The sequence below is a fragment of the Pantherophis guttatus genome, chromosome 4, assembly GCF_059756535.1.
Source record: "Pantherophis guttatus breed Tessera chromosome 4, ASM5975653v1, whole genome shotgun sequence".
Taxonomy (NCBI): Eukaryota; Metazoa; Chordata; class Lepidosauria; order Squamata; family Colubridae; genus Pantherophis; species Pantherophis guttatus.
The window spans coordinates 27,493,762-27,550,680 of NC_142066.1; the positions used below are offsets into that span (position 1 = coordinate 27,493,762).

The window sequence follows — 56,919 nt, forward strand, 5'->3', positions numbered from 1 at the left end:
GAGCACCCGGAGGCTCCAACTGGCGCAGAGTGCGGCCGCGCGGGTGGTAATGGGAGCGACATGGCGCTCCCATGTAACACCTCTCCTGCGCGAGCTGCACTGGCTCCCGGTGGTCTTCCGGGTGTGCTTCAAGGTTTTGGTTACCACCTTTAAAGCGCTCCATGGCTTAGGACCTGGTTATCTACGGGACCGCCTACTACCACCAATAGCCTCCCACCGGCCAGTACGGTCTCATAGAGAGGGACTCCTCCGGGTGCCGTCAGCCAAACAGTGTCGGCTGGCAACCCCCAGGGGGAGAGCCTTCTCTGTGGGGGCACCTACTATCTGGAATGAGCTCTCCCCGGAGATACGGAGGATCCCGGATCTACGCACCTTCCGCCGCGTTCTCAAGACCTTTTTATTCCACCAGGCGGGCCTGGCCTAACTGTTTCCCTTTTTTCCCTTTTTAAAACATAAATTTTAATTCATTTTTAATTTATTGGGGTGTTTTAAATCTGTCTTCGGCCAAATTGTTTAATTCGATTTTATTCAGTTTTAAATTTTATATTTATGTTTTTTATCCTGTGGCTGTTCACCGCCCTTAGTCCTTCGGGAGTAGGGCGGTATACAAATCAAATAAAACTAAAACAAACCAAACTTAAATCTATGGCTTCCATGTAGAAACAGGAATTATGTGTTTCACTGAACTGCCCCTCCACACACATCTTTTTTTTCCTGCTAAGAGAAAGATGAAGCACGATTAGCCTCTTCCAACCTGGCACCACCCAAATGTGTTTTCCTCCAACTCTTTTCATCCCCAGCTTCCATATATGCCATATGCTGCCCTAGGTGAAGAGGCTGGAATTACAGCCTAACCCACATTTAGAAGATGTCAGACTGGAGAAAACTGTTTTTATGCCATAATAACTGGAGGGAAACAGGCTGCATCCCATTAATCTTAGTGCACAGCCTAAAAAGGAGTCTGGCAAGGCTGTATACTGTCATCCTGCCTATTTAACTTATATGCAGAGCACATCATGAGAAAGGCGGGGCTGTAGGAATCAAAAATTGGAATTCAGATTGCCAGGAAAAATATCAACAACCTCAGATATGCAGATGATACCACTCTAAGAGGAACTAAAGAGCCTCTTGATGCGGGTGAAGAAGGAGAGTGCAAAAGTTGGCTTGAAACTCAATATTAAGAAAACTAAGATCATGGCATCCGGCCCTCTCAATTCCTGGCAAATAGATGGGGAAGAAATTGAGGTAGTGACAGATTTTATTTTCCTGGGTTCCAAGATCACCGCAGATGGGGACTGCAGCCAAGAAATTAAAAGACGCTTGCTCCTGGGGAGGAAAGCTATGGCAAATCTAGACAGCATACTAAAAAACAGAGACATCACCGTGCCAACAAAAGTGTGTATAGTCAGGGCTATGGTTTTCCCAGTTGCAATATATGGCTGTAAAAGTTGGAACATAAGCAAGGCTGAGTGCCAAAGAATTGAGGCCTTTGAACTCTGGTGCTGGAGAAGACTCCTGCAAATCCCTTGGATTGCAAGGCGATCAAACCGGTCAGTCCTAGAGGAGATCAACCATGACAGCTCTTTAGAAGGCCAGATCCTGAAGATGAAACTCAAATACTTTGGCCATCTAGTGAGAAGGAAGGACTCACTGGAGAAGACCCTAATGCTGGGAACTACTGAAGGCAAAAGAAGAAGGGGACGACAGAGAACGAGGTGGCTGGATGGAGTCACTGAAGCAGTGGGCATGAGTTTAAATGGACTCCAGAGGATAGTAGAGGACAGGAAGGCCTGGAGGAACATTGTCCATGAGGTTGCGATGGTTCGGACACGACTTCGCAACTAACAACAACAAAAGTAATTCTAGCTCCCAGAATCTCCTTGAGTAACAGTGTTTACATACCAACTTAAGCAATAACTTTTCCAATCATGATAATTTGAGTAAACCACAATTGGCTGAGTTAAGGCACAATGCTAAGCCTCAAATATACCAAAACTGTTGCTACTGTATTGTGCGAAGCCAACAAAAGGTACAGACTATAGGAAAAATAAGATGTAACTTTCACTCTGATGGTATAGATCCACGAAACATTATTCTATTACAGGTAGTCCTCAGTTAACATCTGTCCTGGTTAATGACAGCTCAAAGTTGTGATGGTGGGGAAAAGTATCTTTACAACCAGTCCTCTTATTTGCAACCATCACAGAGTGCCCGAGATCATGTGATTGCCATTTGCACACTTCACAACTGGCTTCTAACAAGCTGAGTCAGTTGAGAAGCCAGCAATGAAATTGCAAGTTGCAGTCACAAGACGTCTTGCTCAATAAACTACAGTGACTCACTTAATAAAAAGAGAAGTGACATTGTAAGTCCATTGCAATCATGAGGTTTCACTTGCATTGCTTAGCAATGGAGTTGCTGGTCACTAAGGGAGAACGATTTGTATATTTTACCCCTGTTTACCCTTTTCAGTTATAATGCTAAAGGTCTGTAGCCTTTTCTTCCCATTTTGATCAGATACAGATAGTTCATTTAGTGACAATAGAGACCATTCAAAGTTACAACATTAAAAAAGTGACTTATGACTGTTTTTCACACTTACAACCATTGCAGCATTCCCATGGTCACATAATCAGAATTCAGATACTTGGCAACTAATTTGCTGCCCTGAGTCCTTCGGGAGAAGGGCGGTCTATAAATTTGATAATAAATTTTTTAAAAAATCATATTTATGACGGTTGCAGTGTACGGGGCCATGTGATTGCCTTTTGCGACCTTCTGACAAGCAAAGTGTATGGGAAAGCTAGGTTCACTTCACAACCACTTCACAAGATAATGTTATTATCTTAACAACTGCAATGATTAACAACTGTGACAAGAAAGGTCTTTAAATGGGTCAAAATTCACTTAACAACTGTCTTGCTTAGCAACAAAAAACTTTGGCCTCAATTGTGGTCATAAGTCGAGTATTAACTGTACATGCCATTACAATTTGCAGCTTTTTTAACTTTTAGGGTTTTTTTTTAAACTGGACACATTCTTATATTATTGTGTTTATTTTGAAAGTATTAAAGCATGCCCTAAAGCTATGGCAAATCTAGACAGCATACTAAAAATCAGAGACATCATCACCCTGCCAACAAAAATGTATAGTCAAGGTTATGGTTTTCCCAATGGCAATGTATGGCTGTGAAAATTGGACCATAAGAAAGGCTGAGTGCCAAAAAATTGAAGCCTTTGAACTATGGTGCTGGAGAAGAATCCTGTGAGTCCCTTGGACTAGAAGACGATCAAACCGGTCAGTCCTAGAGGAGATCAACCCTGACTGCTCTTTAGAAGGCCAGATCCTGAAGAGGAAACTCAAATACCTAATGAGAAGGAAGGACTCACTGGAGAAGAGCCTAATGCTGGGAAAGATTGAGGGCAAAGGAAGAAGGGGATGACAGAGAATGAGGTGGCTGGATGGAGTCACTGAAGCAGTAGGCATGAGCTTAAATGGACTCCAGAGGATGGTAGAGGACAGGAAGGCCTGGAGGAACGTTGTCCATGGGGTCACAATGGGTTGGACACGACTTCGCAACTAACAACAGCAACAACAACAACAACAAAAGCATGCTATCATATTATAAATCATCCATAATCACTGCCAAATGTTAAGAGCACAATGTTGATGTAGGAAAAGAGGCTGGGTGGCACACGTAGTATTTTCCTTTTGCAAATGAATGTATTCACATCTGAAGCACCAGAAACTGTTTAAAAGTAACTTTGTCCATCATTTTGAAAAGAGAGAAGCCAGTGCAGAAGTGTGTTACAGCAAACAGAGAAATTGTTTAAGAGATATCATGCTAAATCTGCATTCACAAAGGGGATTTAAAAAGTCATGAGCCAGATAGCTGGGGTTGTGAAGTCAAAATAAAATACTTTCTCTTGGGAACCATGGACGTTCTTACACCTGACTGGAGGAAGGAGGAGTGATGTCACCAGATCAGTGGATGCTGCATTGTTTGGGCCATGTGACTAGTTATTTGGGATGGGGGGGGCGACTTTCACTTTTAATTAGATGAAAACTGAGGGACCAGATATGTGCCAATATGATACTTCCAATGAATATCATTTATTGGAAATAAATATCGGAGTTTTGCTTACAATGGATCTATTACTCAGAACCGTGACAAGGAGGAAGTTATTTTATATCTCACCTTTATTATTTTTTACAAATAACTCAAAGACAGTGAGCATGCTTGTTGCCTTGAATTACATATAAAGCAATAAAGTGAGATAAAAATCTAAAAATATAATAAATGATGGAAGCTCCAATTGCATGATTGATGCCACATTGCTTTTGAATATGCAGTGGGCTGCCATTTTGACTTAATCTTTATGTCCCACTCCTGCTCAATGACCCTGGAAGGCTACAACTCCTTACACCAGAGTACAGGATATGGGAACAAGGAAATCCCATAATGGTTCAGCAGAAGCAACCCAGCTCCATTTTGGTGACCTGCGAATTACAGTTCTATTGGCTGAGTATGCCTATCCGCTGAATAATTAACTTAACAGGTGATCTCACCTAACCTGCCAGGTTAACTAGCCTGAAATACGTCTCCCGCTGAAGATGGTTGTGGCCCCTTGTTGGATATGCTTGTCTTTATTTTGAGGTTGTTAGCCAGATTTATTATTTTATTCTCTACCTATTCTATTTTTATTCTGACCTGTTTGAGGTCTGAGTCACTCAGAGCTGTCAGGATGCAAATAAATAAATAGCCTCTGGTTGATTGGTATGTGATGGGTAGACAATCAATGTCAATTGATTCCCTTAAGAACCTCAGCAGGTGGTAGCCCCTAGCCATCCATGTCTGGACTCAGAAGCTAAACTTGGTTGGATGGAGATGTCCAAAACCTCCAAAGGACCAGTGGGGACAAATTCTTTTCATAAAGTTATGAGAAAACTGCATGTGTTCATGTAATAACAAAAAGTCAAACTTGACTCAATGGAGCCATTCCTTTAAAGCAAGAGTATCGAGTTTAAGTCCTGTAAACTTCAATTCTCAGAATCCCCCAGTCAGCACTGACTGGGGAATTCTGGGAGTTGAAGTCCACAGATCTTCAGGTTGTCAAGGTTGGACACTCCTGCTTTAAACAGTCATTTAGCTATGGGATCACATATTGTACTATACCATTAAATGATGTGCTTAGTCTTGGCATAGAGCAAGGCTGGCTGGGGAATTCTGGGAGTTGAAGTCCACACATTTTTAAAGTTGTCTAGGTCGAGAAACTCTAGCACACAGTAGTGGAATGTGTAAACCCAGTCAATGGTGGTTCCTTCCAGAAATGGTTAAATCATGGTTTACTGTGATGTTAAGTACTATGTGCTTAGAGCTCAAAACATTGTTAGGGACCCCACACACCCACATTATGGTCTGTTTCTGTTTCTGTTGCTGAGGAGGTTTCAAAGTATTCATAGCAGGACTACCAGATTCTGTAATAGCTTTGTTCCCTATGCCATCCCTCTGATAAACTCACAAGATTTGTTTTTCTCATCATGTACATGTATACAACATTGTACAAGAGGTAGTAACTAAAACCATCCCAAAGAAAAAGAAATGCGAGAAAGCAAAATGGCTGTCTGAGGAAGCTTTGCAAATAGCTGAGGAAAGAAGGGAAGTGAAAGGCAAGGGAGAAAGAGAAAGATACACCCAATTGAATGCAGAATTCCAGAGAATAGCTAGAAGAGATAAGAATGCCTTCTTAAATGAACAGTGGAAAGAAATATAAGAAAACAATAGAATAGGGAGGACCAGAAATTGGAGATATGAAGGGAATGTTTCATGCAAAGATGGGCATGATAAAGGACCAAAATGACAGGGACTTAACAGAGGCAGAAGAGATTAAGAAGAGATGGCAAAATTACACAGAAAAAATATACAAGAATGAGCTTAACGTCCCTGATAACCACGATGGGGTGGTCACTGACCTCGAGCCAGACATCCTAGAATGTGAAGTCAAATGGGCTTTAGGAAATCTGAGCAACAACAAAGCTAGTGGAGGTGACAGTATTCCAGCTGAACTATTCAACATCTTAAAAGACGATGCAATAAAAGTGCTACACTCAATTTGCCAGCAAATTTGGAAAACTCAACAGTGGCTACAGGATTGGAAAAGATCAGTTTACATTCCAATTCCAAAGAAAGGCAATGCCAAAGAATGTTCAAACTATCGCACCATTGCACTCATTTCACATGCTAGTAAAGTTATACTTAAAATCCTACAAGCTAGGCTCCAGCAGTATGTGGATCAAGAACTACCAGAAGTACAGGCAGGATTTTGAAGAGGCAGAGGAACTAGAGATCAAATTGCCAACATATCCTGGATCATGGAGAAAGCTAGGAAGTTCCAGAAAAACATCTACTTCTGCTTCATTCACAATGCTAAAGCCTTTGATTGTGTGGATCATAACAAATTGCGGCAAGTTCTTAAAGAGATGGGAGTACTTATTTGTCTCTTGAGAGACCTATATGCGGGTCAAAAAGCAACAGTGAGAACTAGACAAGGAACCACCGATTGGTTCAAAATTGGGAAAGGAGTCTGGCAAGGCTGTATACTGTCATGCTGCCTATTTAACTTATATGCAGAGCACATCATGAGAAAGGCGGGGCCAGAGGAATAAAAAGTTGGAATTAAGATTGCCAGGAGAAATATCAACAACCTTAGATATCCAGATGATACCACTCTTAATGGCAGAAAGTGAAGAGGAACTAAAGAGCCTCTTGATGCGGGTGAAGAAGGAGAGTGCAAAAGTTGGCTTGAAACTCAACATTAAGAAAACTAAGATCATGGCATCCGGCCCTCTCAATTCCTGGCAAATAGATGGGGAAGAAATTGAGGTAGTGACAGATTTTATTTTCCTGGGCTCCAAGATCACCGCAGATAGGGACTGCAGCCAAGAAATTAAAAGACGCTTGCTCCTGGGGAGGAAAGCTATGACAAATCTAGACAGCATACTAAAAAGCAGAGACATCACCGTGCCAACAAAAGTGTGCATAGTCAGGGCTATGGTTTTCCCAGTTGCAATATATGGCTGTAAAAGTTGGAACATAAGCAAGTCTGAGTGCCAAACAATTGAGGCCTTTGAACTCTAGTGCTGGAGGAGACTCCTGTGAGTCCCTTGGACTACAAAGCGATCAAACTGGTCAGTTCTAGAGATGATCAACCCTGACTGCTCTTTAGAAGGCCAGATCCTGAAGATGAAACTCAAATACTTTGGCCACCTAGTGAGAAGGAAGGACTCACTGGAGAAGAACCTAATGCTGGGAACGATTGAGGGCAAAAGAAGAAGGGGACGACAGAGAACGAGGTGGCTGAATGGAGTCACTGAAGCAGTGGGCGTGAGCTTAAATGGACACCAGAGGATAGTAGAGGACAGGAAGGCCTGAAGGAACGTTGTCCATGGGATCACGATGGGTCGGACACGACTTCGCAACTAACAACAACATGTATACATCCGAACTAGACTGTGTTATTTCTCTGTGTGATATATGTGGGTATATGCATAATTTTGTATTTATTTATTTTGATATGTTTATGTAGTGTATATTGGAGGTGGTGACCCTTTGAGAGCTGTATGCAATGAATCTTCATTTTAATGTATGCCGATTAGTGTACATTCAAAGTGACAATAAAGTTATTCTAAGTCTCTATGTTAACTAGTGGTTAGATCACCCTGCCCAAAGCAGGTGGAAAATCATAACTGCACAGACGAAGGGGTGTAACCACTTTCTCTCAAAGGCACAAGTGACAAAAGCCTCACTGTGGGGACCCATAACTATTAGTTTGCTTGCTGTTCCTGGTGTCCCCTTCTTGTGACCAGCTGGTAGCACTAGGACCCAGGAGCCTCTCTTGAATGTAGGAATCATGCTCTCCGCTGGGTCCCTCGGCTGGGTCCGAATGCCTCCCGGATGCCCAGCTAAGACCAGCCAACCTCTTTTGTTCTGCAGCGGCCGGGCTGAGAGGCTTCCCATCAGACGCTCATCTCTTCCCTACCTGCTGCCGGCCCATTGAAACCCTCCACTGCCGCAGATCACAATGCAAAACAGGTATTAGCTGCTCCTCGGGTCCTCTGGCTGGAGTGGGTAGCCTCCTTCCTTTCAGCCAGCATAGCCCAAAGCAGATTTGCGGGGTGGGGGTGGGGGGGCTCTTAAAGCTTTGACCGCTTATCCGCAGGTTGAGGGCGCAAGGAGGAAGGGAATATCTTGGATATTTGTGATGGAAGAGAAATGTTCTCATGGCTCTGAATCCTCTGCTTTTGATGACACTGTTGGAAGAATAAGGGATAGAGGGAAAAACAGATTTCTCTTTAAAAAGTAAAATACAATTTTAATAGGACATTTCTCCCTTTTATGGGATGCCACGGATCAAGACGGCTTGGAAACCTTCTTGTGTATGTTTACATCTGTGTGCTTTTTAAACCTGTCTGTCTTGTTGCTGAGTCGCAGGTGCTTCAAGGATGGCTTGTGCTATTTCTAACTGGTAAAGCAAGGGCACTCAGCACATGCCCAGAGGTGCTCTCTCCTCTGTAGTGGGGGGAAAAAAATACCAAGACAGCACTCGTCCTCCCGGAATTTCTTAGGGAAGTCTAAAACATTTATTGATTGTATTTTTACAAGGGCTCAGTTCGGGTTAAGCAATGAAAGTGAGTATTTTGCTACAGCTGTGACAGAAGCTTGATCACATGGTTTTAGCTGAAAGTAGTGCTTTCCTTGCCTTTTCAGGTGTAAGAAAAATATAGATTGGCAGATTGTGAACAAAAATGTATTTGATGGTGCAAAGTGGAAGAGGCTTGCTTGTCCAGAATTACACTGACTGCAACATTTGCAACCTGTGTTCCCTATTTTCATTCTTTCACTATCTTTGCCTTCTCACTATTTCCCATTATTTCTAGTAATGGATGCTGCGGGATTTTAGTGTGTGCTCATTTAGAAAAGTGCAAAGGAATGGATTTCACAACTTCACAGTATGATTTAAGGTTAATCACCTAGAATTAAGAAAGGGTGTTTTTTTTAATTCTTAAAGTGACAGAAATGTTCAAAATTAAGTGTTAAAAATCTGATACATTTCAAATTGAATGCAGCTCACAATTCTAGGCTGCATTTCAGTACTAGCATCTGAAATTATTAATAGATACTTAAAGACTGTGTAAAAATGCATATCCTGTCTTTCCTTTAAAAGCTCAAGTTGGTGCAAAGGGGAGTTTTCTATTTTACTTTCACAATAACCTTGCGAGGTAGGCTGGACTGAAAGATAGATCTCATAAGCTTCGAACCAGCATTTATTATATTACAAAACATGTACAGTGCTGATATTCCAGTTGAGAGCAGGAAGGGTGGCTGTTTGAAATTAGACTCCAAAGGACTCCAAATTTCAAACTTGACCCCTTAATTTAACCTCTGATTAGGGCTTTGAGAGGCATCTGCTATGTACAAGGACTAGATCTAAACAATGCAAAGACCAGATACGCCAGAGAACCTTTGCAAATGACAACCTCTGCTATTTGGGAAGAGTTGGTACCCTCCAAACATTTCTGAGAATTAGAGCTTTCAAGAATTAGGACACAAATTTTTTTTTTTTTTTTTTTTTTTAATTTGATTTATATGCCGCCCTTCTCCGAAGACTCAGGGCGGCTTACAATGTGCTCAGCAATAGCCTTCATCCTTTTGTATATTTATACAAAGTCAGCTTATTGCCCCCACAAACTGGGTCCTCATTTCACCTACCTTAGAAAGGATGGAAGGATGAGTCAACCTTGAAATTTAATGTCTCCACCACTATAGCATCTGTAAAACTACTATATTCTACTTGCAAAAGTGTGGTACGTTTTGTAGAGTATAATGTGTGCACAAGCTGTACAGTGTAAAGAGAAGAAAGTAAGCCAGGGTTATATAAATATATTTTGCAAATTGCCTCTATTCCTGCCTCTGGATGATGGGGCTTGTATTCCTTGCATTTTACTTGAAATACCTCTCTGCTCTACTTCCTTACAGTGCTTAACACAGACTTAGATCCTCACTTGACCCATAAGCACATTTCAAAAGGGGAGAAGAATCAACCATTTTCTTGCACAAACTGATTATGAAAATGATAATTCAAAATTATGGTGCAAATGTTTGCTTCATCAAATCAGCCCTGGCTTTTGGTGAATACAAGAAAAAAATATTGCACTTTTGTTAGTAATTTTTTTTCTTCCTGAAATGATTTGCCAGTATTTTTTCCCCCAAAGTTGGGAAACAGAGATTGGCCCAAAGTCGCCCAGCTGGCTTTCATGTCTGAAGTAGGACTAATCTCCCAAATTCTAGTCTAGTACCTTTAACCATTACTGTTCTCCAGATTAGCTTGTATAATAAACAAAATCTTTCTTGTGGGTATAACAAATCACAGATGTTCATGCAAATACCTTGCATTCCCATATGCTGCAGGTGCTTAGAGTTTAGCTTATAAGGCAAATATTCACACACAGATATTTGCATTTACAAGAAAATATCTGAACACGTAATACCAGGCAGTTGTATCCATGCTTGTATGCATTGCCATGCCAACAGTTTTCTAGGCATTTTGAAAGAACTCTACATATAAATAATAAAATATTTAGTTTTTATTTTAACTCATTTTGGAGCAAGCATCATACTTCATAAAAAGGCTGAAGAATTTAAGTTTATTATCTTACAAGGCATGATCTGGCAGAATCTTGAGTAAGTTTTACATAAAAGTAAATCCCACTGAGCCTTAGTTAAATTTGGTATTACTGGGCTCTTAGCTGCTTTGGTGTTTTTTTATCACTTTAATTCTGGATGGATTATTTTGAATGTATTCTCATGACAGTGTGTTAAAGTGATTATGTGCATTTCATGGGTGGGCGTACTTCCTCATAGCTCTTACTGTTCTCCCATTTCTGCAGCGATGTCCCTGTAGCTGATTGCACTCTTGTTCCTGGTGCCCAATGGAGCCATCTCACAGGTGGCATGTCAGCAGGGGTGATGGGCATCCAGCGGAGCTGCAGGCAGAGACTCGGGTATTGGTGCCAGGAGAGAGTAGTTGGCCGAGACTGGAAAACCATGGTGGCAACAGGCTTGAGAACCAGGTGATAGAAAGTTGCCCTCCAGCGCCTTGGGACCACTATACGCAGGCCCCACTCAGCAGTGATGTCTCGCAGCACCAAGTGGCTACAGAAGACAGGCCGCCTGAGATCTACAGCATTGCTCTGTGGGGTCCCAAGCTGCATTCTGCACTGACTAGACACAGGGGAGGAAGGTCAAACGCACAAGCCTCTACTCTAAACTCAAAGCAACTGGGTACATCAGGAGGAGATGCCACTGACGAGGGATCCCTGGTGCTGATTGATGCAGAAGGGGTGCCCCACACTGTGTCACGAGAGGAAGTGGAGCTGGCTGGACAAATGCAGTCTTCGGAGCCCGAGTTGCTGGCTTCCGCTCCACCACCACGACAGCTGTATTTCTGCCCCATTTGCCTGCGGACTTTCCTCTACCAGTCTGACCTGGAGCGCCACAGCATCACCCACTCAGAGAGCAAGCCATACATATGCCGTGAGTGTGGCAAGGCCTTCAAGCGTTCCTCCCACCTTCAGCGGCACAAGCACATCCACACTGGTGAGCGCCCCTTCAGCTGCCCCGTCTGCCGCAAGGGTTTCCGGGAATCTGGCGAACTGTTGCGTCACCAGCGGGTCCATACTGGGGAGAAGCCCTATCAATGCCAGATCTGTCGACTGCGCTTTACAGAACGGAATACCCTCCGCCGACATGCCAAGCGCAAACATGCCCGTGAGACCTACTACCAGCGCTCTGTGGAGGAAGGAGGGGGCAGTTGGACTACGGCAGGGGACTGGGAATCAGAAATGGTGGTAGGAAGTGGGGACTGGGCCACAGAGGAGCTTGGGAGTGGCTGGAGCAGTGAACCAGTGGAAGACTGGGTTGAGGGTGGGAATCACTGGAGGGAAGCTTCAGAAAGGCAGGTGGGAAGCCTGCCTGGAGCCATGACACAGATATTACAGATGGAGCACATCAAAGATAAAGATAAACCTGAGATTCAACCCCCATAAACATGCAGAAGTGGGGGAGACAGACCAGAACATTCTGCAGTTATCTGTTGGATTGAAACACTTTCTCTGTAAGAAAGGACATGAAACTAAAGGAAGTATCTTCTAGAACTGTTCTAGAGTATTAAAGCCCTTCAAATAGCACTGTATGGGCATCACCAAAGACTAGAGAAGGCTACTGGTGGCAGGGAATCAAGGCTGCCCCTGTTCAACGATATTCAGAGCTGCTATGAAGATAGGGGAACATTTCATGTTTTTAATTCTTTTGTAGATGGAAATGAAACCAAGAATACTGTTTTCTTAAATTTCCTGTGCTTTCCTGAAGAATTGGTACAGAGAGAGTTGTGTTCCTCTCACAATTGTACCAAACAAAATATTGATACATGATGATCCTCTGTAAAATGAATTGCCCTCCCCACACACCTGAGCTGCTATTTGTTTTGTTTTCCTTTAAAATCCATATTGATGCAACGGGGCATATTCCGTTTGCAAACACTTCAATGAATTAACATATGCAAAATAGTGCTGTCTTTTTTCCTTTCTTCATATTCAATTTTAATCAAGGTGAGGGATTTAGACCTCTTTCTCTCCACTCTCAATAGCCTGTAGCTATAGCTTGGGCCTAGAACTAGCCTTGTGTCCTCTGAAATTATCCACTTTGATTTCCATACTTCTTCCAGTGATTTTGGCAGCCAAAACCTCTGGAGGGCTCTTGTTTAGGAAGATTAAAGTAAAGCTTCAGAGAGCAGGAAAAGATAAACCTGGATACACATGTGGCTGTACAACTTTTCTTTTTCCTTTTATGTTTAAGGAACAAACAAAATCTTCGTGGACAGGATGAGAGTCAGCTTACAGACGTCCTTTCGAAAAACTGAGGAATAAAGGCAATACAGGATGAAATAATCTGCATCCAGGCATTCCTTCCTTGTAAAGAAGTCTTTTCTCTGCAGCTGGATCTTTACACAAACTTTGAATTCACTGAAATCAATCAAAATACTTTTATATAACTCTTTTCATCCAATCCAGAATGATAGTATTCAGGCAAAAAATGAGCAAGGCAGTTATGTTAGCACTTCAGTGGAAGCACTAATTTACATTGTCATGTCTCATCCTAAAGAGATCTGAAAGATTATCCTTTGAGGAAAATGTTACCGAAGGTATTATGAATTCCTAATCTAGCCCTTTCACAGAATTGTACTTCCAAGGTTCCTTGAAGGGAAACAGGAAGCTATTTGTAATTCAAAGCTGTCATAAACTGCGAGATTCTCAATGTTTCATTGAAAATAATATTTACATTTTATGTAATGGGGAAACATTGGGGTTTTATTTGCTGAATAATATTCGCAGTCAAAATTTTGAGAATCTCACAGCTTATGGCAGCTTTGCTTTACAAATAGCTCCCTATTCCCCTTCAAAAAAAACCTGGAAATCTTCTCTATAATGTTAAATTTTAAAGTCAAGCAGATTAAAAGGAAGCCAGGGGCTATAAGTTTACATGGACATTCTTTGATATGAAAAAATTGAAAAATAAGGGCTGTCTGGCTATTTCAGATAATTGCTGTCACTGGTCCAATCATGAAGTAACAGTAAAGAAATAAAAATGGTGATGGAAGTGTCTTGACTTTGGTCAAAACATACTTATGGCTTCCTGGACCAAATGTATGTTTGATAATGCCGTTTCCATGAGACTAAGTGCATGCTGCTCATGACAAGAGGTTGTTGCATTGTGTCTCTAAGTGTAGGATCTCAGTCTTTCTGAGGGAAGAGTTGGACTCTTCTATTAAAAGCATTAGGCTTTTGATACAAGCAAAAGATAATTTCTGCAAAATAGAAACAAGAATATACTGAATCACAAAACCTGTACGTAATGAATATGTGTTTGGTAATGCAAGTATTGGTCTGCAATATTTTTCTAAAGGGTAGGTTCTTCTCCTTCTATGGCTTGCATTTCATACTCTCAAATCCACCCATGCACAATATTGAGCAGCAAACATTCTTGTATATAAGGTCAGACATATATTGTCTGTAATATTTGATTAGAAATAGCTGTCATTGTCTGCTACTATTCTTTGTGGGCAATCCTACTTACAGCCTGAATCTCTGTTTTATCCATAGATGTGTGTTGTTCGTGCCAATGCTTTTTCCTTTTTAGTAAGTTTTTATTTGCACCTAAACAGTAATATATGCAGGAAGAACTTGAGTTGAACTTGTGTTATATTTGTTCAACATTACAAGCCATTTCTTTGCAGAGGCTCTGGTGATTTCATTTCCACAGCACAGCAAAGCATTTCAGATTATGATTTGCTGAAAACAGAATGACAGCCTAATTCACAACCTGAGCCACAAATGCTTCATAACGCAGAATGGCTGTCAGAAAGATTTAGGTTACGTTCAAATGCTTGTCTGAAATGGACCTAGAGCGATGATAAAGGAGGAGTTATAGGAGTTGGGGTGCGATACTTGTAGCATCCAACAAATGTCCTTGAGTCTCTTATTTTGCCAAATAGAAGGCTTTATGAAGTGACTTGACATATGCAATTTATACAGAAAGGACTGTGTGAATTCTTTATTTTTTTACATTTCCAAAACTCCATTTGAAGTCATAACTACTTCTTGTACCAAAAGTTGAAAATACAGAACAGGAAGCAGGAGAATTCTGTATTAATAAGCTTCTCAAAAACAAGTATGTGTGTGTCATCACGTAAGAGTACCTTGGATTAGCAAATTCAAATGAATTTGCCCTCTATATCACCTATTCACAAAAAGGTCTCTCGTCTTTCCATTTTGTGAGGATGGCCCAAACCATGTCCTTTGGTATAAAAAGTCAAGATTTTAACAGCACTGATTATGTCAGCAGTTCCTATGTTATCAAGGCCATTTCTATTCTCATTTGGTACAGTACGGAAGGGGAAAAGCATGTGCAAATTCCCTCTGTGAGAAATTATACCACTTTACATTCTACCACAAGGATTTGTATTTGGCACTGGCACCTAACCAGTAAATAAGGCAAATGAACTTTTCATGTTTTCCAGCAGTGAGCATATAAAAGCTCAATTCCTTGATCGTTTTTTGGGGCTGGTACCACCAAAAATGAAAATAAGTGGAATTCTGAAGCCTGACTAGCCCACAACAGTCAACACTTCATTGAGGGCACACTGTCTACCTTGCAACATTTTCATCCAATATCATTGCTGTTTTTTTCATCAAATAAGCTGTGACTCTGCTACACCCTTGCACGCACTCATGCACACACACACAGCAAACAGCATCTGAGTGTGAAGAATGGAGTCCAGCTTTGTCTTGAACTACCTCCAGGGCTCTCTTGTTGCCCAGGCCTCCAAGTTATCTTTGTTGCCATGGAGACCACCTTGAGCATGGAGTTGATGTGTTCCAAGCAGAATCTTTGTTAAGAAGGGCCTCAAGGCCTTGGGTGTTGTGAAAGCTGCAGGAGGATTTTAAAAAATACTATCTCACTCCTGGCTTTTTTTTCCTCTTAGCTGCAGCAATATGTTCAAATGAAAAGCAGAGAAACAAAATAATGGATGCAGGATTCTGCACTCATCTTAGTGCAACACACTGCAAATGGTTTCATTCACGCCAGCTGTTTCTCACAAAAGTGGCCCAAGACATCTGTTCAGCAGCTGGCCCAATCCATACCCGGTCCTTAAGAATAATTCTCTATTTGAGCTCTTTTTGAATTTTGATGTGAGATAGTCAGTCAATATATCCTTAAAAAAAAAAAAGGAGGAGGAGGAAAAAGCATTCTTGCAGGGCTTCCTTCTGATACCAGAAAAGACCTACTTACATAAAAAAGAGACTAAGCTTTAAAGATGAAGGGCCTGGAGGCTAAAACATATGAAGAACTGTTGCAGGAATTGGGTATGTCTAATCTAGTGAAAAGAAAGACTAAAGGTGACATGATAGCAGTCTTGCAATATTTGAGAGGCTGTTACAAAGAAGTGGGGTATTTTCCACAGCACCAGAAAGCAAGACAAGAAACAATGGATGGAAACTAAGCAAGGAGAAAACCAACCTAGAAATAAGGAAAAATTTCCCAACAATGAGAACAATTAATCAGTGGAATGGCTTGCCTTCAGAAATTGTAGGTGCTCTATCACTGTTAAGACAAGACTGGACAGCCACTTGCCAGAATGGTATAGGGCTGTGATGGTGAACCTATGGCACGTGTGCCACAGGTGGCACACGGAGCTATATTGGTGGGCATGCGAGTGTTACCCTACCTCAGCTGCAGTGTGCATGCGTGCGCCGGCCAGCTGATTTTCAGGCTTTCCAGGCCCACCGGAGGTCAGAAAACTGGCTGTTTCCGGCCTCTGGAGGGCCTCCGGGTGGGGGGAGGCCGTTTTCGCCCTCCCCAGGCTCCTAGAAAGCCTCTGGAGCCTGGGAAAAGCGAAAAACGGGCCTACTGGGCCCATTGTGTCATCGCGTGCCAAAACGGGGGGAGCGCGGGGGGGTGTCGCGTGCACATGCACGGGGGGCGCATTTATGGGCATGGCATGTGCACGTATGACCCCCCCCTCCCACGCTTTTGGCACACAATGGCAAAAACGTTAGCCATCACTGGTATACGGTCACTCGCTGAGCAGTGGGTTGGACTAGAAGACCTACAAGGCCCCTTCCAACTCTTGTTATTCTGATGCTCTTGTTCAGAGCGCTATGTGGGTGGAGAAACCATTATGACAGCCAATGGGAAAGTGATCTGCCCTGGCAGAAGCTCCCTATCTTCGTTACCTACTCCTGCACTACATATTGTCTAAAGATTAAAAGATCAGGCTAGAACACGGGTGTCAAACTTGCTGCGTCACATTGCTGTCATGTGACATTTCACGATATTTTTCCCATTTGTGAAGCTGGGGTGGCCTGCGTGTGATGCATCTGGCCCACGCGCCGCCAGTTTGATACCCTGGGCTAGAAAATAGGGGACAGTGAGTTCAAGTCCCGTCTTAGTGATGAAAACCAACTGGGTGACCTTGGGCCAATCATTCTCTCTCAGCCCAATCCACTCAGAGGGTTGTTGTGGAGAAAATAGGAGGAGAAAGGTGTGCTGGATGTATTTGCTACCTTGAATGATTTGTAAAAATAATAAAGTTGGGATATACACATACATACATACATATGTACAAACATATAATAGGGCAGTAGTAGATGCAAGCCTGATGTTCCAGTCACCAATTAGTGTAATGGACATGCAGCCACCATATCCTAAAGTAGAGATAGGAATCCTATGGCCCCAGCACCCAAGAAATTCCCAAGCCCCATTTTTGCAGCCTCCACAAACTACAATTGCTAAAATCCACATCAGTTTTCTCCAATTTTGGATTAAGAACTAGATAAAAAGAGTAATACAAGGCCTAAAATTAAAAATAAAGCTAATTCCTAACTGTCTCTACAACCAAGTTATTTGAAGTGGCTATGCCCTTTTTATATTCTCAGATTCTTCCCAAATATATATATATGTGATTATTGGTCACCCCAAAATTGCCCAACTCTTTACCAAAGGAACTGAGATAGAGAGGTCCTAAATCTAGTGACAGCTGCCTTTAGTCTTCTATAATCCCTTTCTCAGCACCCCCCAAACAAAAGAAAAAAGAAATATAAGCAATGAGATATGTTTTAGAAAGCTCTAATTGTCATTTTAAAAATACTTTTATTTGTATTTTTAATTGCATTTGCATACGCTGCCTTGAGAGTCCAAATATTAAAATAATAAAATTCCTCACAGATTTTCTCTGTCTGTGGAAAAGATACAGCACCAGTTAATGCATGTTTCAATTTGAGATGCCAGATTTCTTTATATCATGCCTATAGATTTATATGCATTTTAGAACAGGTAGAAAATTAAAAAAACTTGTGTGAGAAAAAGTATATTATTTATTATATCAAAAACCCAACAGATTTTGAAAGAATACCTGTTTTGGAAATGATGGAAAATATTTGTAATTTGGATGGTAGATGTGGACGGTGATTTTTCTTTGAGTTTGCTGTTTGGCTTCCGAATGTTTTGTCGCCAGGCTAGGCAACATCTTCAACATGGACTTCGGTTGAAGCTTCTTGTTTTAGTTTCCTTCTGCTTTTATCTATCCTAAATGGTGACATGGTCAGTTGATCACGTAGTGTGAAGGTCACCAGGTGAGGAAGTGGCCAGTGCTGTTGTTGGTTGATTGTCCAATTGATCCAGCTCCTTATATGGGCTCGTAGGCTGGTTCCAGATTGATATGTTTGTTGATTGACCTGTTTGTTGAATACCAGACTTTGATGAATTTGTATGCATGGCTTGCGGTGGCATGGCCAATGATTTTTGTTCTGTCCCAGTTGAACTGGTGTTCCTCGATGCCAGCATGGGTCAAGAGCAGAGATTTGTGGTCATGCCGGTTGATTGCTAGTCAGTGCTTGTGGATTCTTGTTTTTAGTTGTTGTCCTATTTGCCGACATAGAATTGGTCACAGTTGTTGCATTTGAGCTTGTAGACTATGTTGCTGTTCTTTCCCTTCAGGATTTTGTCCTTGGTTCTGGACAGCTCTTGTTGGAATGCTGGTGTTGGTTTGTGAGCCACCATTATTCCCAGTGATTGTAGAATTCTGACCACCATTTCTGACATTTCTTTGATGTGTGGCAAAGTTTGTTTCCATGTTGTGGCTGGTTATGTAGTATGTCACAATCCAACGATGTGCACTGGATTGTTGTTGACTATCTGGATGTTGATTATTGGTGTCATTCAGCGGATCTTCAGCTTTATTGATATAATCAGTTTTGTCCATTATCAGTCAGTCTGTCTTTGTCTGCCAGTAGGATGACAATGTTTTCATTTTGTTGCAGTTTCTTTAGTGCCTTCCTCTCCTTCTGGTTGAATGTTTCATTGTGTTTGCTTCGTTGGATGTTGAAGATTATTCTCTGTCTGATGTCCTCTTGTGTCTCGTGACTGAGATTGTTTTCTGTACGTATTCAAATTTGGCTAGGAAATCGACTGAGTCCGCATACTTGTGGTTGAAATTGAGGTTGTGAGAGGACGGTGTTTTCATCGTCTGACAGAGGTCTGCTGGATAGATTTTTGATCTACGAGTTGGAGTTATTAACTTGTGGCTTTGGAGTGAACAATGTGAGTTTCTTTTGTAGAGCATCGTGTTTCCGAAATTTCTCATTTTTTTCTTGACTGTGTGTTCCAAAATGCCTGTTAGGTTTTATCTGATGGTGTTGAGGCACTCAGCTTTCTGTTGATATACCTGTTTTTCAGGAGCATGAAAAAAAAAGATGAAGTTACATGTTTACAATTTATGAAATAAATTTCAAATATGCCCAAAACATTCATTAATATATGCAGAATAACTATATGTGTATCTCCTGCATAAAGAAAAAAAATAAAGAAATGCTAAAATACAGAACATGCATATACTTGTTTCATAAATTGTAAACATAGTATTTTATTTCCTCCAATAGAGATTCCTCTAATAGAGTTATATTTCCTCTAATAGATTCTTTCAAAGTATATTGGGCCTTTTGGTATAATAAAGAATACATATATTTCTCACACCATTTCCCCCTTATTTTTCCCCCTTATTTTCCCCCGTATTGATTGATGAGTTTCCTCTTGTTGCTTTACAGCCAGCTAGAATTTCACTGGGCTAATGAAACTGCATCTTCATCAGTTACTGCTAGAAGGTAGATTTTATCTTCAACTGTATTCAATGTTTTATTTCTTGGCCTTTATTTGAGTTAATTTTTTTAAAGGTGCCATGTCAATTTCCATGTGCTAAAACCATGTGACAATAATATCAGAATTTTTAAGCACAACAGTTTCTATTCTACTTTATCATAGGCATTAGCAGTCAATCATAGTGATTTCTCACCTTGAGACTAATGACCAGGATGGGTATTCTTATATGCAACATATTGTTTAATTCAACAAGGTAAAACATAAAACTTTGAGGAGATACCAAGCAAGTCCTGAATCTTGTCTGTGTTTACAATTAATCATTTCCAAAGCAGTTATTGTATTAAAATACATAGTATAATGCATGCCCTGATATAAACTCTTCTATTTCATTTTCTATTATGATAAGTACTGAGAAAAATGTATCAAGTCTATTCTGTAGTTATACATGGATGAAATTTTGTGTCCACATCCATACCGTTTGCTCCTCCTTGGTCCAATGCTGGTTTTGGGGATATAGGTAGTCCTCAGCTTATGACCACAATTGGAACCAGAATTTCCATTGCTAAGTAAGGTGGTTAAATGAATGGGATCCAATTTTATATCCTTTTTTGGCCACAGTTATTAAGCAAATCACAGCAGTTAAGAGAATCACATGGCAGTTAAAGAGAACCAATTCCATGAGCCTGGGATGTTGCAACCCAGGCTCATGCTGGTTGCCAAGTTTTTTGTTTTTTTTTTAATTTGATTTATATGCCGCCCTTCTTCGGAGACTCAGGGCGGCTTACAATGCGTTAAGCAATAGCCTTCATTCTTTTGTATATTTTATACAAAGTCAGCTTATTGCCCCCACAAACTGGGTCCTCATTTCACCTACCTTAGAAAGGATGGAAGGCTGAGTCAACCTTGAGCCTTGGAGAGATTCGAACCAGCAGAAATTGCAGGCAGCTGTGTTAATAACAGGGTGCATTAAACCACTGTACTATCAAGGCTCTTGATATCAAGTGCCCAAATTCTGATCATATGGCAATGGGGATGCTGCTATAAGTGAAAGGAACAGTCATATGTCACTTCTTTCAGTGTCATGACTTCGAACAGTCACTAAATGAATGGTTTTAATTTAAGAATAACCTGTACTTAAAGCAGGTTATATAGCCAGCATCAGATATGTGTGTTTGTAAAAGTTATGCTCATCCAGTGGGTAGAAGTTGATATTTTGGAATGACAACTTCTCTGCCCAACCTACCAAATAAATAATTAGCTCCAGAGTTTGAATGTGAACACTGAAGAATAGGTGCTATGCTTGAGGATAAATATATTTTATATATCTTATCAATTTGCAAGGTATTCTATGCTCTGCTGCAATGTTTATGAATCATTTTTCTCTCAGGACCCCTTTCCATTTTTAAAAATTATGGAGGACCTCAAAATAGTTCCTGCTTGTACAGGTTATATTTATTGATATTTACCTTGTTAAAAATTTAAAAAATGCATTTACTGCCCTACCTTTACTATTATTTTTCAACATAGGCCAACAAATAAATTTTGATTGCCTGACTCACAAGAGGGACTTGGTGACCTCCAGGAACCCTAGGATCACACTTTTAAGAAACACTGTCCTACTGTGTTAGGTGCCACAGAACCCATTGTGTTGACTGTGTAATCTTTGCCAACCTATTGCTTTCCAAACGTTTTGATTCATTTCCCATCACTTTTACTATACCTTTTAGCTGTGCCAACAGGAAGAACGTAATTAGTCCAGCCTATTTGGCAGTAAACTGTTCCAACAGTATTTATTAGGAAATAATTACAGTGTAATGAGGTGGTGGTGATGATATTAAGATAACGCAGTGGCTCAGACACAAGCCGAAACAATAGTGCTCCCAGCAATTTAATGCACAGCCCCGTAATTTTAGGGACAGGTATCCTCAGGATAAGAGTTACAGAAGTACCATTTACTCATTTCCTTTATTTCCATGCCATGACCAAAAAAAAAAAAAAAAGAGCTGTGCCTATTGAGGTTTCTCCTTGTCAATCTACTTTAAAGCCCAGAAGGAAAGCAAGCAGCTCGCACACATTTGCACCGATCCGCTGACAACGCTTAAGAGGGCTGCAAGGCTTTCTTCCTCTCTGCACGGGCGCTGTACCCCCCCTCCCCAAAAAAAAGGTGGGGGGAAATAACGATAAATAGGAGGAAGGCGACCGGGAAGACCTCCCAGCTCTCGCGACGATTCAGAACCCTCGGGGTGGGGGCGGAGGAGGGGGGAAAGGGAGGGTAAGTGGGCGAGCGCGTGGGGCTCTGGGAAACGAGTCAGGCGGAGGGAGGGGGCAGCGGGGAGGGAAAGGAGTAGAATTTCGCAGGGGCCTGTGGGTACGGGAGGGAGGGCAGAGCAGGAAACGGTGCTCTTGCTTGGGGAGGGAAACTTCCGGTTCCGGCTGGGCCTGTGTGAGTTGCAGCCTGGCAGTGCCCCCCCTACCCCCACCCGTGAGGGAGCAGAAACGCCCCCCCCGCGTATCCTGGGGGTAAGGGAAGGGCCAGGGGGCATCATCCCCCCACTCTAAATCTTGCTATCCAAGGACCAGCCCCTGCCTGGGGCGCGGAGGAGGCTGGGGCAGCGCCACACACCGGTGAGTGCCACCATGGAGCCCACTCTTGGCCCTTCGATTCTACCCCCCTTCCTCCCCCCCCACACACACTTCCCCCTCCGTACCTGGATCCCCAAGGCGAGATTAAAAAAAAAAAAAAAAACCCTCGCACGGATAAAAAACCGCAGCGCGCGGCTATGGTTAACTTCCGCTCCCTTTGAACAGCCCCACCCCGGCTATTCTGCGATCCTGACTCACCTCCCCGTCCGGCACACGCTGCTTTCCAGCCTGGCGCCCTTTCTCCCTCCCCCCCATCCCCGTCTTCTCCCTCTTGCCCCGTCCTTGCCTCTTAAAAACTGCCCCGCCCCACCCCCAACCTCGAACCGAAAGCCCGCGCTTTGTCGTCGTCTCTCCCCACCGACCCGGCGAAAGTTGTGCTATATAATCCTTTTATCTGGACTTGTGCCCTTAGATCAGCCCCGAAATTCTGCCGCTCAATAAACGACTGTCCTCCCATTCCATCCTTAAAGCCACCCGGAGTCACCAAAGGTAGACCTCGAAAAGATAGCCAGGCTCCATATTCTTTCCCATAAAATAAATATTTTCCATATACCTTCATCCAGCCTGTAAACGTATTGTACAGTCTCTCTCTCTCTCTCTCTCTCACCCAGAAAGTTGCAATTTTGTTACTTGCCTCAAATGTTAATCTCAACTCCATCTTTTTTTTTTAATTGTCTGCCAGCTCTTTAAAAAAAAATTCTAGGAATGTAGGACGGTGCCTAATTGGATGTTGGGTCTAACAAAATTACTTTTGTCTATAGCAGCTCTCTCCATCTTAATACTTGGATGTTTTGGACTGCAACTCCTGTAAACATTATGGTTCCTAGGAATGAATGGATTTGCACTGAAATATAATTCAAGGCAACAAAGCTAAGGTTTTTTTCCCCCCGTTTCTGCAATAGCTCTTCAGTGATCCAGATGGACGTCCTTCACAAGCCTAGTTATGAAGATAGTAGCACCTCCCTAGTTTGGATATTTTAGTAACAAGTTGCAGGAAGATATCCCTCTCTAATCAGCCCACAAGACTGTCTTGCAATATTCTGTTAGCTTTAATTTATTAGCCTTATTTTTTCTGCCCACCTTATCTTTGTTATGGAAAAGAATGTTTCATATTTATTCTGTCTGCTTTGTAACAGATTGTAGACTTTTAACTCCTTCTTACATCTTATTAGTCAGAAAAGCACATAAGTAAACTGCATTTTTTTTGTTTTTACTAATTGGATTGGCTCTGTCTTACATTGCTGTATGCAAGATGTTCTCATTTACTCTTTAGCTAAAATAGACCAAATACTCAATACATTCCTCTTGCCCATTTTCTGCATGGTGTTGTAGGATATGTCTACTTTTAAAAGCCAACTTTCCTAGACTTTGATGTACCTATTGCAGAGAATAACTGCAGCATTTTGGGAAGAGATCATTTATGTTCTTTTACCTCAGGCATTTCTTAATAAAAGGTGGTACAATTTTGCTTTGAAAATCTCCAACCTACCTGTTGGTTTGTTTGTAACAAATATATTGATACAGATTTCTTTTTTACCTGTAGAACGAAACAAGAGCAATAAGGAGTACAGCATTCATCACTGGAAATTTGATTAAGCCTCTTGGCCTCTATATAGCATTAATTTTCTTTTCAGTGTGTATGTTTTCTGTTGCAGGATGCAGCGTGCACATGATTGTATTGTTAGTTAAATTATTCTTCATTTACTTGTTAGCTACATTATATTTTCATATCTTCAAACAGATTGAAAGATAATTTTCAAAAACAGTGAATTTCAAAAGTTCACTATTGAATTGATCAATAGTGAAGAATTTAAATACTTTCTTACTTTAAATATATATTTTGCCATGGGAAAAAAAATGTGTCTCCTCACAATGCTTTTTTAAGGGTGGGTTTTAATGGCTAAGTCCAGACAGTGAAGTGAAATGATTTTTTTAAACTATTCAAAGAGAAGCTAACAATGAAGTATATTGTTCTTGACACAAAACCACAATGGAGCTCAAATTTTCCATTGCTAAGCAAGACACAGCAAGTGAGTTTTGTCCCATTTTACAACCTTTCTTGTCGTAGGTGTTAAGTGAATCACTACAGTTCTAAAATTAGTAACATGGTTGTTAAATGAATCTGGCTTCCCCATTGATTTTTCTTGTCAGAAGGTTGCAAAAGGTGATCTTATGACCCCAGGACACTGCAGCCATCATCCATACATGCCAGTTGCCAAACATCTGAATTTTGATCACTTGACCACAGGGATGCTGCCATGGTTGTAAGTGTGAAAAATAGTAATAAGTCACTTTTTTCAGTGCCCTTGTAACTTTGAATGGTTACTAAACAAATGGTTGTGAGTCAAAGCCTAACTGTATGTATTACTTAACTACCAACAATCAGAGGAAAAGTAAAAATAGAACTAATAATTCTTGATTTTTACCGAGTTCACATTTCAAATATTGCAATTCTTCACTCTGTTTAAATTGACCTCTATATTCTACTGCTGCAGAAGATACTGTTTTTAAGAGCCCTCTTTTCATCCTTTGCTTAAATTCAGCAAGACTCTCCAGCCACTTTCAGTCTATCCTGATGTAACTTTATTAGCACTTATTTTGCCCTTCCTGGCATCTTTTTTCTCACTACAGGTAGTCCTTGATTTACAGCAGTTCATTTAGTGACCATTTGAAGTTACAATGGCACTGGAAAAAGTGACATGACCATTTTTCACACTTACAACCATGGCAGCATCCCCATGGTCACATGATCAAAATTCAGACACTTGGCAACTGACTCATATTTATGACGGTTGCAGTGTCCAGGGGTCATGTGATCACCTTTTGCAAGCTTCAACAAGTAAAATCAGTGGGGAAGCCAGATTAATTTAACAAGCATATTACTAACTAAATAACTGCCATAATTCACTTAACAACAATGGCAAGAAAGGTCATAAATGGGACAAAATTAACAACTATCTCATTTAACAATGGAAATTTTGGGCTTAATTGTGGTTGTAAGTTGAGAACTAACTATATTTTGTTGTTTCCAAACTAACTTCACTGGGGCCATTTAATATAAACCTAAATTCTTCCTAATGAGGCATCATATAATTTATTTGATTTATACCTAACAGAAAACCAGTTATACATGGCATTCCCTCCTTGGACCACTGCTCTAGTAAATTTGACTCAGATTCAAATCTAGACATCAAGCTCAAATCTAGTAGATTTGAGCTTGATGTCAGTCCAATTCCTTAAATCATTGAATCACACTGTTACTAATATGAATATTAATGTATAGCACAACATTAGGTATTTTACTTTTTTGCTTTCAGTACAACTTTTTGACATTAAACAAAGACGTTTGTAGTAGAAGACTCCCTTTCAGGAAACTGGATTTTGTTCACTTCTTGCTGTGACATATTCTTCTATTTGAGAGTCCCAGGGATTGATTCCCAAACTTTCATCTGAGGTTGCATTATATCTCAGTGCCCTTGCTAAAATAGGAAAAAATGTGATTAATTCATCCATATTGATAAAGTGGGATGGAGCTGGATGACAACCTTTTTCAACCTCTTTGTTTTTCATTAAGTGCAGTAAAGGGTAAATAAAGTGATAATTTGGTATCTTAATTTCTTGAGAATAAATAAAAGTTAAATTAAATTAAAATGTATAGCCCTCCTTTCTATTTATATAAGCCCTGGACATAGCTTACAGTAAAGTTTGAATTAAGTACAATTAACTGAAAAAAGTATTGAAGGTGAATCATTGAGCACGGCAAAGTAGATAACCTTCACAGAGCTACTTTTTTATTCTAACTCTTCATTGGGCTGTATAATCTATCCTATTGCTTTGCCTGGCTCTTTTTTATTTTTTATTTTTGGCAGATATCTCCATTCAGCTCACAGATCAAGCTATTCGCATGAAAGCCACATGTAAATCACTGCATGTGAAACATCCATGCATGCCACTTGTTGCATGCACACATATAATGTTTGCTCTATATATGAAGAAATGCAGCATACCAGTATGTGTAAATGGCGAGAATACAGATGTGTGTGATGCTATTGTAGGCCATGGCTTTTTTTGTGCTTCGTAGAAATGACACACAAGGCATTTGTTATCTCCTAAACCTTTTCCCAAAGAAAAAGCCTTCTTTTATATCCTAAGGCTAACAAACATGAGTGAAGATGGTACTGAATGGCTTATCAAATTAATACTAACATAATATATTCCCTCCATGAAGCAAGGGGATCATTTGTATAGTAGCTCAGAAATGTAAGAAATAATCATATGCCATTCAGTTCATGGACAAAGTAAACAATTGAAAAGGTCCACTTAAGATTGAGGAACATTTTGGAAATTATTTGGAGAAAATACTTAGGCGCATGAATATAGAACATACCTGTACCTTTCCTGACTCGCATAGCTGCTCTCTGTAGTTATACGATTCCTAGGAAAGAGGTGACTGCTTTTAAAAGAGTTGCAGATAGATACAGTGGAGCAGTATTTTGAAATAAAATGCAAAGTACTGTACAGCCCATTTGACCAAACTAGTTTGTGTTTCCTATAGTTGTTAAAGTCTTCAATGCATACCTAGGGTGTGTAGTATCTTTATGGAATCGTTTTGTCTTGGATTGTGGCCACAGTCCTCTATTATCCTGTGATGCCCACTAAATTGGACTGAATTTTGATTTGCTAACCTAGCATATTTGACAATACCATATTCGGCAAAGCTGCTTTAATAGGAACGAATCTTGAAAAGGCAAGGCTTTACTGTCCCATCCATAGGCAAATATACTATTTTGTATAATCGACTGTATTCATTTATGATCATTGTTAGCTGTCATAGAAATCATTTAATAGGTGGTATAAAGAGGCCTTTATTTAAATACTTTGCTAATAAACCTCCTGGGATGGTAGATCTTTTGAGAATTGAAGTATGTCATGAAACAAATACAATTAAAATCAGTATACTTCAGCTTTTTAAAATGGAAGGACAACATTTGTGGCTCTATATGTAGGACTGCAGTTCTATTATTCCTCTTATACAAAGATACTGTTTTGCAGAACATACTGTGTAGACAGTTCCAAAGGTGCTTTCTTCAAGAGGCAACTGGACTCTTGAAAAAAGCACCTTTGGGACAACCATTACCTGGATGACTGAAAATCTCCATAGACATATTGTAGAGAGCAACTATGGGAAATAGGAGGCATAGGTTTCTGAAATCTCTAAATGAGCCCTCTGCATCTTTTCCAGTTTTCCATGGCTGCCTTTGAATCATTTGTTCAATGCATTACTTATATTAAACTTCTGCTTCATAACCGAGCAAGAGCGTTCCAGATGGTTTTGGACTGCCATTCTCATCATTCTTGGTAACTAAGCAAGACATTTGGGGGGGAAAGCTGAGGCCACATCTAAAATGTAGTTTTGTATTGAAATTAGATGGATTAATACCTTTCTTTTAAAACAGCAAAATATTAAATTAAAATGTAATTCTTCCATGCTGTTCTAGTCCATTTTTCTAATACTTTACAAGAACTTGGAAAAAAGGAGAAATATATATAATTGTGAAGATATTTCACAATTGAAATGTGAAATATCTTCACATATATGAAGCATGTTGTGAGATATAAAACATGGTATAATTAGCTTCACAAATTTGATCTATGAAAGTTCTGTGATGATATTTGTTTTAATTCTTAGATCCCACAGGAATTTTTGTTGTAACATTTATTCAGCTAATGTTTTCTAACTCATAATTGTACAGAACAAGTTTTGTATTCCGCTGTTAGTATTTTAATATTTTTATATAAATAAATATATATAAATATATTATATACACACACAGTAAATAAGATAGGCAAACGTCAGGTAAATCAACACAGCAGGAATATTATGACGTAAATTACAGAGAGCATAGATGGTACAAAGAGGAAAAAGGTAGGAAACAAGAAAAAAACCCTTTATTCCAATTATAGCTCAGATTTCCTCATGTGGTGGCCAACTCTCTTTAACTAATTGGTTAAAGAGAGTTGGCCACCACATGAGGAAATCTGAGCTATAATTGTGTGTTCTTACTCATTGCCCAACCCTTCACTGCTCCAGCTATTAAATTTTTAAATATCTTGACATCCTCCAATTTATAGCTGGACATGATTTAAACCAAATTGTTTTGCAAGATATATGTATTTCTTATATCCATTGGCTTTGTCATGAGGTCAGCCAAATTATCTTCCGATGGACAATAAATTAAGTCTATTATATTTTCTTTCACTGCGTCTCTGACATTACAAGAAAACACACTATGCCACTGCAGCTGCTGATATGGATAACCTGTATCCTGTATATATATTGCTATAGTCTTTGTCCCCTTTCTCTAGGCAGTGCCCCCTCCTGGGTGGAGATGGAAGCCAATGCAGCAAGCGATGAGGGTGTGCATTTCCAGAGCTACCCTTTTGACTTCTTGGAGTTCCTGAACCACCAGCGCTTTGAACCTATGGAGGCCTACAACCACGAACACGCCAAAGCCGTTGCTGCCCTGCCCTGCCCACAGCCACAGTATGAATACGCCCAGCCACCGACAGCTGGTCCACCTGCTCATTTTGACCGTGTCCCTGCCACCATTGGCACATCTAAACCCAAAGCTGAGGGCCCATCCTCTTCTTCCTCAGCCACCTCATCTGGTACCATTCAAGTCAAGAAAGCTGAACCAGGGGGCCCTGTACCACCTCCACAGCAGCAGCAGCAGCAGCAGCAGCAACCACCATACAGTACTCCAGCCGTGGTACCAACAACAGGTCAGCCTCTCTTTGACAGTACAGCAGCAGCAGCAGCAGCTGCTGCAGCTTACAACACTCCACAGTGGGGCATAGTAGACCTTTCTGGCCACCAGCATATCTTCAGCAGCCTGAAACGTGGGCAGGCCCCCCCATCAGCTGCAGCCACAGTAACTCCTGACAGTCAAGCAGGCAAAGACGATAAGAACTATTTCCGTCGACTGAAATATTTCATTGATCGGCGCTTCCCATGCGGTGTGTGCCAGAAGTCATTCAAGCAGTCATCCCATCTTGTGCAACACATGTTGGTGCACACAGGCGAGCGGCCGTACGAATGCACCACCTGCGGCCGTACTTATAACCATATCTCCAGCCTCATCCGGCATCGCCGTTGTCACAAAGACACTGAGGATGCTACTGCTGCTGCCAATGCTGCGGCTGCTAATGCAGCTGCTGCCAACGCTGCGGCCGTCAATGTAGCAGCTGCCAATGTGGTGGCTGCTGCTGCTGCTGCTGCCGCCGCCGCCGCCAGCATAACATCACCTGGTGCTGAAGGAGCAGCCCAGCCTCCTACCCAAAGTGGCAACCCTCAGTCAGTATCTGCACCACCTGGAGGAATAGCCACATCTGCCCTCAGTGCTGCCATAGCTCAAGCCGAAGGTCCTTTTACCTGCTCTCTATGCTGGAAAGTGTTTAAAAAGCCAAGTCACCTTCACCAGCATCAGATTATCCATACTGGTGAGAAGCCATTCTCCTGCTCCGTCTGCCAGAAGAGTTTTAATCGCCGTGAGAGCTTAAAACGACACGTGCGGACACACTCAGACTTGCTGCGAGTGCAGTGCGGGGTTTGTGGCAAAGAATTCCGGGATGCCTCCTACCTCCTCAAGCACCAGGCCACTCACGCTCCTCCTGGAACTTTACCTCCACGACCCGAGTACAAATGTGACATTTGCGGCAAGGGCTATGTGGCTCCCCAGAATCTACTACGTCATCGGCAGCTCCAACACGAGGGTGCCCAGCTATCCAAGGATGGCACTAATACCTTGTCTTATCTGCCACCAGGGGCCTACCTTCTTCCACAAGACCCACAAGGCACAGGCTCTGAGGGAGACACCAAGCCAACATCCTATGGCCTCTTGGGTGCCCACCCCTTGCTGGTGGGGACAGCAGCAGGCAAGAATTTCTGCTGTGGGATCTGTGGTCGTGGCTTTGGGCGACGGGAGACACTAAAGCGTCATGAGCGGATCCATACAGGTGAGAAGCCTCACCAGTGTGCTGTATGTGGGAAACGTTTCCGTGAATCTTTTCACCTCAGCAAACACCATGTAGTGCATACTCGGGAGAGGCCGTACAAATGTGAAATATGTGGGAAAGTGTTTGGTTACCCCCAAAGCTTAACTCGGCACAAACAGATTCACCGCTTACAGCTACCTTGTTCTTTACCACCTATGGGTCCCTCCCTGACCCCCATGGGCCCTTCTCTCCCTCCACCTCCTGAGGGACTAACCTATGGCTGTTCTGACTGTGGAGAGCGCTTTCCTGATCTTTTTCATGTCATGAGCCACAAGGAAGTCCATGTGGCCGAGAAGCCCTACCCTTGCGATGTCTGTGGCAAATGTTTTGGTTTCATTGAGAATCTCATGTGGCACAAACTTGTCCATCAAGCTGCTCCTGAGAGACTTGTACCACCAGATGAAACAGCAGCTGCTGTCGCCCCACTAGAGAACGGGCTAGCTAGTGGCGAGAACATGTCATCTTATGAAGATCATCCAACCTTGCCAAGTGGAGAACGTTTCTCCTGCTCTATCTGTGGCCAGACCTTCAAGCATTTCCTGGGACTTGTGACTCACAAGTATGTGCATCTGGTGCGTCGCACATTGGCCTGCTCGGTCTGTGGACAGAGTTTTGCTGGAGCTTATGACTTGTTGTTGCATCGTCGCACACACTTGCAAAAGCGGCACTTCTCTTGCCCAGTCTGTGGCAAGCGCTTCTGGGAGGCTGCCCTTCTCATGCGTCACCAGCGCTGCCACACCGAGGAGCGCCCGTACCGCTGTGCTGTCTGTGGCCGTGGTTTTCTGCGCTCATGGTACCTGCGCCAACACAAAGTGGTTCACACGGGTGAGCGTGCTTACAAGTGTGCCCTCTGCAACAAGCGCTTTGCCCAGTCATCCAGTCTGGCAGAACACCAGCGTCTTCATGTAGTTGCCCGGCCTCAGCGCTGCCCTACTTGTGGCAAGACCTTCCGCTACCGTAGCAACCTTTTGGAACACCAGCGGGTCCACCTGGGAGAGAAAGTCTACCGCTGTGACCGCTGCTCCAAGAGCTTCTTCTACCTGTCATCCATTCTGCGTCACCAACGCTCCCATGATGCTAAGCGTGAATTAAGATGCGGGGCCTGCCTCAAGCTCTTCAAAGACCCCAAATATTTTAGCAAACACCTCCAGGCCCATCAGGGAGGGCGGCCCTTCAAATGCAGCACCTGCGGAGAAGCCTTCTCCAATACTTACGGCCTCAAAAAGCACCGCCACATTCATAAGATGGAGCGCTTTGCTGCCATGGGGGCCCATAAGGAACAGCCCTAATGTTGGAATAGTAGCAGCAGGAAAAAAAAATGGGTGGTCCGTATCTTGGTACTGTAGGATGGGATGTGAAACTAGTTCCAGGTTTCTGGGAACCACAATGGCAAGGCATTTTCATGAATAGAAAATAAGATGTGCTTGTTAGCAGTGAGATGCTCCAATTGGGCACTAATTTGGATGAGTCATCAAATCATAAAGTCATGAGCAGGACAAGCCAGATAGAGGCAAGAATGAATTGTAAAGCTAGGATATGTAATTAACAAGAGGTAGCCGCCAGTTACTTGCTAGATTTCAGCTCTCTAACAGAATATCTTGACCACTCTGGATTTTTAAACTAATTGCCTGGGGAAAGGGAGATGGAGATAGCAATCATAGAAGTGACCTTTGCCTGTCAAGCATGGCCACAGTGTTTTGGGGGATGAAAGTTTCTTCCCATTTCTGAGCAAATGGGAGCAAATAAGGTTATGGTGGAATGACATTTTTTTTCCTTTTCATTTGAAGCCTACGTTCTGGAATGGAAACGGTATGGCATTCCAGTTCACAAGAAGAGATGGTGCTTCCTGTAATCCCCTTTTACTTAGAGAGAAATGTTAGACCTAATTCATTCATTTGGGAATGAGACAGGAAGGACTACGATGCAGCACTTGAGGAATGTCCACCAATCTTTTGTGTAAACTCAACTATGTAATCTGTATTAGGTAAGCCTTGCTTGCATTCTTGAGAGAAAGACTTTAATTAGTGTCCTTTCTTCATATGTATAAAGAAAATAGGCTAGTTCTCAATTTTTTAAGACCTGGGAAGGTAGTGAGACATGGCTGTGGACAGTAGAAAGTTAACAGAATCTGCTTGAATTGTCTAGTGTGTGGCACCTGTTGTCTAAATACTGTTGTGCCATAACATTTCTATTATATTCCTGCCTCCAGAACAGTACCAGTTCATGATGCAACTGGAGGTTCATAAAAACTTTACCTACAAAAGAAAAGTTTCCCAGAAGGTTTCTAGCCAAGCTTCCCTGGCATGCTACTTTCCACATTTAAGGAGCACTGAATGTTAAAAAGCATTTGGAATTGTTATTGTTCCCATTATACACCCCTGAAGAAGCAAAACCCCAGGATAATTGTATTATGTGCTTTTCTAAATGTTCAAGTTGGCCCATCAGGAGTAAAGAGGAAACACAAAAGTAGGCTAGGCTCCTTCCCCCTTGGGTTAGCTCTCTTCCTTTGTGCTCAACGCTCTTCCTAATCTGTTGGACTTAATATAGATGAACTCGTGTGTGAATAATACCTTACTTTGAGCCCTAAAATGGAATGTGGGTTTTGAATGAGAGCTGTGACTACATTGTTAGCCTTCCCTAATGTTAGCCTTCCTTCTTCCCACCAATGAAAGTTGGATATGAAATTGTGTGTGAGAGAAAAATAAACTTAATTGGTGGGTCTACCAGGATTGCACAGTGCTTTGGCTGCTCAGCTGCTCTCCTGCATTCCCTGGTTTGATTCATAAGCCTTTCCTAGTAAGATATGGTGTATCCACATAGTTCATTGAGCTAACTGCCCTCGCCTTGTAACTCCATGGTTATTAGACTCATATAATGCTTCAGGTTTGACTCCAAAAAAGGTTCTTCAAAGCACAAACACAGCATCAGGGATTGTGTGACTGCTGGGGATGTCTAAAAGTCACCAATTGGTGGTATGTTCATTGCCCCAAGCACTCCGAAGCACCTTATCAAATCTGAAGAAATGCAAAGCCTCCTTTTATACATATTTGGCACCAGTCTGAATGGATCCTCACTGCACCTGAAGGGGAGAATGCTGACCAGAGATGAGTAAAGTTCTCTGACTTCCCCCAGTTACCTTTCCTCCTCAATCCTCCAGCAAATTGCAGACATTGGAGCACCCCTTTAAATAGACTGGAGAGGAAACTAATTTGCTAGATGCAACCAAAGAGTTCTAAAAACAGGCTCCCTTGTGTACAGTGGACACTACACAGGTAATTCCCGCTTCCTTCCCCTCTTATAACCCAAGCTGAGAGTACAATAGAAAGTAATTTCAGCATTTCCACTCTAGCAAAGTGAGAGCATCTCTTCTACCAGATGGCTGCACCAAAGCTCCTTAGTGTTGCTTTTGGTCTACCACCCACTTGCTCACACCCATAGTCCCCAGATTGCTGAGTGGCAATCCATGATTATGAGGATCCAAAGATGTACTGTTTAAATTTGGTTGTCCAGTGCCTAGAAAAAGAAAAGTTGCCAAAGGCTTTTTGAGCAGTAGAGAATAGAATTGGAGTTTATTGAGTGCAGGTATTTCTTAAGGCAGCCTCCCCCAATCCCTCAGAAGTCTTACAATAGTTTTCCACTCTCTATGCTCAGCGAGAATATTGGGGAGGGTGGGTAGTGTCAGTATTTGTGAAAGGCCCTATTACAAATGCTTTCTTGAAGGAGTTGCCACAGAATTTGGTGGCCAAATATAGTATGATGAAGAGTGCAAAGATGGGAAAAGAGACGGGAAGAAGACTAAAATGTTTTTCAGCCTTCCAGATTATTGGAATCTGAGCACAGGGGGCCAAATAATGTCGTTTCATTTTGAGTCAGCCCAATTAGATTAGCATCTGTCTGAAACATTCAGACAGTTCCTCTTCTATCTCCAGGAGTGATTGCAACTGGATGTTCCTTTTCTTGTTTTATCTTCTTACTAAATTGTTAAAGGTCTGAATTTGTCACTGAAATTCAGCGAATTGGGGTGGCTATACCTCAGCCTGTCTTACAGAAATTGTTTTCCCCATTTAGAATTTTTCTTCCCTGCCTTCATAATTTGCAAATAGAACTGAGTTTAATACAGGTAGTCCTCGACTCACGAACACAATTGAGCCCAACATTTCTGTTGCTAAGTGAGACATTTGCTAAGTGAGTTTTGCCCCATTTTATGACCTTTTTTGAAACAGATGTTAAATGAATCACTGCAGGTGTTAGTAACGGTTGTTAAGTGAATCTGGCTTCCCCATTGCAGGAAGTCACGAAAGGTGATCCCATGATCCTGGGGCACTGCAACTGTCATAAATATGAGGTCACTTTGATCACGTGACCATGGGGATGTTGCAATGGTTGTAAGTGTGAAAAATGGTCATAAGTCCCTTTTTTCAGTGCTGTTGTAACTTCAAACGATCACTAAATGAACTGTTTTGTAAGTCAAGGACTATTTGTATTAGTTTTCCTTCTCATATGTACTGTCCGTGCTTTCCTGGACTAAGTATTTCTAAATTGTATACAATTTAGAAGCCTCCTTGACAACTCCCCAAACTGGGAACTTGTTCTTACAGGAAATGGTGTTATTGGTTAATATCACCGATTCCTTCATATTCTTGAGGGGGTGAGTTCACCATGACTAATCAATAGGTGATGTTCCTGTTAACTGGCTTCATAATAGCTTCCCAAATGGACAATGGAATATAAAATGGAGAAACAAGTTGATCGAAAAACATACTGTGTTCCCAAAATCATTAAATTTATGTCTTTTTCTCAAGGACACAGGATTTCTAAAGAATTTCTTTAAAATGGCAGGGCTAGAATACAGGACACAAATTTTATGATTGTGTATGCCTATGGAATGCTTGCTTCAGTCACAGAATTGGTGCAAACGTATTTGGCTAGGTCTTGCTTCTTAATTCAGAATGGTGGCCCATTTCCTAGTCAGAAGACAGGACAGCCATCCAAGTATGTTTATTTTTATGATCTCACTTAAAAGAAATTAGTGGATCTTAACTAATTCTTATAATACGTGTACTTACAATCTGAAAACGGCAAAAGTGGAAATATATTTACTCTTCCAATGTATAGTTGACAAAGAGAAGAAACTGAGAGTGCAAAATAGCTGCCTTTTCTATTTTTCTAGCAAATTAAATACTTAAAAGATGGATGGGCAGAGTTATTAGGGACATATCTGAACACTATTACTGTCAGGATTATTTGCATCCATTCCTCATCCTAGGAACCATTTGATTTGTCCAAATCTTTCCTCTGTTGGATTTGTTAGCAGGTGCAATTCATGCACTTCAAAACGTATTAGTGACAAAATACGTAGAATCTCCAGTTTATCTAGAACAGTAGTGCTCAATTTGTGGTCCGTAGATCCCTGTGTGGCCACGATGTCATCATAGTGGGTCTGCGATGGCTTATGAATTTAAATCTTAAGTCTTGGAGGTCTGTGGCCATGGTTAGTGGCCACAAAAGGTATTTAAAGGAGGTCCGTGGTGAAGAAAAGGTTGAGAACTGCTGATCTAGAAGGTATGAGGACTAGTCAAGTTCGGAATAAGGGGCTAGAAGGCAATATTCCATGGACAGAGTTGTGTGGGAAGAATTTTTAAGGGAATGGTGGGTTGTTGAGATGAAGTAGTCTGGCTTTTAATTGTGGTTGGGAAATTGAGTTCTTTTGAAGAACCAGTTGGTTTGGAGTATATAATCAAGAATAATCAACCATCTTTTCCACTGTACTTTTCTCCCTTGCGTATGTTCTTGGATGGATTGTTAATCCTGAATGTACATCACTAGGATGCTGGATATCCCACAGATGCCCACCGTCCACTTGGCTTTGTTTGCTTCATCCTGGAACTATGAAGCAGAGGGCAGGGAAGATATTCCATCTTTTGCTGGTATCAGACCTGATTTTGCTTTTTGAGATGCCACCTGCTACACAGCTATCTTCTCAGAACTTCTTCAACCCTCCTGTTCTTTGAGGAACATGGATTCTATAGTTCTCTGACTGGTACTATTGTCCTGTACTCTCCTTTCTCATCTCATAGAGGGAGATGGACTTGAACAATCCCAAACTAGTGACAATTGCAAACTCAGAATGAAGAGTATGCCACTGATAGGACCCAACCCATTGCAATCATGTTAGCTAATGACTTTTTATATTAATACAGATATATAAATACATACATTTCTATATAAATACTTCTTTTTAATAACCTCCCCTCCTTTTCCCATTGGCCAGAGTGCAGGAAGTGCAGTTCTTTTAATAATGCCAAGGTTTATGCCCCTATGATAATGTGTACTAAGATATGTATAGGACCCCATTCTTGTCCACACGGCTGATGGATCTAAAATGATAACCTCTCCCTTCTTCCCTCATTGTACCCCTTGGGAACTGTACAGCGTGTGTTTCTCAGTCAGGGGTGGGGGAATGGGAATGTGTTTTGTGTTTTAAGCCAAGCAATCATTTTAAAAGTGTCTGATTTACAATGTACAGACTAAACAAACATTAAAAAAAAAGAATTTGGATATTGTTTGTTCTAAGCCAGGTTGTGTTACAAGCTGATGTTAAGAGGACATTCCTTCAAACAATGTGAGTATACTGTTAGAATTAGCACAGAATAACTAGGTTTATAATACTCAAACTAATGAAGAAAAGAAAAGTAAAGCAAGCAATGGCAGATGCTTTTGAATCATTGCTATCCTGTGTAAAAAAAACAAAAGCAAGCTGCATTTACTCAGCCAGATAGATCAAGGTGACCTGGTACAAATGTATCTTCTCTATTGCAGAGAAAAAGGGCTTTTATTGTTCTTCGAGATTTGGCTTGGTTTTCTCCAGCAAATCAGAGCATTCTTTTATTTCCTCAAAACCTCTTCTGCAGGTGGGAGGAGCTTCAGACACCACAATCAATCTCTTTTACATCACCTTATTCTTAAATTAGACAAATCAGATTCCTTTTGCAAAGAAAGTGTTTAGAAATATTTATGCATGCTCATCTATTCTTGTAAATTAATAATGAGATGAGATGAAGTATTGCAGAAAAATTTGAGAGTCCAGATTGAAATGGGGTTTCTGGATATATTTTATATCATGAGACTAATATAGAATAGTACAGACATTGTTCAGTGTCATTTTGCAATTCATGTAGAAAGTAGTTGAAAATCCACCATGGACGTTTTGAAATGTTTATATTAAATAAGAACAGTGAGAAAATGCAGAATTGAGAAATAATTTTATCTTAAGTTTATAGAGTTTATAAAGTTCTTTTAAAAATGGGAAACCGCTGTTAACAAAAAAGTATCTAAACTGACAAGAGAATTTGAGTTGGAAATATGTTGGGTACCAACACAGCAATTTATTTTTAAAAAGATCATTCAGTTTTTTTATATAGAATTTTCAATCAGATTTATTTGTAGATCAATTGTGTTGATATAAACTATTTTTTCTCACATACTTGGATTTACAATAGCAATAGCACTAAGATTTATATACAGCTTCACAGTGCTTTATAGCCCTCTCTAAGCAGTTTACAGCATCAGCATATTGTGCTCTACAATCTGGGCCCTTATTTTTACCGACCTCAGAAGGATGGAAGGCTGAGTCAATCTTGAGCCTGGTGAGATTCAAACTGCCAAATTGCAGGCAGTCAGTAGAAGTAGCCTGCAGTACTGTATTCTAACCACTGCACCACCATGGCTCTTAAAAGTACAAAGTAGAATGTCCAAAAATATATTTGGCTTTGGATATTTGCCAAGAGACTCCCCATGCATGTACACACACACACAAACACACACAGAGTATTTACTTCATTGGCATAATGTAAAAATTTTATTAAATCTTTTGCGGCATATATTTTTAAAATAATTTTATACCTAGTTGAAAATAGTCATAATTAAAATGAGTTAGTTGTAAAAGCTACATGTGTTGCAAAATTATATTCCATGCCAACGTAAAATATAAAGTCAGAATTAAGGCCAGTTTAATTCCATGGGACTTGTGCCCAGGGCAGTAAGTTTAGAAATTAAACACAACTATTCACTTCCCAGGTACTGTACCTTAAATTTGTAGATAACATTTTTTTCTTGTAAGAGGAAAGTGCAGACATCTGACCAAAACATGGCTCTGTTCATAATAGCATGCTAGTTTATGGTTAACAAAACCATGATTTACTAACTTAACCAGGTTGGGTGAGTTTGCACAGCATCTTGTGTTACCCACACTGGCTGAACACACAGTCCATCGAGCTAGCAAGAAGGGCATAGGGAGTCCCCAAATCTAACCAGGTCTTGCTTTCCATTCTGTGCCCCGCTTTAGAAACTGCAACAGGCATTAGTACAAACTTTAAGGTTTCTGTTCATTGGCTTGGGTTTCATAAACAGGTAATCCTCCACTTACAACCATTTGTTTAGCAACAGTTCAAAGCTACAACAGCACAGAAAAAGCGATCTACAACCAGTACTCACATTTATGACCATTGTAAACAAACCTATGGTCACGTGATCAAAATTCAGCCACTTGGAAAGTGGCATGCATTTATGATGGTCTCAGTGCCTCATGATCATGTGATCACCATTTGCAACCTTCCCAGATGACTTCCAAACAAGTCAATGAAGTCAGATTTGTCTAAAATCACAAGATTCCCTTAACTACAGTGATTTGCTTAACAACTGTGGCAAAAGTTGGGCATGATACTGAACAGAAATTCTGGTCCCAATTGTGATTGTTAAGTGGAGAACTATCTGAACATGATTTTGATTTCTAGATGATGCCAAACATTAACTGGAACTGTTCTGATCCCTGTGACTCAATTTAAGCCTGATATCAAACTTAAGGGCATTACAGATCTGCACATTCCTTCTGCCTTTACATTTTAAGTTTCTATGGTTATTCACACTGGAATCAGAAATTGGAATTTGATTGCAGTCTCCGGTGTCTGGTTTGCTATTATCAAGCAGTAAGTCAAGAAAAGCAGGGTACAACTGACCTGCTTATGAAATGCCAGGTGCCAGCTGACAATGTAGTGCTTTCCAATGATTTGGGGCACAACTGCCCACTATGAACATGCTGGCTGGTGTTTATAGACATGGAGTTTTCAAACATCTGGAGGCACTGAGTTGTCTGGAAAATTGTTTACTAAAGATCAGCATTCGGTATTGTAATAGCACATCTCATCCTTGGTTTTTCATTCTACCTTTCAGTGTAGGAATTCATGCTGAAAAACAAAATCAATGTGGTTTTACCTTCCAGAGCTCTTTTTCCACTGCTTTATTCCTATGCCCCGCGCTGTCTGGCCCGTGTATTCGACGATGCTTGGCAAAGTTAGAGGAGTTATTGAAACGGCGGCAACAGACCGCACATTCAAAGGGCTTCTCCCCAGTGTGCAGTCTCCGGTGAGTAGTTAAAGCTGAGCTCTGCGTGAACCGCTTGCCACAGACGCTGCAGCCAAAGGGCCTTTCGCCGGTGTGCACTCGCAGATGCTCTTTCAGGTCTGTGGCACGACGGAACTGTTTGGGGCAGGCAAAGCAGAGAAACGGCTTGGATTCAAGCATAGACGGTGCGTGTCCATCGGAGGGCTCATGGGCTGGGAAAAGAAAACAAGGAGTGGGCCTCTCCTTACCTTCCATATGCTGAGCAGTGCTTCCAAGCTGGTCCTGCAAAGAGTGGCATCTCTGAGGCCCACAGGCATTGCAAGATACGGAACATGGATCAAGATTCTCCAATTGCTGAGGTGATCTTGTAGCCTTCGGACTGGGAGAAGGGCCTTCAGAGTCATCCATTCCTGAGGCAGGATCTTCCCAGTCTATGTCATCTTTGGGCCAAGTAGGTTCTACTTTGAGAACATTCAACTTTTCTGGGGCACATGTTTGAAAGTCCCCATGGATGCTACTCTCCTGGGTCAGCTCTCTTTCTCTAAGGCCACCGAGAGAAGCTTCCTGGCTATTGTTTTCCTCTGGCTCTGAAACTAAAGTTTTGCTTTCATTGAGTCCCCCTGCATCGCATCCCCCTCTACCGTTCTGCCTTATCTCTGTACCTCCACTTCCCCCTCTGCTCTGCTTGAGCCCTCTGAGGCCATTTGGCCTCCTTACCCCGAAGCCCCTCTCAGAGCTCTCTTGATTCGGCTTGTGAGCAGAGCACCTGTTGTCCCCAACTGGCAAGAAGACTTTCCCACAGCTGCTGCCACTCTCTAGCTGTAACTTACCAGGGCAGCTGTCGACCAGTTGCTTCTGTTCTTCCTGAATGTGGCTCCCCACTGCTCTGTTCTGCCTTGAGCCTTCTGTGAGATTTTCAGCGCTTGCCTCTGGCAGTTGTTTGAAGCTGTGGCCATTGGGAAGGGCTTCTTGGCTGTAGCTGCAATAGTTGTTTCCGCCCAGTTCCCCAGTATGCCCATTGCTATCAGTTGCCTGCTTCAGAGCATCTGCCTGAAGACCATCTCGGCTGTCCTGCCTTATAGCAAGATTAATATCAAGACTCGCATCATCCTGTTGCACTCTCATCCTCTTGAATATATCCCTGCTATCACCAGGTTGTCTTTGGCTGCTGGTGCAGTAGTCTTCTTGGCTTAGCCTAGTGCTATAAAAGCAACTTTGCCTCCCTTGGAGGTTTTGATCAGCCTTGTTCTTACCTTCTCTTAACTCTTTGATGGGCTGACAGCCGTCTTGCTTTGACAGAAGGGTAGGGCTTAGATTTCTGCCACCCTTTCCTTCTTCCATTTGCTCTAGTTTCTTTCCAGACAAAGAATCACGGTCCTTCCCACCAACTCTCTCTTCACTGTACCCAGATGATGGGCCATGAATGCGTTGGTGCTTGCGGAAGTTGGAGCCATTGTTGAAAGATTTAAAGCAGACACTACAGTGGAAAGGCCGTTCGCCAGTGTGAATGCGCATGTGGCCAGACAGTACTGAGCTCTGAGTGAAGCGCTTGCCACAGATGCCACATTCATACGGCCTTTCACCGGTATGCACCCGTTCGTGATCACGTCGGTCTGAAGCCCTCTTGAAGCGTTTGGGGCAGAAAGAGCAGCTGTAAGGCCTCTCAGCGGGGAGCACCAAAGCCTCAATACTGCTGGACAACCAGCTCTGAGGCTCTAAAAGGAGGTTTCTGCACGCCTGGCATTGAGGGATTTGCTCGTGGGGCTCAGCAAGGCTTGGCAGGTCTTCCTGGCACAGGGGGCACGCAGGGGGCAGAACTGATCCAATCTCTTCCTTCACTGTTACTAGCTGGATCTCCATTGGCTAGTCCCCAGCATCTGTCCCTGAAAGAGGCAGAAAGGAGACATGTAAACTTCAAGAACTAATCAGGAACAAATGGAATGGAAGCCAGGACTCGCAGGAAGAATAGAGGTCTAGTCTAGTGGTTGGTTTCTTGATTTTAGAAAAAAAAGTGCTGGAGTAAGAGAAGCTGATTTGGCAAGAAACAAGGCATCCAGATTTGATTCCCCCCCCCCTCATTCATATGCATGCCGTTGTACTCATTCACCTAGGCCAGAGGATATCTATGGAGAAGATCCCTGTGGTGGCTAGGAACCCAAAATAACTCAATGGCACCTAATATCTGATGATCCACATATCAGTGTAACAAAATAATGAATCCCAGCTAAACATTATCTTGCTCAAGCAATGACAGCACCCCGCTGCCTTTGTCCAGGTTCAGATGTTAAGCTGACCTAATTGTGTTGGAGGGAGCACCGGGGGACCCCAGAGCTGTAGGTTAGCACATTGGAAGAAGACAATGGCAAGTAACACCTACACTTGCCAGGAAAATGGCATGATTGTGTGGGGTTGTACCCATTTATCTCCCAGGAGTCAAACGTAAACCAAGGGCATTTTTCCCGACCTTTTTACAAAAAACCTGACAGTTGTGGAGAAATCAACAGCTACTAGAATATATGTTTTCAACTAAAGTCAGCAATAATGAGCAAAAGCACCAGAAAAATCTGGGACATGGTGTTCTATATGTTGCCAGGAACTAAATTCCTTTTTGCATTTCAGCACAGTCTGGGTTCCACCATTGGCTTGGCTGATACATTTAGGTTGATGCCAAAACCAAATAAATCAAAGTTTATGTGATGTGTGAACCTCACTGCTCTGAGCCGAATGAATGTAAAAAAAATATCTCACACATCAACCAAGAAACTTGTTGAGAGTCCCTACTAGGCTTCCCTTAAACCAGCTGCCCTCAGCACTACAATTCCTATCATTCTCTGCCAGCAGGCTACAGTCCTGACTCAGAGCTGACCTGTGGGTCTTCTTTGTGCCCCAATTCTTAGAGGTTGAAGCAGGGTGAGCTACAAAGCCTCCCTCTCTGCCAACCCAGAAAAACGGACTAGCAGGAGAACCTCTGAAAGCCCTACTGGATAATATGTTAATTTATATTGCTAGTCCATGTATGATATGCCATACCGCTAAATATAAATAACCGTACTGGAGGGCAGATTCTGTTTTTAACTAGGCCAGCTTTTGAACGTCCAGTTACCTCCAGTTGCTACTTAAACTGGCTGAGATTTCCTCCCTTACTAGGGGAAGGCCATTTGAAATCTCAATAGCCCCATCCCAATGGGTTGGATTACAACTCCAATCACTTCCCAGGCAGTTCCCTAAACCTATCATTACAGAGTCTCACCCTGCTTAACAGCAGACCTTGTCCCTAACCTTCCCAAGGGAGCTGAGGGATTCGAGCTGTCTCCTCCACAACCTTCCCGAAGAACCCGTGTCGGCCCACTTACCTTCGCTTCCCCCTCCCAAACCCGCCTTTACGTGTACAGAAACCAGGTGTTCCAGGGACATAAGCGGCGCCGTTCCTCCCCACCCCGAAATCCACTATCTTCAGCTGTGAAATCGGAGGGCGCAGAGAACAATAGTCTGGATCTGGCGAAGCTTTGCACGAGTGAAGCTAGTGCGAAGCTTGGCTAACTGCGTGCCCAGTGCCAGAAGCCAGGGAGTCTCCCCCCATCCCACTCCCCCTTTACTACAAGCTGGATTCACTGCCACCCCCAATTCACTTCGGATTCTTTGTCCCCCAAAGGCATGGAAGTTACTACTCATCATCCCTGGGCAGAACAACGGAGCCTGTCCGGCGGCTGCCTACCCGCTTCTAAGGATGGATTCTCACCTGTACCTGTTCTCCATTCACTTTCACACGAAAGGGGTTTTTTTTGTTTTTTTTTTGCCCTCGGGCCCTTCGCAACTTTTAGCTTCCTTCGCTCCGTGAACAAGCGGTTGGGGAAAGCTCCCCCCGCCCCGCTTCTCTTCTCTTCTCTTGGGCTGCTGTTCTCTTCCCATGCGCACGCATCCCCTTTAAATGAAACCGGAAAAAAAAAGAAATTAAAGGGAATGGCAGAGTCACTTCCCTTTATTTTTGCCGGCCGTCAAAAACGCAAATCCCCGTCGTCCCCGGGCACCAATTTAAAGGCACAAGACACTTGTGTAAAATCGCGAGAATCAGTCATATATATATATATATATATATTGACGCTCTCATTACATTTAGGTTAAATCAGGGATTTCTAACCTTGGCAACTTTAAAACTTGTGGACTTTCAACTCCCAGAATTCTGGGAGTTGAAGTCCACAAGTCTTAAAAGTTCCCAAGTTTGGACATCCCTGCTTTAAATATTGTTGGAAGGGAAAAAAGAAGCCTTTTCCTTTAAGGATTGTTGGAAGGCAGAGCTTTCCCTTCTTGAATTCAAAACTCCCGGCTGGGAGATTATTTCGAAATGATTGGAGGTCAGCAGCTTGAGAGCAAAATTAGTTTATTGTTTATAGGAAGGCAGGCAAGAAACAAATACAAGCACAGCATTCCGAGGCTAGCCTGTTTGAACTGTAAGAATAGCCCTTTTTTATATCCTAAAACGTCTTTTGATTTTCTGTGTGACCCTTTAAAGTCTTTTGAAATTCTTTTGATTTGGCATGTGAATCCTTTGATTTGTGTGTGTGATTGTTTTATGGTGTTTAAATCCTGCTTTTTTGTGATTTGGGTTCTTCCGTCCTGAATCTGGCAAATAAGTAATTGTTTTATAGTCCACTCTCTGTTTTTCCTAGCCCTTTGTAGTTGTTCGTTCCCTATAATTAATCAGTTTGCTATTACTGTGTTTTAGTGAATATCTTCTTTTCTCATGTGTTTAAAATACTAATTACTTTGGCTTGATTTCTTTTCCTTTTTGGTTGTTTGCTTTTTTCTGTGTCCCATACTTGTTTGGATGTTATGGCCCCTGTAATTTTGTCCTTCCTTGGTTATGGAAAATAGGGTGGCTTTAGCTTCTTAATGGCCCATTGACAAAGGTGGGGGCTGAAACTTCTGCCTGAGTTTCTGCTTATTTTCTTTTAGGGGAATTTTCCTGTTCTTTTAATATTTTTTGAGTTTCTTTTCTTTTTTCTAGGAGAAGAGTGAATCATCTTCCAACACCTGCTTTAAATACAGCTTTTCAGTGGAGTAATAGCGCAAGGTGAATTACAGTTGAATCCTAAAATCCTTCTAGGATTAACATTTCTATGTTAGGGTTATGTTGCAGCAAGCCGGAGGATCACCGCTTGGTCACAAAAATAAATTTACAAGTGTAGTTCCATTCAGTCATCTAATGGTGATGTGAATTTTCTCACATCTGATAGTTCAACAGAGACCTTCATAGTGCAATAAATATAGCGAAAGTTAGGAGAACACCTGTTTTCCTGCACCTTCAGCAAAGTTAATTGTGCAGAGTAGGGTAACCATATCTGAGATGCAAAAAATCCAAATTACTTGATGGCAAAGAAAGGATACATATAATTTAATCCATGCACAGTTTGGTAGCCTATCTACGGTAGAATAAAATTGATAAATCTCACTTTTCCTAGCTGCAGTGCAAACATTTCATGATGTTATGTTTGGCCATGTCTTCATGACACATGAAGGCAGTTTAAAGTTGTTCTTAGTTGTCCCAATTTTATAGTATTGCTTCTTTACTCTCAAACTAAAAATTGGTGTTAATCTGATGTGCTTCAACAACATGATTGCTGAAGCAATCAGAGAATGGAATGTTACAGATATTTATCTCTTTATCTCATATCCCATCACTTATCTATAAACAAATCCATAAAACATCATCTTTTCAGTCCTGGTGTCAGTGGAAAGTCCAAAAAAGGTAGCCATAAGTAACAATGTATCTTATTTTAATCTTGATAAAATAAACCAACCTTATACTCTTTCCTTTTACTTCTAACAGTCTTAATCATTCAAATATTGTTGCAGGATTTAATTTCATTTCTTTTTTGTTTCTTCATACAGAGTTCTTCAAAGGCTTTAACAAGCCCCTTCTGTAAATACAGTAGGAAAAAAAATTATCCAGGTCATTCTCTTGGTTTATCATTTGCATTTTAAATTTTAAAAACCAGTCTGTTTCTTTTGTAGATCCACTGAAACTCCCTTTTCTAAATAATTATCTACTTTCAATATCATTTCTATCTTGTCATATAACATTTGGTCTATATCTGACACTTCTTCAGTAACATTTTTTGAACATGATCTATCCATAGAACCAGATATAATTACTGCATTACTGATATAGTGGATACTGATCCCATTCTTCAAAAGTCTCCCTCAGTATTTTTATTGTCATAACCAACTTGGCAGGCCTGTTATATTTCCTTTACCTAAAATCCTTAGTTCTCTCTAATGTTCAGTTTTTGAAATCTTATTGTTTGTGTCTTGCAAAAAGCAAAACAGGATCTACTTCTCACAAGCCACTGTTTGTATTTTATAAATAATTCTAAAAAAAAAATTTTTTTGCAAAGTTTTTTTTATTTTTTTTTCCAACACACAAATTACATCTTTTTCGAACAGAGCTTTGACTGGTCATCAATTTGTTCAATTTTTTGTCATCTTTAACAAATTTTATATATTCTGTTTTGCCATAACACTTATTTCTTAATCTTAAATCATATATTTCAACTAATACCATCTTAGAAAAAGTTTACTCATATTTACTTAATAAAAAACAATTACCCTTCTATTAACCCATCTTAAATCTTAATTCAATTAATACCTCATACTACATTTCACAATTCTTACCCTAAGTTCTCACTATTAACAATACAGTTCAAACATGTTTATATTTCAAAATTATTTCCATTTCTAAAACTTCCTTACATTTATTTATTACTTCATGTAGTTCTCATTAAATCTTTATTCCAGTATTACTTTATCAAATTTAAATCTTATACACACTAATTAAATAATTTTTGTTTGTAAATCATAATCATATATTGTTTCAATTTTGTTTTCTTTTTTGCTTAAGTAGAAAATGTTCAACTTATTACAATTGTTATACATATTTAAACAATATCCCTATTATTATCTCTATCAGTTTTCTCAAATAATACCATCCAGCGTCTTAATAGAAATTGATTCATTATGTCCATTATTATGTTTTCTTTTTACAAGATCTAATTTAACCTTTTCTTTTATCATTCCACTGTTAATCCCAGTGTAATCATCTTTATTCCACTGTTAATTCCAGTGTAATCATCTTCCCCCACTGTTAATCCCAGCAATCATCTTTTACTTAAATAAATATATTATTAAAAGTATTCAAATTGTTACAATTGTTTAAAGTATTTAAACAATATCCCAATTATTATAGCCATCAATTTTCTCAAATAATACCTTCTAACATCTTAATAAAAAATTGATTCATTATATCCATTGACATATTTTCTTTTAACATAGTCTATTTCTCGTATGTTTTAGCTTCAATCCATATTTTATTTCTAAGTATCTGTAACATATTTCTTCTCATATTTATTAATCACAATATAGTCATTTTATAAATCCAAGTCCTGAACTTTTTTATTTTCTTTAATATTTCCCAACCTTTTATTCTTTTATCATTCACTGTTAATCCCAGTGTAATCATCATTATGTTATTGTTAATCTCAATATAATCTCGAGACCTCCTTTTTATTATTACTATTCACATGATCAATTACTTATTCATATTTAATCACATTGTCTTTGTCTTCTTTATTCTTTACCTCTATGTCTTATTCCTCCATCTTCATTTTCTTGTCCACTTATGTATACTCCATTTCAACTTCTGTATCCTCAAATTTTTATCCTCTGTGCAATATTATAGTTATTTCTCTTATTTCCATTGTCCAAGTTAAATAGATCAATTTGTTCCTTCTCTAATTCCTGCACCATTTTTCTTTTTAGATTAATATTATTCCAATTGTAAGAGTTCCGTTATGATCCGTTCTTTTTATTCCCCCCCCCCCAAAGTCAAGCCTCTTGTAGACAAGAAAATCCTCCCCCTTAAGTTCTCATGGATGTTATCTGCGAAGTCCACAATTTTCCAAAACAAAAACCAAGTTGCAATATTCCTTTTTACTCCAGATGGTGTTTCTCTGCAATCCAGAATTTCTGGTTGTTTAAAAAGTATCCATTTTGTTTCAATTACATAACAATCTTATTTAGCTTCTCTTTTTCTTTAAGGTTTAGAAGTACCCAATCATATTTAAAGTCCAGTCCAAATTTGAATAGCTCTTCTCACTTCTTTTTCCCCCTTTTTTTCCTTTTATTTGTACATCATTTCTTTTTTAAAGCTTATTATCCATTCTCTTTGTTTTTCTTGAAATTTAAAAAGAAGAAAAAAAAGGATCTCTTTATTTCTTTCCAATCCTTTGACCATTATCTAATTGTTTAAGGTTTCCAAATAGTTTGTTCAAAAATCAATTTCCAATCGGGTTTTTGTCTCTTTAAAGTTACGTTTCAAAATCTTCTTTGCCCCCACGCTCCTTAGCCGCTATTTATCATTAGGGGTCTTATAGTTAAAAGATGTTTCCCTTGTTGTTATTTCATGCCTGGGTTGGCTGTCACTCACCCGGCTTCAAAAAACTCTGTTCCGTTCCTCTCCTCTCTCCAGCTCCATACTTAGTCCGGTTGTCCCAGCTTCGTGGCAGGCGCCATGGCTGCCATCTCCGGCTGCCGAGTCACAGAGAGTTCCCTCCAACCTTCGAGGAACTTACCTGTTCCTCTTGGTCATCCGAGGCACCTCTCTTTCTTCCCAATCCCTACAGGATGGTTCTGGTCCACAGACCCATCGGCAGCAGTTCGTCAGCTGGAGTTTTCGTGGAGCTCATCGGAGCCCGCTAATTCCCCGACTGTCTCGCCGCGATGCCAAACTGGAAGTCCAATAATTCTAACATCTTATTGTAAATGTTTCAATATTCCAATTTTGTCTGGTCCCTTAGTCTGTTTATAACCTTCTAAGATTAAACTCTTATTTACTTTTTTGTTGTTTATTTCAGACTCTTTAAATTCTTAAGCTTAAAGTTTTCCTTGGTCCAGGATTAAAGGCAGTGTTTGCAAACATGATTTCCTCTGAAAATCATCACCATAGTTTGATCAAGATGACTAATCCTATCATCTTCCATACTCAAACCTGCAGAAAGCCATCCTATGGTCTGCTTGTGGGGAACAGCCAGCCAGAGCACAATTGGGCAATCTCCTTCCTCTCCTTATCCAGAGACATTCTGAGGAATCAATCTACTCACCTGTACCTTGACCTTTGCTGTAATCATGATGATTCACTATAACCTCTTCCAGACTCTTAATGTGTGAATGCTCTGATCTTCAAGGCATGCCAGTTTTCATGATCCACCATCCCCTTCTGGAGCACCATCTTGGATCGTTAGAAAATGATGAAATGTTGAAAAGATTTTTATCATTTTGTAATCACTTACAGCATCCCCCAAAATAATACAACTGAGATATTTCTGTAAAATAAGCAACTCTGCTGGTTTAGAGTGCTAAATATTTTCTTTCAGTAGTTGGTTGATTTGTCAATGTTTGTCCAGCATAGTTAAGAAAGCTCTTGTTTACTTGAAGTATAGTAAGGCATTTGAAAAAGTAGACCACCATCTACTTCTTGGTAAGATAGAACAATGTGTGATAGATAGCACCACTACCAGATGGATACGCAATTGGCTGACCAACTGCACTCAGTCGATGGAACTACCGGTACATCTACATGGGGGTAACCTTGCAGTGAGGTACCTTAAGGTTCTGTCTTAGACCCGGTACTCTTCAATATCTTCATAAATGATTTAGATCATGGATGTCAAACTCACAGCGTCATGTTGCCGTCGCATGATGTTTCATGACGTTTTTCCCATTTGCGGAGCTGGGTGTGCATGGCCTGTGCGTGACACATCTGGCCTGCGGGCTGGCAGTTTGACACTCCTGATTTAGATGAATGAATTGAAGAGGAATTCATCAAATTTGCAGACAACACTAAGCTGGGGGGAAGTGCTAACACTTTGGAAGATAGATTCAAAGTTCAGAAGGATCTTGATAGACTTGAGCATTGGGCCCTATCCAATAAAGTGGAATTCAGTGGTGAAAAATGAAACGTCCTGCTACACTTAGGCAAAAAACAACAACAACCCACAAATGCACAAGTATAGAATAATACTTGAGCATCTGGTTCCACAGTAGTGCCTGTGAGAGAGGTCCTGGAGGAATATACTTAAGTATGAGCCAGCAGTATACTGCACTTGCCAAAAATGGCTAATGCAGTCCTGAGCTCAATCAACAGAGGGATAGTATCAAGATCATGTGAAGTTCCACTTTATACTACACTAATGAGGCCACACTTGGAATTCTGTGTCCAGTTCTAGTCACCACAATACAAAAAAGGATGCTGAGAACCTAGAAAGAGTAGAGAAGAGCAACAAAGATGCTTTATGGCTTTCTCTGGAGCAACTGTAAGGATGCTAAGGATGAGGTTAAAGAATATGATGAACAGTTGGGGAAACTACAGATGTCTAGTCTAACAAAGAGAAGGACTAAGAGTGATATGACAGCTGCCTTGTAGTCCTTGAGGGGCTGTCACAGAGAAGAGGAGGTCAAAGTATTCTCCAAAGCACCTGAAGGAAGAACAAAAAAGTAAAAGGTGAAGCTCATTAAAGAGAGATTCAATCTGGAACTAAGGAGAAATTTCCTGACTGAGAACAATTAATCAGGGGAAGGGCTTGTCTCCTAAAGTTGTGGGTGCTCCATTGCTGGAGGATTTCAAGAAGAGATTGGACAACAGAAATGGCATAAGGTCTCCTGCTTCAAGGTCCCTTCCAAACCCATAATTCTATGATTTTTTTATTTTCTGCCCATCCACACCCAAAAGGCTCACTTCTAGGCAACAGATCAACAAGACAGAGATAACACAGCATGACTTTATTTGAACAGCACAAGAAAGTGAACCAGAACCCCAGAGAATTGTTTTTAATTAAAAAAAAAGAGCAAAAACAGACGTAAGTCAAATATACAACACTAAGTAGAGGAAATGTGGACATAGCATCTCCCTGACTACATACCAGACCATCTGACACGTTGCAACACATGTCTGCATAGCAGTCTGTCCTGCTTATTCCCCCCAGCCTCACATCACACCCATCACACTACCAAGGAAACAGATCCTAAAACCTGTGAAAATATTGTAGGAAACCACAGCATCACATATTTCTCCAAAAGCAATCTTAGAACTGCCCTATCAGGACTGCAGTAGTACAGTCAACCATTAGATGATAGTATAAATATTCTTTGCTGCAGTATTGTGGTCACCCTTACAATCCACATATGGTGGTTGAGCTCAAGTGGAAGGGTTTTTTTTGGTATTATCCTGGAATTACAGCAGTGTTTCTCAATGTCAGCAAAATGAAATTTTTTCCCACAAAAGATTTCCCAGCCAGCGTACTGAGATTGGAAACACTAATTCAGAGGTAAACTCAAGACTTTATCAGTTTTGGCCCAAAATTATCTGGAAAGCTGGGTTAAAATGGCACCACCTAATTTCAATTTTTTTTAAAAAATGGACTAGACTTGACAAGGGAACAAAGTACAGGTAGTCCCCAACTTAACCATTTCTTTAGTGACCATTCAGTTACAAAAGCACTGAAAAATGTGACTTATGGTCATTTTTCACTGTTACGACCTCTGCAGCATCCCCATGATCATGTGATCAAAATTTAGATGCTTGGCAACTGGTTCATATTTATGACCGTTGCTGAATCCCAGGGTCATGTGATCATCTTTTGCGATTTTTTGACAAGCAAAATCAATGGGAAAGCCAAATTTACTTAACAACTGGGTTATTAACTCATCAGCTACAGTGATTCACTTAACAACTGTGGCAAGAAAAGTCATAAAATGTGGCAAAACTCACTTAACAAATGTCTCACTCAATAACAGAAATTTTGGGATCAATTGTGGTCATAAGTTGAGGACTACCTTACTAAACTATCTGAAGCCTGAATTAAAAACCTTTGGGAAGGGATTTTGAAATAACAATTTTCACTGGAAAACAATTGAAGGTTTCAAAATAAGAGAATGCTCAGGACTGACAGCAAAGGAATATCCCATAATTTATTCTTCGCTGCCCCAGTTCCCACACTGGGTTTTTATCCTTTTTAAAAAAAGTGGAGATGTCTTAAAGCAGTGAATTTTGAAAGGAATGTTGGGAGGAGGCTCAATAAGCAAACATCATTCCAATTCTTCCTAATTTCACATAATTTCAGCACTAGCCAAGAGTCTGTAAGGGAAGCACACCTCCACTCACTTTCACATTATCATAAAGAGAAATCCAAATCCTTGTTTTCCAGGAACTATGAAATTTAGCTGTCATTTCCCACAGCTTCTATCATTCACTTGGACAAAACCTCCATTCTCTTTGAAATCCTATGTAGAAGAAAAAAGTATCCTCATAGCTGCCCAATTTGGCATCTCTTTCCACACCAGTTGGACTCTTGATACAAACTCTAGAATAGATAGGAAGGCCCTAGTTTTCTACCAGACTGTTTGGGTATTGAGCAACATATGGAAAGGGAGGCCTACCTCCAGGCTTAGCGAGCGGTAGATTTCAATACCAGTTTTACAGATGCATTGTTAAATAGGCATGCAATGTCAGTCTATCTGATAAACAGGCCTTTGGGGCATAGATAATAAAGGCAGTGTTTATGCAGTATGGGTAAGTACGCAGTGCCTGTTGGAGTCTCCCTGCCATTTAGGCCCGGCACGAGAAAACGGCTCCTGCCAGAACACTACAGCCAGGTTAAATGCAACCACACTATGCTGCATGTGGCGGAGAAGTGATGCTCAGCCATTGTATCCATGCTAGGTGTGCACTGCCTATACAGGCAATGGTAACGGTAGTGCTTGGAAACAAAGCAGAAGGGAAAGGATCTTCCTGGTGGGGGTGGGGGGAGGAACATACAGGCATGATATAGTCTAGTATCTATAAAATATCATGCCAGGTCCTCATTGGCAAGAGAAAGTAGAAGAGGTCCATGCCAAGCCTTGGCAAGCTGCTTTCAGCAGGCCTGCTAATTTTTAGCACACTGGGGAGAAATTCTCCACTCCAGTTTTTCCTATGGAACAAGTTGTCATTGTGTTGACTGATGTGGAAATATCAGATTGATAAAGCCCAGGCAGATTTAAGCAGGCTAGGATTACTATTGCATGCATGGAAGCTAACAGAGCCTGGATAACACTTTCCTAGATAGGTCTTCAGGCCAAATTAAGTCCCCTCACCCACCCAAAGACCAGTTCTTACGGCGTGGGGAGGAGCTGCAAACGATGCTTCCGGCGGATGTGCCTCTGGAGGGTGTTGCGTTCCCCGAAGCGCATGTGGCATGCTTCACACTGGTAAGGCCGCTCACCAGTGTGCACCCGCTGGTGATGGGAAAGCTCTCCAGAGTCACGGAAACGGCGCTGGCAGATGGGGCACTGATGAGGCTTCCGGCCCGAGTGGGTATACTTATGGCGCTCCAAGTGGGAAGTGCGCTTGAAAGCTTTGCCACATGCCCGGCAGATGTGGGGCTTGCTTTCTGAGTGAGTAATGCTGTGGCGCTGCAGGTAAGACAGGTACTCGAATGTTCGCAAGCACACAGGACAGCTGTATACCTTGCGCAAGGTTCCCCCGCTCCCACCCCCTTCAGGGCCCCCTGGTGTCCCCACTCCCTCTTCTACCAGTACAGTGTAGGGCAGCCCCTGACTGTCAATCAACAGGTAATGCCCTAGTCGAGAGGTTTCTCCTTGGTCGAGGCCTGTTGTAGTCACGCCTGGAGCGTGTACCCGCCTGTCTGCTCCCGGTAAGCCATTCAAACTCTGAACAAGGGTGTCGCTAGGAGAAGGTGCTGGTGGCCGAGAGAGTTTAGGAGGTGAAGAATGGGCATCCTCTCCCTCAACCCCCATCTCCAGCTTGATGTGCTGTCCCACATTGCTTTTGGGTTCTTGCAGGCAATCCAATGTTTCTGAGAATTTATGAGGATCCCTTATAGATTTGGAATGTCTCTGCAGCTCCATAAGTTTTGTATAAGAATATGAGTGATTTCCTTGGGGTGCAGTACCAAGTCTGGAAAAAAAAAAGCAACTGCAACAATTAACCTATGCAATGTAATGATATGTTAATAGTTTTTTCAAAAAAAACCCAGCCATATAGCCACAAACGTTTTAAGGGTTGAACTGTGAAATTTTAATTAAATATCCATGTCAACCAGTTGAACAGTTGTGGCTGACATTCAAATATACAAAATTAAACAGTTTAAGCGAATGAAATTATCATCTTAATACATGTGGGGTTTTTTGAATGGGTGAAGAAAATGCTACATTATGATTGAATAGATTCTCAGACTGAATTCACATCTCACACAAAATAAGCCACAATGTTATTTGTTTGGATTTGACTTAGAGTGGCAATCTTGGCCAACTGCACTTTGTTCATCAAACCAAAGCTACATCAAGTTATAGTTCAGAGCAGAAGTGAGTATTTTCTTTCTTTGCTGTCAATGGTGGCATGACAAGTGATGTCATCACCAGAGGAGATATACCTTAAAATATTCTGCTCATGTGTTCTCCTCTTTGGTGGCAGAGTGGAATTAAATACAGAATGAATACATTTTGCCCCACAGAATGGCTTTCAGAACCATTTTTTATTTGTATTTAGCATTTTTGTATTTAAATCCAGGCTGTTTAAAAGAACCCACTCTGCTAATGAGGTTTAGCAGGGCAATTTGGATGGTGCTTTATGCCCTGTCGGTTAAACTTTTCAGCCATTAATCCAGTGACATCCCAAGATTATGCATGTCTAGTTAGAAGTGGATTTTATTCTCTTCGGGGAGATTACTCTAGCTAAATATCTTTATGATTACAACCATCCTAAGGCATTGAAGTAACACTTGATTTGGCAATAAATCCAACTCTACTATTTCCTTTTATATTTTGGATATTACATCAAAACCTGATTTTCCCAACTTAAATGTTAACTTATCTTTGAATGAAAAAGCGCAGGATTAGGCTACAAAACTGCAATTTATTATTTCTTTGATGGTATGTAAAGTTTGTAGTCCCAAATGATAAGGCTAGCAAGACTGCAATCCTAAGCATACTTAATTAGTAAAGGCCTACTGGACACACTAGATCTGGAAACATGCATTCTATATAGCAGCAAACTATTTTAGCTGGTAGCAAAGTAACTGACCTTACCTTGTTTCACTTCCCTTAGCAATGTGATTCAGCAGAATTCTGGGAAATCTGCACACCTAACACCTGAACAAAATGTTTACGAATACTACAAACATCAAGACTCCTGATCAAACCCTAAATAATGCCTATGTATTTGCTGTATTTAATAAACATTATCTTAATTCTTATCATCTCTGTCCATGATATCCAGATTTTGCCCTTTAACAGATATGTAACCCTATAACAGATATGTAAAATTCATGTCAACAATAACAGAAGAGATGCAAAACAAGAGATCTGAATAAAGATTGACTAGGCTGGGACAGGCTAACATGATGAGAATTAATCAATTTCTTCTTCAATTTGGCCCCTTCCAGATGTGTTAACACATAAGAATGTAAGAACAAAGCCCCAGTAAATTCAATATTCTGATCTCAGAATGGCCAACCCAATGATTATCTTGGCTCAGGGATGATAGGCTTTGTAAACCAGTGCATTTGCAAGGTTCAGACAAGGGAAATCTGGTCTTCAGAATGAGGCAAGAGACATTATATACACTACAATTTGTAAAGTTGTAATTTCTTAACTAATCAAACCACCACTTCTACTCCTATTACTATGAGACTGTTTGGTCTAGTGGTTAAGGCATGAGGCTAGAAAGATTATGAGTTTCAGTCCTGCTTTAGGTGCAAAGCTAGCTGGGTGAACATGTGCCAGTCACATTCTCTCAGACCCAGGAAGCAGGCAATGGCAAGGCATTTTGAAATATTGTCCAGAAAAATGCAGGAATTTGTCTCTCTAGGGCAGTTGCCAGCAGTCAACATTGACCCAAAGGGTCCATAAAATCCCACCTCTCTATTACTAAGGAAAGAATGAAAAAGACTAAGAAATGCAGAAAAAAGTTATCCTGGTTTTTAATCCATACTTTTTATATATACTAGCTAATACGTCAACATTTCACATGAATTCCAAAAAATAACTTACTGAAAAGTGGTGCATGTAGCAATCTTTAAAAACCTTTAGGGAAATAGCAAGGAGATCCTGTATAAGAATGCCTGGTTTTTTGTATGGCAGCAGCAACTGGAAAATCAGAGCGCTTAGATGTCTCTTAGGAATTTTTTTTAAATTTGTGGCTATGTGTTTTCTTCTCAGTTTGAAGGTTTTCATTTCCATCTTAGCCAACCAGATCCTTTGGGAAGTTTGCAGAGAAAATCACAAAAGCAGCAAGGTTCCTTTACTGTTCAAAGTTAAACCTGCTTCTGAACATGGAAGCTCAGTATTTTATTTATAATGCTTAAAGGAGAAGCATCCAGTGCCAGTTGATAACTGAACAGATTGGAAGAAGTGAAGAGCTACATAGCAAAACTTGCAGGATAATTGGATCCCCATTTTTGGGACAAGCCAATTTGCACCCCCATGATTCTCCTCCTTGAATATTACATGCCAATTGCTACCTCTCCAATTAGCATTTGCAACAACTTTTCTTTTCTAGCCTTGGTATCATATGTAGCCTGAGGACTGGCTTATTAAATTCCACAGAACGGTTTTGGCAGAAGATAATAGTAAGTAGCAACCATACATAGATGCATACGTAGATGGAATTAAACAAGCTCTAAACTTACCCTGCTTGGGTGATATTCCAAAATCTCTGTTCTCAACTCTCATCCCTGCACCTAAGTTTCACAGCAAGGTGCAGTTGGTGCCACCATGCATCTTGTGCTATCATCCTGTAGAAGGATGCCACTATAATGTCCAGGAGGAGATAAGAGATCTTTGGGCCACCTATCAAGATGACAAAGTCAACTGGCAGTGGCAGGCAGTGATCCAAGCAAAACCGTGAGCATTATAAATCCAAGATCTCCTTAAGAATGTGTCTGGCAGAACATACCCCAGCCTGAAAGGGTCACAAAGAAAAAGACAACAATGACATCTT

At 41.0% G+C, this 56,919-nt stretch overlaps 4 protein-coding genes and 1 long non-coding RNA gene across 9 annotated transcripts; 2 read left to right on the forward strand and 3 right to left on the reverse strand.

The window, feature by feature from the left end:
- The first annotated feature begins 7,915 nt into the window (after positions 1–7,915).
- LOC117666735 (uncharacterized) lies at positions 7,916–13,006 on the forward strand. The gene is made up of 2 exons (XM_034419601.2): positions 7,916–8,093; positions 10,949–13,006. The coding sequence occupies exon 2, from the start codon at positions 10,991–10,993 to the stop codon at positions 12,104–12,106; it is 1,116 nt and encodes a 371-aa protein (XP_034275492.1). The 5' UTR covers positions 7,916–8,093; positions 10,949–10,990; the 3' UTR covers positions 12,107–13,006.
- A 4,742-nt stretch (positions 13,007–17,748) lies between these two features.
- On the reverse strand, positions 17,749–22,012 carry LOC117666734 (uncharacterized). The gene is made up of 2 exons (XR_004591895.3): positions 21,493–22,012; positions 17,749–19,341 (listed from the first exon to the last, which is right to left on the reverse strand). It is a non-coding gene; the product is annotated as an uncharacterized LOC117666734 (long non-coding RNA).
- Positions 22,013–22,091: 79 nt separating this feature from the next.
- On the forward strand, positions 22,092–37,028 carry ZNF865 (zinc finger protein 865). 4 transcript variants are annotated; one of them, XR_004591894.3, is made up of 3 exons: positions 22,095–22,397; positions 28,782–32,454; positions 36,297–37,028. XR_004591894.3 is itself a non-coding variant. In XM_034419593.3 (3 exons), the coding sequence occupies exon 3, from the start codon at positions 28,805–28,807 to the stop codon at positions 31,757–31,759; it is 2,955 nt and encodes a 984-aa protein (XP_034275484.2). In that variant the 5' UTR covers positions 22,157–22,397; positions 27,658–27,773; positions 28,782–28,804; the 3' UTR covers positions 31,760–33,196. The 4 variants fall into 4 exon arrangements, 3 of the variants coding, with proteins under 3 accessions (XP_034275483.2, XP_034275484.2, XP_034275485.2); XM_034419593.3 differs by lacking the exon at positions 36,297–37,028 and adding an exon at positions 27,658–27,773 and having other exon boundaries at positions 22,157–22,397; positions 28,782–33,196; XM_034419592.3 differs by lacking the exon at positions 36,297–37,028 and having other exon boundaries at positions 22,092–22,397; positions 28,782–33,196.
- Positions 37,029–38,300: 1,272 nt separating this feature from the next.
- ZNF784 (zinc finger protein 784) lies at positions 38,301–56,696 on the reverse strand. 2 transcript variants are annotated; one of them, XM_034419596.3, is made up of 4 exons: positions 56,609–56,696; positions 45,668–45,787; positions 43,615–43,791; positions 38,301–41,752 (listed from the first exon to the last, which is right to left on the reverse strand). In XM_034419596.3, exon 4 carries the CDS (start codon positions 41,727–41,729, stop codon positions 39,726–39,728), a length of 2,004 nt encoding a protein of 667 aa, XP_034275487.2. In that variant the 5' UTR covers positions 41,730–41,752; positions 43,615–43,791; positions 45,668–45,787; positions 56,609–56,696; the 3' UTR covers positions 38,301–39,725. The 2 variants fall into 2 exon arrangements, with proteins under 2 accessions (XP_034275487.2, XP_034275486.2); XM_034419595.3 differs by having other exon boundaries at positions 43,609–43,791.
- On the reverse strand, positions 50,688–53,828 carry LOC117666732 (uncharacterized). Its single transcript, XM_060692811.2, has one exon. The coding sequence runs from the start codon at positions 53,826–53,828 to the stop codon at positions 53,073–53,075; it is 756 nt and encodes a 251-aa protein (XP_060548794.2). The 3' UTR covers positions 50,688–53,072.
- Positions 56,697–56,919: the final 223 nt, after the last annotated feature.

Coding starts and splice junctions, on each gene's coding strand:
- ZNF784 (XM_034419596.3), bottom strand. CDS start 41,729: ATGGAGATCCAGCTAGTAACAGTGAAGGAAGAGATTGGATCAGTTCTG.
- LOC117666735 (XM_034419601.2), top strand. CDS start 10,991: ATGGAGCCATCTCACAGGTGGCATGTCAGCAGGGGTGATGGGCATCCA.
- ZNF865 (XM_034419592.3), top strand. CDS start 28,805: ATGGAAGCCAATGCAGCAAGCGATGAGGGTGTGCATTTCCAGAGCTAC.
- LOC117666732 (XM_060692811.2), bottom strand. CDS start 53,828: ATGGAGCTGCAGAGACATTCCAAATCTATAAGGGATCCTCATAAATTC.